Source organism: Panthera tigris, chromosome X (genome assembly GCF_018350195.1).
Source record: "Panthera tigris isolate Pti1 chromosome X, P.tigris_Pti1_mat1.1, whole genome shotgun sequence".
Classification (NCBI taxonomy): Eukaryota; Metazoa; Chordata; class Mammalia; order Carnivora; family Felidae; genus Panthera; species Panthera tigris.
This window is the reverse complement of record NC_056677.1, coordinates 65,317,712-65,389,800: the sequence shown is the minus strand read 5'-3', so window position 1 is coordinate 65,389,800 and position 72,089 is coordinate 65,317,712. Positions and strand designations below refer to the sequence as shown.

General features: G+C 39.2%; 1 protein-coding gene across 1 annotated transcript; it reads left to right on the top strand.

The window, feature by feature from the left end:
- Positions 1–16,091: 16,091 nt before the first annotated feature.
- Positions 16,092–45,111, top strand: LOC122235355 (charged multivesicular body protein 1b-2-like; the record flags this gene model as incomplete). Its single annotated transcript, XM_042974409.1, has 5 exons — positions 16,092–16,190; positions 23,646–23,792; positions 24,161–24,229; positions 24,308–24,396; positions 44,906–45,111. Coding segments are annotated over 5 exons (441 nt in total), but the record flags the coding sequence as incomplete, so codon positions are not given.
- Between the last annotated feature and the right edge of the window lie 26,978 nt (positions 45,112–72,089).

Below are 72,089 nucleotides of genomic sequence, written 5' to 3'. Positions count from 1 at the left end.
CACAATTTCTTTATCCATTCATCAGTTGATGGACATTTAGGCTCTTTCAATAATTTGGCTATGGTTGAGAGTGCTGCTATCAATATTGGGGTACAAGTGCCCCTATGCATCAGTACTCCTGTATCCCTTGGGTAAATTCCTAGCAGTGCTATTGCTGGGTCATAGGGTAGCTCTATTTTTAGTTTTCTGAGGAACCTCCACACTGTTTTCCAGAGTGGCTGCACCAGTTTGCATTCCCATCAACAGCGCAAGAGGGTTCCCATTTCTCCACATCCTCTCCAGCATTATAGTCTCCTGATTTGTTCATTTTGGCCACTCTGACTGGCATAAGCTGGTATCTGAGTGTGGTTTTGATTTGTATTTCCCTGATGAGGAGCGGCGTTGAGCATCTTTTCATGTGCCTGTTGGCCATCCGGATGTCTTCTTTAGAGAAGTGTCTATTCATGTTTTCTGCCCATTTCTTCACTGGGTTATTTGTTTTTTGGGTGTGGAGTTTGGTGAGCTCTTTATAGATTTTGGAGACTAGCCCTTTGTCCAATATGTCATTTGCGAATATCTTCTCCCATTCCGTTGGTTGCCTTTTAGTTTTGTTGGTTGTTTCCTTTGCTGTGCAGAAGCTTTTTATCTTCATAAAGTCCCAGTAATTCATTTTTGCTTTTAATTCCCTTGCCTTTGGGGATGTGTCAATTAAGAAATTGCTGCAACTGAGGTCAGAGAGGTCTTTCCCTGCTTTCTCCTCTAGGGTTTTGATGGTTTCCTGTCTCACATTCAGGTCCTTTATCCATTTTGAGTTTATTTTTGTGAATGGTGTGAGAAAGTGGTCTAGTTTTAATCTTCTGCATGTTGCTGTCCACTTCTCCCAGCACCATTTGTTAAAGAGACTGTCTTTTTTCCATTGAATATTCTCTCCTGCTTTATCAAAGATTAGTTGCCCATACGTTTGTGGGTCTAGTTCTGGGGTTTCTATTCTATTCCCTTGGTCTATGTGTCTGTTTTTGTGCCAATACCATGCTGTCTTGATGATTACAGCTTTGTAGTAGAGGCTAAAGTCTGGGATTGTGATGCCTCCTGCTTTGGTCTTCTTCAAAATTACTTTGGCTATTCGGGGCCTTTTGTGATTCCATATGAATTTTAGGATTGCTTGTTTTAGTTTCGAGAAGAATGCTGGTTCAATTTTGATTGGGATTGCATTGAATGTGTGCATTGCTTTGGGTAGTATTGACATTTTGACAATATTTATTCTTCCAATCCATGAGCACAGAATGTTTTTCCATTTCTTTATATCTTCTTCAATTTCCTTCATAAGCTTTCTATAGTTTTCAGCATACAGATCTTTTACATCTTTGGTTAGATTTATTCTTAGGTATTTTGTGCTTCTTGGTGCAATTGTGAATGGGATCAGTCTCTTTATTTGTCTTTCTGTTGCTTCATTATTAGTGTATAAGAATGCAACTGATTTCTGTACATTGATTTTGTATCCTACAACTTTGCTAAATTCATTTATCAGTTCTAGCAGACTTTTGGTGGAGTCTATCGTATTTTCAATGTATAGTATCATGTCATCTGCAAAAAGTGAAAGCTTGACTTCATCTTTGCCAATTTGGATACCTTTGATTTCCTTTTGTTGTCTGATTGCTGATGCTAGAACTTCCAACACCATGTTAAACAACAGCTATGAGAGTGGGCATCCCTGTCGTGTTCCTGATCTCAGGGAAAAAGCTCTCAGATTTTCCCCATTGAGGATGATGTTAGCTGTGGGCTTTTCATAAATGGCTTTTATGATCTTTAAGTATGTTCCTTCTATCCAGACTTTCTCAAGGGTTTTTATTAAGAAAGGGTGCTGGATTTTGTCAAAGGCCTTTTCTGCATCGATTGACAGGATCATATGGTTCTTCTCTTTTTTTTTTTTGTTAATGTGATGTATCACGTTGATTGATTTGCGAATGTTGAACCAGCCCTGCATCTCAGGAATGAATCCCACTTGATCATGGTGAATCATTCTTTTTATATGCTGTTGAATTCGATTTGTTGGTATCTTATTGAGAATTTTTGCATCCATATTCATCAGGGATATTAGCCTGTTGTTCTGTTTTTTTACTGGGTCTCTGTCTGGTTTAGGAATCAAAGTAATACTGGCTTCCTAGAATGAGTCTGGAAGTTTTCCTTCCCTTTCTATTTCTTGGAATAGCTTGAGAAGGATAGGTATTATCTCTGCTTTAAACGTCGGTAGAACTCCCCAGGGAAGCCATCTGGTCCTGGACTCTTATTTGTTGGGGGATTTTTGATGACTGATTCAATTTCTTTGCTGGTTATGGGTCTGTTCAAGCTTTCTATTTCCTCCTGATTGAGTTTTGGAAGCGTGTGGGTGTTTAGGAATTTGTCCATTTCTTCCAGGTTGTCCAGTTTGTTGGCATATAATTTTTCATAGTATTCCCTGATAATTGTTTGTTTCTCTGAGGGATTGGTTGTAATAATTCCATTGTTATTCATGATTTTATCTATTTGGGTCATCTCTCTTTTCTTTTTGAGAAGCCTCGCTAGAGGTTTGTCAATTTTGTTTATTTTTTGGCTTCCAGTAGCATGATAAATAGTTCTCCATCCCTCACTCTCAATCTAAAGGTGTCCTCAGATCTAAAATGAGTCTCTTGTAGACAGCAAATAGATGGGTCTTGTTTTTTTATCCATTCTGATACCCTATGTCTTTTGGTTGGCGCATTTAATCCATTTACATTCAGTGTTATTATAGAAAGATACGGGTTTAGAGTCATTGTGATGTCTGTATGTTTCATGCTTGTAGCGATGTCTCTGGTACTTTGTCTCACAGGATCCCCCTTAGGATCTCTTGTAGGGCTGGTTTCGTGGTGACAAATTCCTTCAGTTTTTGTTTGTTTGGGAAGACCTTTATCTCTCCTTCTATTCTAAATGACAGACTTGCTGGATAAAGGATTCTCGGCTGCATATTTTTTCCTGTTCAATACATTGAAGATCTCGTGCCAATCCTTTCTGGCCTGCCAAGTTTCAAAAGAGAGATCAGTCACGAGTCTTATAGGTCTCCTTTTATAAGTTAAGGCACGTTTACCCCTTGCTACTTTCAGAATTTTCTCTTTATCCTTGTATTTTGCCAGTTTCACTATGATATGTCGTGCAGAAGATCGATTCATGTTACGTCTGAAGGGAGTTCTCTGTGCCTCTTGGATTTCAGTGCCTTTTTCCTTCCCCAGTTCAGGGAAGTTCTCAGCTATTATTTCTTCAAGGACACCTTCAGCACCTTTCCCTCTCTCTTCCTCTTCTGGGATACCAATTATGCGTATATTATTTCATTTTAGTGTATCACTTAGTTCTCTAATTTTCCCCTCATACTCCTGGATTTTTTTTATCTCTCTTTCTTTCAGCTTCCTCTTTCTCCATAACTTTATCTTCTAGTTCACCTATTCTCTCCTCTCCCTCTTCATTCCGGGCCGTCGTCATTTCCATTTTATTTTGCATTTCATTTAAAGCGGTTTTCAGCTCCTCCTGACTGTTCCTAAGTCCCTTGATCTCTGTAGCAAGAGATTCTCTACTGTTTTCAAGCCCAGCGATTAATTTTATGACTATGATTCTAAATTCACTTTCTGTTATATTATTTAAATCTTGTTTGATCAGTTCATTAGCTGTTGTTATTTCCTGGAGATTCTTCTGAGGGGAATTCTTCAGTTTGGTCATTTTGGATAGTCCCTGGAGTGGTGCGGGCCTGCAGGGCACTTCCCCTGTGCTGTGGTGTATAACTGGAGTTGGTGGGCAGAGTCGCAGTCAGACCTGTTGTCTGCCCCCAGCCCACCGCTGGGGCCACAGTCAGACTGGTGTGTGCCTTCTCTTCCCCTCTCCTAGGGGTGGGATTCACTGTGGGGTGGCATGGCCCCTCTGGGCTACTTGCACACTGCCAGGCTTGTGGTGCTGGGGATCTGGCGTATTAGCTGGGGTGGGTAGGCAAGGTGTACAGGGGCTGGAGGGGCAGGCTTAGCTCGTTTCTCCTTAGGTGATCCACTGCAGGAGGGGCCCTGTGGCAGCAGGAGGGAGTCAGACTCACTGCTGGAGGGTTGGCTCCGCAGAAGCACAGCGTTGGGTGTTTGCGGGGAGCAAGCAAGTTCCCTGGCAGGGACTGGTTCCCTTTGGGATTTTGGCTGGGGGATGGGCGAGGGAGATGGTGCTGGCAAGTGCCTTTGTTCCCCGCCAAACTGAGCTCTGTAGTCCTGGGGCTCAGCAACTCTCCCTCCCTTTGTCCTGCAGCCTTCCCGCTTTCTGAGCAGAGCTGTTAACTTATGACCTCCCAGATGCTAAGTCGTGCTTGCTGTCGGAACACGCTCCGTCCGGCCCCTCCGCTTTTGCAAGCCAGACTTGGGGGATCTGCTTGGCCGGTGGGCTGCACCTCCACCCCGGCTCCCTCCCGCCAGTCCGTGGAGCGTGCACTGCCTCTCCGCCCTTCCTACCCTCTTCCGTGGGCCTCTTGTCTGCGCTTGGCTCCGGAGACTCCATTCTGCTAGTCTTCTGGTGGTTTTCTGGGTTATTTAGGCAGGTGTAGGTGGAATCTAAGTGATCAGCCGGATGTGCGGTGAGCCCAGCGTCCTCCTATGCCGCCATCTTCACTACTTCCTCCTCATCTATTCTTTTTTAAGCCCAGTGAGCATCCTTATGATTGTTGCTTTAAATTCTCCATCAGGCATGTTGCTTTAAATTCTCCATCAGGCATGCTATTTATATATTTTTTTGCTTAGATCTCTAGATGTGGACTTATCTTCTTCTTTCATTTGAGATAAATTTTTCTGTCGTGGCATTTTGTCTAAGTCTCTACCTTTCTCTCTGTGTTAGAAAAGCCACTTATGTTTCCTGCACCTGAAAGGAATGGCCTTGTGAAAAAGAGGTCATATAATGCCCATGGCCTGGCACCTTAGGGTGTGTCTCTGGTGTCCTGTGCATGCTCTGATATTGTGCTGATCTACTCTTCAGGCCAGTCATCTGCAGAAGCTCTCCTTGACTGCTATGGGCAGTATTTGTTCCCTGGCCTGAATGTGGTGAGTTTTAACTAGGTGTGCTCTAGTCTGATTATGAAATGAGACCTGACACCTCTCCCACCAGAACTGAGGCCCTGTAGCACTCTGTGGTCAGGAACATGGTGTGGGCAGGAGTTTGTGTTGGTCTTCTAGGGGAGGGGCCCTCCACACTGGGATTGAGGTAAGCTTCACTGAGAAGGGAAATCCCACCAGGGTACAGTAGAGTGGGTCTTGGTGTAAACTAGTCAACCATTGTTGGTGCTGTGCTGCTGCCTGCAGGTGGCTCTGTGCTTATCCTGAGGGGCAAGGAAGGCAAATGATGCTAGCCAGCTCCTTTTTTCCCAGAGATGAGTCTTCATGAATGCTGCCTTTTATGGATGTGCTCCAAGAAGAAAAAAATAATCTACCCTCTGTGTGGCCCAGGAATTCTTCAGATTGCTGTTTCCACACTATATGACTGGGGTTTTTTGCCTGCCTTCTCTATAGGAGCAGCATAGTGTCTACCGGGCTCTGTCCACACCAAGCCTGCTGACCTTTAAAACTATACACTTTAAGCCCCAGTGGTTGCAAGAAATGACAAAATTTAGCCCCTCTCATTTTCCATTCAAATGGTTTGGGGAAAATGTTCTCCTTGTATGTTCTCTTGTGTGCTCCCCCCTCTCTCTCTCCCCCTTCTCTGTGACCATGGCTCTCTCCCCTCCACAGCATCCATGATCTGTTTCTCTCCTAAACCATGTCTCCATACTTCCTTCCTTCTTCAGTGTGGCCTTTTCTCTCCCTTTAGTTGTGGAGTTTGTTCTCTCAGTCTTCAGGTTGATTTCTGGGATATTTAGGATGATTCAATAGTTAACTAGTTGTATTCATGGGTTGAAACAAGCCCAGCGTCCTCATATTCCAACACCCATCTTCCTTTCCTACCCTTCCTCCTGATTTAGATGTGGTTTCCTTTCTAGGATTAACCATGGAAGCCAGTCCTGTTTTCTGGGTTAGTTTCACTGATTTAGCTCTTATCTAGGTATATCCTTGGGAGAAGGTGAGCATAAGATCCTTCTACTACACCATCTTCCCAGTATCCCTTTCCAGTGTGAATTTTTAAGTCTAGAAAATTCCTTCTGATCATGATTTATTACTTGATCATGGTGAATAATTCTTTTAATATACTGTGGAATTTGATTTGCTAGTATCTTTTTGAGAATTTTTACATCCATATTTATTAGGGATATTGGCCTTCGATTCTCCTTTTTAGTGGGGTTTTTGTCTGATTTTGGAATCAAGGTAATACTGGCTTCATAGAATGAGTTTGGAAGCTTCCCTTCTGTTTCTATTTTTGGGAACATTTTGAGAAGAATAAGTATTAACTCTGCTTTATATGTCTGGTAGAATTCCCTGGGAAGCCATCTGTCATAGGATTCTTATTTTTTGGGAGATTTTTGATAACTGATACAATTTGTTTGCTGGTTATGGTTCCACTGAAATTTTCTATTTTTTAATAAAGATTTTTTTAAATATATTTGAGTGAGGGAGACAGAGTGTGAGCAGGGAAGGGGCAGAGAGAGAGTGAGACACAGAATCCGAAACAGGCTTCAGGCTCTGAGCAGTTAGCAGGGCTCGAACACATGAACTATAAGATAATGATCTGAGCCCAAGTCAGATGCTTAACTGACTGAGCCACCCAGGCACTTTGCAAATTTTCTGCTTCTTCCTGTTTGAGTCTTGGAGTGTGTGTCTAGGAATTTATGCATTTCTTCCAGATTTTCCAGTTTGTGGGCATATAATTTTTCATAGTATTCTCTTATAATTGTTTGTATTTCTGTGGTGTTGGTTGTGATCTCTCCTCTTTGATTCATGATTTTATCTATTTGGTTCCTCTCTCTTTTTGAGAAGTCTGGCTAGGGATTTATTAATTTTGTTTATCCATTCAAAAAAAAAAACAAGCTCTTAGTTTTATTGATCGTTCTACTGTGTTTTTGGATTCTATATCATTTATTTCTCCTCTAATATTTTTTATTTCCCTTCTGCTGGCATTGTGCTTCATTTGCTGCTGCTTTTCTGGCTCCTTCAGGTATAAGGTTAGGTTGCGTATTTGGGACCTTTCTTGCTTCTTGGGATAGGCCTGAATTGCAAACTACTTTCCTCTTAGGACTGCCTTTGCTGCGTCCCAAAGGGTTAGGACTGTCATGGCTTTTTAATTTCATTTGCTTCTATATATGTTTTTTATTTCTTCTTTAATTTCTTTATTAACCCAGTCATTCTCTAGTAGGATGTACTTTAACTTCCATGTATTTGAGGGCTTTCTAAATATTTTCTTGTGATTGATTTCATGTTTCATAACATTGTGATCTGAAATATGCATGGTATGATCTCAGTCATTCTGTATCTCTTGAGGGCTGATTTGTGACCAAGTATGTGATCTTCTCTAGAAAACGTTCCATGTGCACTTGAGAAGAATGTGTATTCTGCTGCTTTAGGAAGAAAAGTTCTGAATATATCTGTTAATTTCACCTAGTCCATTGTGTCATTCACAGCCAATGTTTCCTTATTGATTTTCTGCCTATATGATCTGTCCATTGTTGTAGGTGGAATATTAGTCTCCTACAATATGGTATTATTATCGAAACATTTCCTTATGTTTGTGGTTAAATTTTTTATATATTTGGGTTCTTCCACTTTGGGAGCACACATATTTACAATTCTTAGCTCTTCTTGATGGATATGCTCCTTAATTATGATATACTGCCAGTCTTCATCTCTTTTTGTAGTATTTGTTTTAAAATCCAGTTTTTCTAATATAAGTATGGCAACTTCAGATTTCTTTTGTTTTCCATTGGCATGATGCATGGTTCTCCATCCCCTCACTTTATATTTCCAGGTGTCTTCTGCTCCAAAATGAGTCTTTGGTAGGCAGTATATGGATGGATCTTGTTTTTGTTTTTTATCTTTTCTGATACCTATGTATTTTTTTAATTTAATGTTTGTTTTTTATTTTATTTATCTATTTTTTAATGAAATTTATTGTCAAATGGTTTCCATACAACACCCAGTGCTCATTCCAACAGGTACCCTCCTCAATGCCCATCACCCACTTTCCCCTCCCCCTCCATGCCACATCAATCCTCAGTTCTCAGTATTTAAGAGTCTCTCAGGGTTTGCCTCCTTCCCTCTCTGTAACTTTTTCCCCCCTCCCCCTCCCCCCTTGTCTTCTGTTGAGTTTCTCAGAATCCACATATGAGTGAAAACATATGGTATCTGTCTTTCTCTGCCTGACTTATTTCACTTAGCATAACACTCTCCAGTTCTATCCACGTTGCTACAAATGGCCAGATTTCATTCTTTCTCATTGCCAAGTAGTATTCCATTGTGTATATAAACCACAGATTCTTTATCCATTCATCAGTTGATGGACATTTAGGCTCTTTCCATAATTTGGCTATTGTTGAGAGTGCTGCTATAAACATTGGGGTACAAGTGCCCCTATGCATCAGCACTCCTGTATCCCTTGGGTAAATTCCTAGAAGTGCTATTGCTGGGTCATAGGGTAGATCTATTTTTAATTTTTTGAGGAATCTCCACACTGTTTTCCAGATACCCTATGTATTTTGATTGGGGCATGTAGTCCATTTATATTTAGTGATTATTGAAAGATATGAACTTAGTGCCACTGTGTTATTTATAAATTTCATGTTTGTTGTGATGACTCTGGTCCTTTGTAGTCTTTGCTGCTTTGCACTTAACAAGAGTCCCCCTTAGGATCTCTTGCAGGGCTTGTTTAGTGGTCATGAACTCCTTTAGTTATTGTTTGTCTGGGAGTCTTCATCTCTCCTTCTGTTCTGAATGACAGCCTTGCTGGATAAAGGATTCTTGGCTGAATATTTTTCCTTTTCAGCACATTGAATATTTCCTGCCACTCCCTTCTGGCCTGCCAAGTTTCAGTGGACAAGTCTGCTAATACCCTTATGTTTCTACCCTTGTAAGGTTAAGACCTGTTTGTCCCTAGCTTCTTTTAGAATTCTCTCTTTATCTTTGTATTTTGCCAGTTTCACGATATGTTGTGGTATAGACCTGTTTTTGTTGATTTTTTTAATGTTTATTATTTTTGAAAGAGAGAGAGACAGAGTGCAAGCGGGGGCAGAGAAAAGAGGGAGACACAGAATCCAAAACAGGCTCCAGGCTCTGAGCTTTCAGCACAGACCCCAATAATGGGCTTGAACCCACAAACCATGAGATCATGACCTGAGCTGAAGTCGGACCCTTAACCAACTAGTCACTTAGGTGCTCCTGTTTTTGTTGATTGTCAAGGGAGTTCTCTGTACGTTTTGGACTTGAATGCCTGTTTCCTTCCCAAATTAGGGAAGTTCTCAGTCATAATTTGTTCAAATAAACCTTCTGCCCCTTTCTCTCTACTTTCTTCTTCTAGGACTTCTACAATACGTGTATTATTTCATTTCATTGAATCACTTAGCTCTCTAATTCTCCCTTTGTGATCTAGTAATTTCCTTTCCCTCTTTTTTTCAGTTTCATTATTTTCCATAAGTTTATCTTCCACTTGTTCTCACCTCTGCTTCTTCCATCCTCTCTATCACTGTATATATTTTATTTTGCATCTTAATTATGGCATTTTTTATTCATTGTGATTAGTTCTTAGGTATTTGATCTCTGAGGCAATAGATTCTCTGTTGTGTCTATGCTTTTTTCAAACCCAGCTATTAGTCTTATGATTGTTATTCTAAATTCTTATTCAGATATATTGTTTTATCTGTTTTGAGCAATACTCTGTGATTTCTTCTTGAGCTCTCTTTTGGAGAGAATTCCTCTGTCTTGTGATTTTGGCTAAGTTTCTGTCTTTTGCATATTTTAAAAGCTTGTTATGTGTCCTGCACCTGACAGTACTATTATATTAAAAAGAGGTCATACAGTGTCCAGAGCCTGGCACTTCAGGAAGTGTTCTTGGTGTATGTTGTGTGCACTCTGTTGTTGCATTTTGGCTGCTCCATCCCACTGGTCAGTCCTATGCAGAGCTCCTCCTTGCTTGTGGTGGTGGAGTTTTTGGACCTTCAACCACCTGTGCGTTGATTTGTTTTTTGAAGTAACCCTGGGGAAAAAAAAGGAAAAGCGTGGAGAACCTTGATCCCATAAAAAGAGAAAAATGAAAATGGAGAAAAGAAGACTAAACAGAGAATCAAAAAACTATGAGGCTGGAATGCCTAGGTGTCTCAGTCAGTGAAGCATCTGACTTCGGGTCAGGTCATGATCTAATGGTTCATGAGTTCAAGCCTCACATTGGGCTCTGTGCTGATGGCTGGGAGCCTGGAGCCTGCTAGGGATTCTGTGTCTCCCTCTCTGCCCCTTCCCTGCTCATGCTCTGCTCTCTCTCTCTCTCTCTCTCAAAAATAAATAATAAAAACATTTAAAAAACTGAGGCTAAATGCAGAGAAAGAAAGGAAAATGAAGGAAAAAGAGAAAAGGTGGAGAAAGAATAGAATAAAAATGCCTGATCAAACAACATATGTTTTATGTTTATATGTTTCATATATATATATATATATATATACACATATATTTATAAGAATTGACCAAAAAAAAAAAATCAGAAACTATGACCCTGATTCCAAAAGAGAAAAAGAGCAACAAAGAATGAAAAACAAAGCAAAACGTCTTTTGGTGCCTGGGACTGGTGCTGTGCTGGTCTGGAGGAGAGGATGCCTGCATTGGGCCAGTCTTCTTCCTGTAGATAAGCAGTTGTGAGGCTGGGAGTGGCAGCGTTTGGTGTCCTGCTTCCACTGGGATTGCTGAGCTGCTGTGTGAAATCCCACTGTGTTTGTGGGGGCAGGAAAATGGCGATACCCCAATCTCTTCTTTTCCAACTGGGTGTATCAACCCACACTGTTTATTTTTTTTTTAATTTTTTTTAACGTTTATTTATTTTTGAGACAGAGAGAGACAGAGCATGAACGGGGGAGGGGCAGAGAGAGAAGGAGACACAGAATCGGAAGCAGGCTCCAGGCTCCGAGCCATCAGCCCAGAGCCCGACGTGGGGCTCGAACTCACGGACCGCGAGATCGTGACCTGAGCTGCAGTCGGACACTTAACCGATTGAGCCACCCAGGCGCCCCAACAACCCACACTGTTTAGGCAGCCCTCACAGAATAGTGAGGGTGGTCAATTTGCCCTTCTCCACAGTTCTGCCTTGCCTTCTAGGCACTGAGCTGGGATTCAAAACCGAAAGTCCTTTTGTTTTTAAGTGTTTATTCATTCCTTAGGGGGGGGGGAGATCAAAAGTGTGAGTGGGGGAAGGGCAGAGAGAGGGAGACACAGAATCCCAAGGAGGCTCCAGGCTCAGCTGGCAGTACAGAGTCTGATGCAGGGCTGGAACTCATGAATTCTGAGATCATGACCTGAGCCGAAGTCAGACACTTAAACTGACTGAGCCCTCCAGGTGCCCCCAAAACCCTAAGTCTTAAAGGACCCAGATCAGTGTGGCTCCTCTCTCCTGTTACAAACTAGAGTCACTCAGCCCTGCTGATGAAAGGCCGTTGGCTCGCACCTGCAGGGTTTTGTTTTGTTTTGTCCTTGAAAGGCAATAAACGCTCTTCCCATATTATTCCTGGAAGGGGACTGTCTCTCCTAGTGTGCCCCTGAGTTTGCTACACTGTGCTATGCACTCCAGGGCAGGATCTCTCCTCCACAGGAGGGTGCCCCAAGGCTCTTGGCTTCACTCAAGAGAAAGTTGGGCACTTTCAGAACTTCAGAGTTACAGCTCCTAAGGCTGTTTTCAAAAAAAGAAATATACTTTCCATATTTTTTGTTCCCTTTTCATGGTTCAGAGAGGTTTTCCTCTTGTGCTAACTTGATGGTGCCCTTTCACAGCCCCTCTCTCTTTCTCTCCCTTGTGTCTTTCCACAGAAAGGGTTCCCTCCCCTCCATGCCTATGCTGTTTTATTTCCCCCAGTTCACATACATGCACCTCAATCCTGCCAAGCTGTCTCCCTCCAGCTGTGGAGATCTTTCTGTCACTCCACAGATTGATTTCCTGTAATCTGTAATCCAAGTAATCTGACCTCAATACAGCTGTGTTTGAGGGAGGAGGAAAATCCTGGTCCCCCTACTTCTCCACCATCTTAACTCCCTCTCCATAAGAGACTCCTAAAGATAGAGAACAAAATGAGGATTGATGGAGGGAAGTGGGTGGGGGATGGGCTAAATGAGTGATGGGTATTAAGGAGGCACGTGTTTTGAGGATCACTGGGTCTTATATATAACTGATGAATCAGTAAACTCTACTCCTGAAAAATGTATTATACTGTATGTTAACTAGAATTTAAATAAAAATTCAGAAAAAGTGATTCACTCATGTGCAATTTAAGAAGCAAAACAAGGGGCGCCTGGGTGGCTCAGTCAGTTGAGCGGCCGACTTCGGCTCAGGTCATGATCTCACGGTCCGTGAGTTCAAGCCCCGCGTCGGGCTCTGTGCTGACAGCTCGGAGCCTGGAGCCTGTTTCGGATTCTGTGTCTCCCTCTCTCTGACCCTCCCCCGTTCATGCTCTGTCTCTCTCTGTCTCAAAAATAAAAATAAACCTTAAAAAAAAAAAAGAAGCAAAACAAACTAGCAAAGGCATGAGAAACAAGGCAAATGAAGAAACAGACTCTTAATTATAGATAACAAACTGATGGTTACCAGAAGGGAGGTGGGTGGGGGGATGGGTTAAATAGATGATGGGGATTAACTCATGCACTTATGATGAGCACTGGGTGTTGTATGGAAGTTTTGAATCACTATGTTGTACACCTGAAACTAATATTACACTGGTATATTACCTGGAATTTAAATAAAGACTTAAAAATGGAAACACACATAAAACAAGGTTATATATTAATAGGTTGATGAAAATGATATGACTAGAGCCTTGCAGAAACCCAATCCTGTATTTCCCCTTAGAGCAGTGGTTCTGTACTTGCTAAATCAGTGTTTGAAGTCATTTCATGATACATACATAATGATTGTGAATAATGTGAATCCATTGTGTATCCTTTGGAAGTTAATGTTCTTTTTGAAAATTCTCAGTCTGATTTTAGGGCTTTTGTAAGTAATCTGAATTTTCACACTGTCCCTTTTAAGGTTATTTTAGTATTTGATACTCTGAGGTTTACTAAATTGTATCTAAGTGTGGATTACTTTGTATGCATCTGTTTTGGGACTCCGCTTTGTCCTTTCTGAATCTAAAAAAAAATTATTCCTCTCATGAGTCATGGGAGACTCTCAGGCATTATTTCTTTGAATATAACCTTTCCCACATTACCTTTATTATATGGAAACTTTGTGAGATTTCAGATATTAGAACTTTTTATTCTGTTTTCTCCATTTCTAAGCCTCTCTTCCATATTACCATTACTTTTCACTCTACATTCAGATCTATATTTAGTTTGCTAATTCTCTCAGCCCTATCTAATTTTCTTTATCTAGTTTGCTCTATCCCCAGCTGTGATCAAGGCCCATAATGACAGTTACTTTGTCAATTCCTCTTCTTTTAGCTGGCTGATAAGACTTTTCTTTCCCACACTTATGCTAATATTGTAGCCTTCAGGTGTTCTAGCTTTATTCAGAAAGTTCAGTTTAAGCACCTCATCTTGTGTGGGCCCAATAGGGGGCTTTGCTTAGGTGCTTACCTACTATTGATAGTTTCTTCTTTCACTTTGGTTCTTTCCCCTGATGATTTTACTTTTTTTTTCTTTTTTTTTTGCCAGCTAAACTCTGTATTTAAAGACATTTGTAGTTCTTCTAGTATTTCAAGGTGTTTTCCTAAATCTATGGGCTTCCATGTATAGGAAGGGGTTCATGTCTTTTTAGGATGAAGGGGAAAAACGCTTTGTTGCATTAAATTTTCTTTTGTAATGGATCCTCTATATTTTTGGCCAATATTTTATACCATTATCAGTTTTAACTACTGATATTAAATAAAGGTTGGCTATTATAGGCATAGTCTATCTTCAGTTTTTGCAGTTTATAATAAATTTCACGTTTAAGGGAAGCTGAAATCATTCTCTAAAAGCAACAAAGAATATATTAATGAAATGAAATCATCTAAAATAATTGGCTTCTTAATTTAGCTTTTAACTATAGTGATTTTTTTTGCAGAGATAATTCTATATGGAAGATGATTTGGTAAATGAAAAATTCATTCTTTTTTTTTCTTTATTTCCATCTATATCAGTGATTCAGATTCTCAGCAGGGTTTGGATTTTTTCCCTTCCCAGGTGACATTTGACAATGGCTGGAGACATTTTTGGTTGTTGCATTTGGGTGTTAGTGTCATATAGTGGGCACAGCCCAGGGATGCTGATAAACTTCCTAGAATTCACAGGATGGCCACCACAACAAAATATCAGTCTGATATTATCTGACCTAAAATATCAATTGTGCTTAGGTTAAGAAACCTTATTTATAAAAGGAACTATAACTTTCTCAGCTAGCTGAAATTAATCTTACTAATAAATGTAAAGTATATTTTACATTAAAATTACCCACAAATTCATACACATGTACATACTTTCTTAATTCCAGGATTATCTGCTAATGAAAAATACTCAGGGTAGCCACCTCATCCCTATCATTATCCATAAAGGAGGTGTTAAATTAGAACCATAAAAACATTGAGAGATGAATAAGGTTGCTTACTTGATGTTTTAGCTTTGGTAAATAAAACAATCAATTCCTATTTACTGATAGTGATATAATCAATCAAAAAATAATTCCTTTAAACTATATGGTGTATGTGTACCTTTAATAAAATTCTACATCTTTTTTGTAGATGTCCTGAAGAAATACAGAATCAAGATTAAAAAATGTATTTTACATTTTTCTAAAGAACAGGGTCACCTGGGTGGCTCAGTCGGTTGGGCGTCCGACTTCGGCTCAGGTCATGATCTCATGATTTGTGAGTTTGAGCCCCGCATTGGGCTCTGTACTGACAGCTCAGAGCCTGGAGCCTGCTTGGGTTTCTGTGTCTCATTCTCTTTCTGCCCCTCCCCAACTTGTGCTCTGTCTCTCTCTGTCTCTCAAACATAAATAAATGTAAAAAAAAAAAATTAAAGAGCAGAAAACACATAGAACCTTTCTAAGTAGGAATTTAATCTACACAAACCAGTTGTTTTGAAATAATCCACATTGATTTGTCATATTAATGTGCATATACTTCATATTTGGGTTTTTTTGGGTGTGTCATGAAAATAAAAGATTTATAGTATTGCTCATTGGGATCTTGTTGAACAGAGTACTTTTCTTTCTGTCGTGTTTTTTTCTTTTTTAATTTAGAGTTTTTAATCTTAAAATAGTTTTAGGCTATTTTTCAAAAGAAAATTGCAAAAATAGCAGAGTTCCTATATACCAGTTACCAAGCTTCTCCTAATGTTAACATCTTATATAACCATAGTATAAACAAGAGGAAAAACTCACTCAATATTATTAACTAAACTATAGATCTTACTTGGATTTCACCAATTTTTCCACTAATGTTCTTTTTTCTGTTTTAGGATCCAATCCAGGATTCCATATTATATTTAGTCAGTATGTCTCCTTAGTCTTCTCTACCCTATGACATTTCTTCAGCATTTTATGAATGTGACATTTGAAGAGTACACTGGTCACTTACATCATGGAATGTTTCTCAGTTCAGAATTACCTGATGTTTTCTCTTGAGTACATTGAGAGTATGTTTCGGCAACAACATAATAATGCCACCATAGAGGTGATGGTGTACCTTCTCAGTTTATCATTTCAGAAGATAAATAATGTTGAAATATCTTATTACTAGTGATGTTATCCTTGGAAAGGTGGTGTCTGACAGGTTTCTCTACCATAAAGTTGCTATTATATCTTTCTTGCCATTTCATTAAGTTTTTTAATAGAAAACAAATGTGAAAGACATAAAAATTATTCAGTTTCTGCACTTTGTAATTAGTTGGTTTAAATAACATAATTTTATCTGATAATTTTTATGATTTTAATATCTTGTTTGCAGGTAGTTAGGCTGGGAAATCAACTTTTTTGAATAGCCTTAATATGTATTATCAAAACATCTATTTAACTTGAAGTTTGCTGCAAAAGAACTTAATAGGAATGCCAAGAAATGTGATAAAGAAGGAAAGACTGAAAAGACCAAGATTAAAAAGGCAAGTCATTTTTATATTTTTCCTTTTTTTAAACTCATGAAGTGGTCACAGTCATGTGAGAGTACTTGAATCATTTTATTTTATATTGAGGAAAGATTACCAGCCTTAGCATTCTAAACCAAATTCTATTTACGTGATTATTTACTATCCAACAGAAAGAAATAAAAAGGAACCATTATTATTTATATGTGCAAGTATGCCTCACAAGACAGAGTGTAACTGTTCAGTTACCTATAGCTGAAGACTATCCTTTGGTTTGTAGCCAAAACTACTCTTACTGAGAAGTATAAAGCCTATATGCAAGAATAATCTTTATATAGCATTAATGCTAAATAGCTAAAATAGCATTAATTTATATAGCAAGAATAATCTTTACATAGCATTAATGTATATTTTGGTTTATGTATTGTGTATTTGCTAGGAAAATTTATAGTACTCAGCATATAGTCGTACTCATGGCTGTGATGTATTACCCTAAAAGGATACAAGCCGAAATCAATAAAGGGAAAAAGCATATGGGGCAAAGTCTGGAGGAATCTGGGCTCAAGCTTTCAAGAATTCTCTCTAGTGGAGTCACACAGGACAAGTTTAATTCTTCTATCAACAAAGTGTGACAACATGTGTGTAATTTTCTCTGCCAGGAAGGAGAGTTTTCCTGTGCCTAGAAGTCTAACACCTTTTTTTTAAATTTTTAACGTTTATTTATTATTGAGAGACAGCGAATGAGCAGGGAAGGGGCAGAGAGAGAGGGAGACACAGAATCTGAAGCAGGCTCCAGGCTCTGAGCTGCCAGCACAGAGCCCATCATGGGGCTTGAACTCACAAACCGCCGCACAAACCGCGAGATCATGACCTAAGCCAAAGTTGGACGCTTAACCGACTGAGCCACCCAGGCACCCCTAGAAGTCTAACACTTTTATTAGTAGTCATGGAGGCATTCTCTGCCTAGCACACACCAAAATTTTAGTTTCCCAAAAGGATATCCAGTGTTTGACATAAACCACACTGTATGTACAGTTTAGATAGAGCAAGCCACTCTTAACCGTTCTGGGAATGATGTGAACCCACCTCAAATCCAAGTTCTTAGGTGCCAGCCAAGTGCCAAACTTGCAATTAGACCTGTCCAAGGATAGCATTTTCAGGTTTTCTATGTTAACTCTTTTATGCACATGTGTATTTATATATTTTAAAATATTTAAATGCCTTAGACATTTATTTTTAATTTTTTTAACTTTATTTTTTTATTTTATTTTAAGAGGGAGAGTGAGAGAATATAAGCAGAGGAGGGCAAGAGAGAGAATCCTAAGCAGGCTCCGCTTTGACAGAGTGGATCCCAATGTGGGGCTCGAACTCATGAACTCTGAGATCATGACCTTAGCCAAAACCAAGAGTCAGATGCTTAACTGACTGAGCCACCCAGGCACCCCATTGTTTTAGATATTTAGATCTTTAGTAATAGCATATATTCAAGCCATAAATTGAGTCACTTTATGTATTTTTTATACTCTTTTTAAAAAATGTTTATTATCTTAGAGAGAGAGAGAGAGAGGCAGGCAGGAGCAGAGAGAGAGGGAGACACAGAATCTGAAGTAGACTCTAGGCTACAAAATGTCAGCAGAGAGCCTAATGCAAGACTTGAACCCACCGAGTGTGAGATCATGACCTGAGCTGAAGTCAGACACTTAACCGACTGAGCTATCCGGGTACCTATTTATACTATTAATAGAGACAACTTTTAAGGGAAGAAAACTGTCAGAAAAGAAGATGGAAGTAGTTAAGCTGAGTTAGAAGAAAAAGTAAATTTAAAATTGACATATTAGTATTATCCTTTTCTAAAAACATAAGCCCAACAACTACAGGAAAAAGAAAGCATGTCTCTGGAGGCAAGGGAAATAAAAGCAAAAATGAACTTTTGGGACCTCATTAAGATAAAAAGCTTCTGCACAGCAAAGGAAATAATCAACAAAACTGAAAGGTAACCGACGGAAGGGGAGAAGATATTTGAAAATGACATATCTGATAAAGGGTTAGTATCCAAAATCTACAAAGAACTTATGAAGCTCCATAACCCAAAAAATAAATAATCCAGTGAAGAAATGGGCAGGAGATATGAATAGATGCTTTTCCAAAGAAGACATCCAGATGGCTAACAAACACATGAAAAGATTATCAATATCACTCATCATCAGAGAAATACAAATCAAAATCAGAAGGAGGTACCACCTCACACCTGTCAGAATGGCTAAAATTAACTCAGGAAACAAGATATACTGGCGAGGATGTGGAGAAAGGGGAACACTTTTACACTGTTGGTGGGAATGTAAACTGGTGCAGCCACCCTGGAAAACAGTATGGAGGTTCCTCAAAAAAATTTAAAAAGCTACCCCATGACCCAGCAATTGCACTAGGAATTTATCTAAAGGATACAGGAGTGCTGATTTGAAGGGGCACATGCACCCCAATGTTTATAGCTGCACTATTGACAATAGCCACAGTATGGAAAGAGCCCAAATGTCCATCGACTGATGAATGGATAAAGAAGATGTGGTATGTATATATACAATGGAATATTACTCGGTGATGAAAAAGAATGAAATCTTGCCATTTGCAACAATATGGATGGAACTAAAGGGTATTATTATGCTAAGTGAAATAAGTCAGAGAAAAATAAATATCCTATGATTTCACTTGTGTGTGGAATTTAAGAAACAAAACAGATGTATATAGGGGAAGGGAAGAAAAAATAAGATAAACACCGAGGGAGGAAAACCATAAAAGACTCTTTGTTTTTAAGTGTTTGTTTATTTTTAGAGAAAGAGCAAGAGAGCACATGTGGGGGAGGGTCAGACAGGGAGACAGAAACCAAGCGGGATCTGAGTTTTCAGTTCAGAACCTGACATGGGACTTGAACTCACGAACTGTGAGTTCATGACCTGAGCCGAAATCAAGAGTCAGATGCTTAACTGAGCCACCCAGGTGTCCCAAGAGACTCTTAAGTACAGAGAACAAACTGAGGGTTGCTGGAGGGGAGGTGGTTGGGGTAATGGGCTAAATGGGTGATGGGCATTAAGGAGGCCACTTGTTGGGATAACCACTGGGTGTTATATGTAAGTGATGAATCACTAAATTCTACTCCTGAAGCCAATACTATACTGTATGTTAACTAACTTGAACTTAAATGAATAAATAATTAATTTAAAAAATGAAAGCATGAAAAGAAATTTAGTTTGATATTTTTGTATATTGAGAACAAAAATGAGTTTTGAAGTTCCAGATCTCACACAAACACAGCAGTATTAAGATATGCAAATTCACAACAAAGTCCAGGACCAACTGTTTTCACTGCTGAATTATGCCAAACATTTAAGAAACAATCCCAATCCGTCTCAAATTCTTCCAAAGAATAAAAGAAGCGGGAACACTTCAGACTCATTTTACAAAGCCAGCATTACCGTGATACCAAAACCAGACAAGGAAACTATAAGAAAAGAAAATTACAGGCCAATCTCTCTGATGAACATAGATGCAAAAATCCTCAACAAAATATTAAAACACCACATTTCATAATACATGAAACATTTTTTTTTAATTTTAGAGAGCATAAACAAGGGAGAGGGTCAGAGGGAGAGTGAGAGAGAACCTTAAGCAGGCTCCACACTCCACGCAGAGCCCAACACGAGGCTTGATCCCACAACCCTTGGATCATGACCTGAGCTGAAATCAAGAGTAAAATGGTCAACTGACTGAGCCACCCAGGTGCCCCAAGGATCCTGTGCCCATTTTTAAATGAGATTTTTTCTGTTTCTTATTCAGTTGCATGAGTTCTTTATAAATTTGGATATTAAAACCTTACCAGATACACAATTTGCAAATATTTTCTCCCATTCTATAGGTTGCCTTTTCATTTTGTTAATGTTTCCTTTGCTGTGAAAAACTTTTTAGTTTGATGTAGTTACACTCATTTATTTTTGCTTTTCTTGCCTTTGGCTTTAGTGTCAAATCCAAAAAATTAATACCAAGACCAATGTCAAGGAGCGTATTGCCTATGCTTTCTTATGTTCAAGTCTTCAATCCATTTTGACATTTGTTGTGTATGGTGTGGCAGCAATCCAATCTCATTCTTTTGCATGTGAATGTCCAGTTTTTCCAGTACTATTTATTAAAGAGATTGTCCTTTCCTCATTGTATATTTTTGGGTCCTTTGTCATAAATTAATTTACTATATGTGCATGGATTTATTTCTGATCTCCTTATTCTGTTCCATTGATTTATATGTCTGTTTGTATACCAGTACCAAATTTCTGATTACTACAGCTTGGTAGTATAGTTTGAAATCAAGAAGCATGATGTCTCTATCTTAGTTCTTCTTTTTCAAGTTTGCTCTGGCTATTTGGGGTCTTTTGTGTTTTCATATGAATTTCAGGATTGTTTGTTCTGGTTAAAATGCCAATGGAATTATGATAGGGATTGCACCAAATATATAAATTGCTTTGAGTCATATGTACGTTTAAAAATATTATTCCAATCCATAAGCGTGGAATATCTTTCCCTTAATTTGTGTCTCTTTCAATTTAACAATGTCTTATAGCTGTCAGTATACAGGTCTTGAACTTCCTTGGTTAAATGTATTCTTAGGTATTTTATTATTTTTGATGCAACTGTAAATGGGAATGTTTTCTTCATTTCTTTTCCTAATAGTTCATTAGAAGTATGTGAAAACACAATTTTTGTATGTTGGTTTTTATCCTACAAATTTACTGAATTCATTTATTCTAACAGGTTTTTGGTGGCATCTTTAAGGTTTTCTCTATGTAACATCATGCCACCTACAAATAGAGACAGTTTTACTTCTTCCTTTCTGATTTCAATGCCTTTCATTTCTTTGTCTTGCCTCATTGATCTGGGTAGGACTTGCCACAGTATGTTGAATAGAAGTGATGATAGTGGGCATCCTTGTCTTGTTCCTGAACTTAGAGGAAAAGCTTTCAACTTTTCACCATTGAGGGTGATGTTTGCTGTGGGTTTTTCATACGTGGCATTCATTACATTGAGGTATAGTGTTTCTGTATCTACTTTGTTGAGAATTGTTATAAATGGATGCTGAATTCTGTCAAATTCCAATTTCATGTCTATTGAGATATTATGATTTTTAGACTTCATTTGGTTAATATGTTGTGTCATATTATTTGATTTGTGTGTTGAACCATTGTTGCATCCCTGGACTAAATCCCATTTGATCATAGTGTATTATCCTTATAATGTATTGTTTATGGGCACCTTTCTTGACTTATTTCACTTGGCATAATGCCCTCAAAGTACACCATGATCCCAGGACTGTGGGATCAAGCCCTGTGTTGGGCTCTGCAAGGAGCATGGTGCCTGCTTGAGATTCTCTCTCTCTCTCTGTGTCTCTCTCTGTCTCTCTCTCTCTCTCTCTCTCTCCCTCTCTCCCTCTCTCCCTCTCTCTCTCCCCCTTTGTCCCTCTCCCCTGCTTGTACTCTCTGTCTAAAAAAAATTAAGGGGCGCCTGGGTGGCTCAGTCGGTTGAGCGTCCGACTTCAGCTCAGGTCACGATCTCGCAGTCCGTGAGTTCGAGCCCCGCGTCGGGCTCTGGGCTGATGGCTCAGAGCCTGGAGCCTGCTTCTGATTCTGTGTCTCCCTCTCTCTCTGACCCTCCCCCGTTCATGCTCTGTCTCTGTCTCAAAAATAAATAAACTTAAAAAAAAATTTAAAAAAAATTTAAAAAAATTAAAAAATTAAAAATTAAAAAAATTAAAAAATGGGCACAGGATCCAAATAGAAATTTTTTTTCCAAAGAACATATACAGATGTCCAAGAGACACATGAAAAGGTTCTCAGCATCACTCATCATCATGGAAATACAAATAAAAACCACAGTAAATTATCAAGTCACACCTATTAGAATGACTATTATCAAAAAGACAAGAAGAAAACAGGTGTAGGAAAGGATGTGGAGAAAAGTGAAACCTGTACAATGTTGGTAGAAATGTAAATTGGTGCAGCCACTGTTGAAAACAAAATGGAGTTTCCTTAAGTAATTAAAAAAAAACCCCTGCCATATGACCCAGGAATTCTACTTCTGGGTATTTATCCAAAGGAAATAAAACCACTAAGTCAAAAAGATATCTTTACCCTAATGTTCATTGCAGCATTATTTACAATAGCCAAGACATGAAAACAACCTGTGCCCATTGATGGATGAATGGGAAAAGAAAATGTAGAATGCATGTACAATGGAATCTTATTCAGCCACAAAGAAAGAAGGAAGTCCTGCCATTTTCCACAACATGGATGTACTTTGAGGTCATTAAAACTTAGCAGTGAAATAAGTCAGAGAAAAGCAAATACTATATAATCTCACTTATGTTTATGTGGAATCTTAAAAAAAAAAATGCTCATAGATACAGAGAACAGATTGGTGATTGCCAGAGGTGGGATGTTGGGAGGGAGGTAGGCAAAATGGGGAAGGTGGTGAAAAGGTACAAAATTTTGGTTATAAAATAAGTCCTAGGGATGTAATGCACACCATGGTGCCTATAGTTAATAATACTGTATTGTATATTTGAAAGTTCTTAAGAGAGTAGATCTTACATGTTCTCATTGCAAGAAAAAAATGTGTAGCTGTGTGGTTATGGATGTTAACTAGTAAAAAAAAAAAACTTGGAAAGTGTGTGAGATTGCATATAATAGTATATTTATCACATTGGTGTTTATATTATTGAAGAATTAGAAACAAACTAAATACCCAGCAATCATGGATATTAACTGATCCGTGTTCTCAAACTTCGGTCACTTCTGTATCTTCTCTGTTTTGCTCTATTGGAAGACCACGTGAACTATTTCATATTTTTCTATAAATTTACATTTAACTTTATCCCTGGCCAAAGCTATTATAGCAAGAAAAGTGTGAATCCATAAGTAAAATGAAGATACTTATGTGTGTGTTACATCTAAAATCATTTTATGTACTATGAAGAGCATAGGAAAGCCCTGGTTAATGGTACATACAACACAGCATTCAGAAATGATGATGCAGTTATGTATTTAATGAATTAAGCTGTTTTTATTTTTCAAAATACTGGGTGAAAACACAGTATACACATGTACTTTTGTAGTAAACTTATATTGTAATATATTATTTACTTGGAATACTATATGCTATAATAATGGTGGCTCAATTATGTAATTATGGGCAAATTTTTAAACTTCATTCTAATTTCCTAACATATTAATCATGTTTTCTAATTATAATTTAAAAAATAAAGTATAAATTATTTTATTTCTTAAAAAATAATTATAAAAGTTCTTAAATACTGTTAAAAATAGGTTAATTGGGGAAACTTTTTAAAATGGCTGTACTTTCTCCCTTTCTTTGCCAATATTTACTCTTGCTCTTTGCCTTTGCCACTATTTAATTTTGCTCTGTTTAAAACAGGCCATTCAGAGAGGCAATATAGAAGTTGCAAGAATACATGCTGAAGATGCAATCCTCCAGAGGAACCAAGCAATTAATTTTTTGAGAATGAGTGCTAGAGTTGATGCTGTGGCAGCCAGAGTTCAAATTGCAGTAACAATGGGCAAGGTAAGGCTTAATATTTGTAAATAATAGGAACTATTGATTTACGTTCAATGTGTATTTTGAATTGTCAGATAGCTACATCTATTAGTGCTGATAAAGGCCTTCATGGTCAGGAGAGACATAGTCAAAGTGGTTAGTGCAGAAAATGATTTTGAAAGTGGCTTTTAAAAACTAAGGTCTAATTAATTGTCTTCCAATGAAGAGTCAATAAAAGATGGTCAGTGCCAGACAAGAAATACATATTGTATTTTTACTGTTAAGGAAAGGGTAGACAAATTTCATAAGTTGATCTGTAAGTAATATATTTAAAAGACTGAATAAATTTTGAGACCACTTATAGGATGCTCAATCTTTTTTTACACTCCCAATAGGTAACTAAGTCTATGGCAGGTGTAATCAAGTCTACTGATGCTACATTGAGGAGTATGAATCTTGAAAAGGTAAAAAAAAAATCATTTGATGTTAAGATAGCATCTTTTCAGTGTAAGTTTTTCTTATGACCATATTTCTATTTACAGATTTCTGCCCTGATGGACAAATTTGAACACCAGTTTGAAACACTTTATGTTCAAACACAACAAATGGAAGACACAATGAGTAGCAACAGGTAAGAAGACTTTCTCTACTTCGGATAACTTTTTAAAATAACCCAACATAAAAATATAAAGGCTTTTGAGCCTAAATCATCTCCAGAATGTGCGCTAAACATAGTGTCTCCCCAAAATGTAAGTAAGAAAAGTACGCTCTGCTCCAGATTCCTGAGGACATGTTGGAAGATGACATCCCTTATCCTGTTTTGAAATTCTAAGAATTATACTAGATCAGATGTCTCAAAAGTATAGGACTTGGTTCTACCTTGCTTCCAGTGGTATTTTTTGGTGAAGGCATTGCATTAGAGGCTCATTGAGGTTAGTGGGTATTAGGTATTATCCTAATCCTCAGCTAATTAATCTCATTGCAAATACTCTTCTGCTTCCTTATGTACTTTTTTGGAGTGTTATTTATGCACAAGTCACAGGTGACCAAATAATAAATTGCAAGATCAATTATTTGTCATAAAGCCAAGATATTTTCAAAACCTGCAACTTAGAGATCTGCTACAAAAAAATTAAAATTTGAAACTAGTTTCCATGTGACATGAGCAAGCAACAAAGTTTTGTGAAATTTAAATATCCATATAGAAAATTTCTTTCATTATCCCTTTTTTTTTGATCCCAGAATCTATCACATAGTCAATCAAACGAACAAAGAACTTGTTACCATTACTTCGTTTGCTAACATGGAAACAATATTAAAAATCTAGTAAATTTAGGGGCACCTGGGTGGCTCAGTCGGTTAAGCATTCGACTTCGGCTCAGGGCATGATCTCGAGGTCCATGAGTTCAAGTCCCACATCGGGCTCTGTGCATACAGCTCGGAGCCTGGAGCCTGCTTCAGATTTGTATCTCCCTCTCTCTCTGCCCCTCCCACGCTCATGTTCTGTCTGTCAAAAATAAGTAAACATAAAAAAAAATTTTTTTAAATATTGTAAATTTACAAGACAGATTAGGAAGAAAACAACCAACCATCCATCAAAATTTTATTCTATATAACTCTTTTCACAGAGGTAAATAATAAGAGAACATGCCTATATTTAGGTTGTAGAGTTAAGAAAAAGAAAGAATTCATGTGTATATGTTATAGGGAGTATATATTTAGACATTTTATATCTCCTCTAAAGCCTTGTTCCCCCAAGTGTGGTTCAAGAATTAGGAACATCTGTATCATCTGGGACCTCTTTAGGAATGTAGAAATTCAGACCCTATCCACAGATGTATTGAATCAGAATTAGTTTAACAAGATTCTCAGTGATTTTTATGCACCAAGTTTTGGAAGCACTGTCCTAGAGTTTCTGATTCTTATTCAAGTTCCTTGAGTTGATCTGCAGATGATTTTATGATCAGTCAAGTTTAGGAAACACAAGTGAGTTGGAAAAATGACTTGGAAGTCAGGACCCTTGGATTTCTGATCCCTATTCTACCACTAATTAACTTTGGGACCTTAAGATAGATACTCAGTACCTTGGGCTTCAGTTTCCTTAGCTATAAAATGTAGGGGTTGGATATGATGATATATAAATGCCTTTTAGCTCTAAAAAATCTTGAGATTCATTCACCCAACATTTGCTAAGCACCTTCACCTGCTTCAGGTACTGTGCTAGGTACTGGGGACATTCAAATATATACAAAACATTCTTCATAAAAACTCAACCAAAACTTACAAAAGAAATAGAGGTATGATGGAACACACTTAGTTGCCCAAATTCTCATACCATGCTAATGAGTAGTTACAATTTAAATTGGCATAACCACTTTGGAAAGCAATTTGGTAATATCTACAGTCTGCTCTTGACATAGCAGAGTGATCCTATTAAAACAGGTCAGATCATGTCATTCTTATGCTCAAAACCTTCCCGTTGCTCCACATCTGATTCAAATTAAAAGCCAAATTCCTTGCAATGGCCTATAATACCCTATGGGATCTGCCTCACCCCCTTTTTCTGACCTTAACTTCTACTGGATCTACCTCACCCCCTTTTTCTGAACTTATCTTCTATTACTGCTTATTACTCTGCTTAAGGACTTGGCTTCCTTGTTATTTCCCAAACACACCAGGTACATTTTTGTCTAAAATACATTACATGTGCCAGTCTGAATGTTTTTCCTCCATCTTGCAGGTATCCTCATTGCCCACTCTCCTTTCAGTTCTTTATTCTGATGTCATTTTTTTTTGATGTCTTTCCTGATCATCCTACTTAAAAGTGCATCAACAGCGTACCCACGTGCTCTGTACTCCCTATCTGCCATCTCTGCTTTATTTTTCACCATAGTACATATCACCTTTCTAATATACCATATTGATGCATTAAAAATCAGCAACTGGCATAAAATATAGGTGCTCAATTAGTATTTCTTTTTTTTAAATGGTAAAGATTATTTATTTGAAACAAAAATTAAATTTTTCACTTGTAAAATTCTTTTTTATTATTTTATTTTTATTTCTTAAATTTATTGTTAAGTTAGCTGACATACATTGTAGTCTTGGCTTCAGTAGATTCGTGTGATTCATCACTTACATACAACACCCAGTGCTCACCCAACAAGTTCCTCAATGCCCATCACCCATTTTCCCCACCCCAACCCCCCATCCCCATCAACCGTCAATTCCCTGTATTTAAGAGTCTCTTATGATTTACCTCCCTCTCTGTGTTTATCTTATTTTTCCTTCCCTTCCCCTACAGTCATCTGTTACATTTCTCAAATTCCACATATGAGTGAGATCATATTATATCTGTCTTTCTCTGACTGCCTTCTCTTACCATAATGCCCTTCAGTTCCATCCACGTTGTTGCAAATGGCGAGATTTCATTCTTTTTCATCGCTGAGTAGTATTCCATTGTGTATATATACCACATCTTCTTTATCCATTCATCATAGATGGACATTTGGGCACTTTCCATGATTTGGCTATTGTTGATAGTGCTGCTATAAACATTGGAATATATGTGCCCCTTCAAATCAGCACTCCTGAATCCTTTGGATAAATTCTTAGTAGTGCTGTTGCTGGGTCATAAGGTAATTCTATTTTTAATTTTTTGAGGAACAGCCACACTGTTTTCTAGAATAGCTGCACCAGTTTTCATTTCCACCAATAGTGCAAGAGGGCTCCCCTTTCTCCACATCCTCACCAACATCTGATGTTTCCTGAGTTGTTATTGTGGACATTCTGACAGGTGTGAGGTGGTATCTCATTGTGGTTTTGATTTATATTTCCCCAATGATGAGCAATGTTGAGCATCTTTTCATTTTTTGTTTGCCATCTGGATGTATTCTTTGGGAAAGTGTCTATTCATGTCTTCTACCCATTTTTTCACAGGGTTATTTGCTTTTTGTGTGTTGAGTTTGGTAAATTCTTTATAAATTTTTGATACTAACGCTTTATCCGATATGTCATTTGTAAATATCTTCTCCCATGCCGTTGGTTTTGTTGATTGTTTCCTTCACTGTACAGAGCTTTTTATCTTGATGAGGTCCCAATAGTTCATTTTTGCTTTTATTTCCCTTGCCTCTGGAGATTTGTCTAGTAAGAAGTTGCTGCCACTTAGGTCAAAGAGTTTGTTGCCTGTTTTTTCTTATAGGATTTTGGTGGTTTCCTGTCTCACATTTAGGTTTTTCATCTATTTTGAATTTATTTTTGTGTATGGTGTGAGAAAGTGGTACAGTTTCATTCTTCTGCATGTTGCTGTCTAGGTCTCCCAGCACCATTTGCTGAAGAGATTGTCTTTTTTTTTTTCCATTGGATACTATTTCCTTCTTGATTGAAGATTAGTTGGCCATATATTTGTGGGTCCAGTTCTAGATTCTATATTATATTCCATTGGTCTTATATGTCTGTTTTTGTGCCAGTACCATACTATCTTGATGATTACAGCTTTGTAATACAGGTTAAAGTCCAAGATTATGATTCCTCCAGCTTGGGTTTTCGTTTTCCACATTACTTTGGCTTTTCAGTGTCTTTTGTGGTTCCATGCAAATTTTAGGATTGTTTGTTCTATTTCTGTGAAAAATACTGGTGCTATTTTGATTAGGATTGCACTGAATGTATAGATTGCTTTGGATAGTATCAACATTTTAATGATGTTTGTTCTTCTCATCCATGAACATGGAATGTTTTTCCATTTCTTTGTGTCTTCTTCAATTTCTTTTATAAGCTTTCTATAGTTTTGAGCATACAGATCTTTTACCTATTTGGTTAGCTTTATTCCTAGGTATTTTATGGTTTTTGGTACAGTTGTAAATGGGATTGATCCCATGATCTCTTTCTGTTGCTTCATTATTGGTGTTTAAAATGCAACAGATTTCTGTACATTGATTCTATATCCTGCAACTTTGCTAAATTCATGTATCAGTTCTAGCAGCTTTTTGGTGGAGTCTTCCAGGTTTTCCACATAGAGTATCATGTCATGTGCAAAAAGTTAAAGTTTGACTTCTTCTTTGCCAATTTAGATGCCTTTTATTTCATTTTGTTGTCTGATTGCTGAGGCCAGGACTTCAAACACTATGTTAAACAGCAGTGGTGAGAGTGGACATCTCTATCGTGTTCCTGATCTCAGGGGGAAAGCTCTCAGTTTCTCCTCATTGAGGATGATATTAGGTGTGGGCTTTTCATATGTGGCTTTTATGATGTGAAGGTATGTTCCTTATATCCTGACTTTCTTGAGGGTTTTTATTAAGAAAGGATGCTGTATGGGGCACCTGGGTGGCTCAGTCGGTTAAGCGTCCAACTTCGGCTCAGGTCATGATCTCACAGTTCGTGAGTTCGAGCCCCACATCGGGCTCTGTGCTGACAGCTCAGAGCCTGGAGCCTGCTTCACATTCTGTGTCTCCCTCTCTGACCCTTCCCTGCTCATGCTCTGTCTCTCTCTGTCTCAAAAATAAATAAACATTAAAAAAAAAAAAGAAAGGATGCTGTATTTTGTCAAATGCTTTTTCTGCATCTATTGACAGGATCACATGGTTCTTATCCTTTCTTCTATTAATGTGATGTATCATGTTTTATTTGCAAATATGGGACTAGCCCTGCAGCCTGGGAATGAATCCCATTTGACCATAGTGAATAATTCTTTTAATATGGTGTTGAATTAGATTTGCTAGTATCTTGTTGAGAATTTTTGCATCCATGTTCATCAGGGAGATTGGCTTGTGATTGTCCTTTTTAGTGGGGTCTTTGTGTGGTTTTAGAATCAAAGTAATGCTGGATTCATAGAATGAACTTGTCAGCTTTCCTTCCATTTCTGTTTTTTAGAACAGCTTCAGAAGAATAGGTATTAACTCTGCTTTAAATATCTTATAGAATTCTCCTGGGAAGCTATCTGGTCCAGGACTCTTATTTGTTTGGAGGTTTTGGATAATCGATTCAATTTGTTGGCTCATTATGGGTTTGTTCAAATTTTACTTCTTCCCATTTGACTTTTTCTTTTAATGTTTATTTTTGAGAAAGAGAAAGAGAGACAGAGCATGAGCAAAGGAGGGCACAGAGAGAAGGAGATACAGAATCCGAAGCCGACTCCAGGCTCTGAGCTGTCAGTACAGAGCCTGATGGAGGGCTTGAGCCCACAGACCACGAGAGCATGACCTGAGCCAAAGTCAGATACCTAACCGAGTCATCTAGGTGTCCCCATTTGAGTTTTGATAGTATGTGAGTATCTAGGACTTTGTCCATTTCTTCCAAATTGTCCAGCTTGGTGGCATGAAATTTTTAATACTATTCTCTAATTGTATTTCTGTGTTATTGGTTGTGATTTCTCCTCTTTGATTCCTGGTTTGATTTATCTGTTTGGGTCCTCTTTTCTTTTTGAGAAATCTGGCTAAGGGTTTATCAGTTTTACTTATTATTTCAAAAAACCAGCTCTTGGATTTGTTAATCTGTTCTTTTTTTATGGATTCTGTATTGTTTATTTCTGCTCTACTCTTTATTATTTCCCTTCTTCTGCTGGCTTTGGGCTGTCTTTGCTGCTGCCTTTCTAGTTCCTTTAGGTGTGAGTTTAGGTTATATATTTGGTTCCTTTCTTGCTTCTTGAGATAGGCCTGAACTGCAATGTATTTTTCTCTTAGGACTGCTTTTTTCTGCATCCCAAAGGTTTGGACTGTTGTGTTTTCATTTTCATTTCCTTCCATATATTTTTTTAAACTTCTTCCTTAATATCCTATTTTGACCCATTCATTCGTTAGTAGGATGTTCTCTAACCTCCCTCTTTAACCTCTTTAACACTTCCTCAAAGCCATTGGCTGGAAAAATAAGAGAAAATCAGCATTTTCATGAGTTTTTCCCACCAGTGGGGCTCAAAGACTGGAATTTGGGAGGTCTGAGGGCCCATCTGCGATACAGTTGTGAGGGTGCAGCCCTGCTCCTGGGGAGAAGACAGTCAAGCATCTCCAGGGCAAATAGCACAACCTGCAGATTGCTTGGGGAACTGGAAAGGAGAATATTCCCTCTTCTTGCAGTACATCTATGAGAAGTGTCATTGCCTCTAGGGACAAGGGAGTCAGTGGGTGCCATTTCACTCCCCTGCCCCTCAGCATAGGCTCACAGACACTTGGTAAGTGCCGTTAACCTAGACACAGGCTGTTTATCCTGCTTTGCTTCAAATCCCATGCCTCTCTCCTCTGGCATGTCTGCCCTTCTGGATCTAACCTGTATCACTCCCAGCATGGCTAAACCCTCTCCAAGAAGATCAGCACAGGTTTCTGGAACACCAGGTCCCTTAAGTTTGCCATTTTGAAAGTCAGCAAGCTTGGCTATGATAGAGCCCAAAGCCCTAGCGCACTATGCTGCACTAGGTAGGCAAGCAACCTGGAGACAGTGTGAAAACAGCAATTGAAAAACACAGGATACACAAAGGAAAATTATTCACTCTTCTGGGAGGGCTTCCCTGAGAGCAGCGAGCACAGATTCCCATCTCTGCGGGTAAAGTAGCTGGCTGATGCCATTTCCCTTTCCCACTTCCTCAGCACAAACCAATTTCAGTAAACAGCAAAGCACTGTAAAATCGCAGCCTAACCTGCTTACACCAAGTCCTGCCACCTGCAGTCTGCTGATACTGCTTTTCTTAGGCAGATGTTCCTAAGGATGAACAGAACAGGCATCTTCCCCAGAAGACCAGCACAATCCTCTCACTCTCATACAATACAGCCTACTTAATGTACATTTCTGCAGTGCTTCAGTTCTAGTGGAAATAACATCAAGTCTCATTTATCAAGCTGACCAGAGCACACCTAGTTAACACTCATCACACTCTGGCCAAGGTGTAAATGCTGTCCACTGTAGGCAGGAAGAGCCTCTACAGACAACTGGCTTGAGGGATAGGACACCTGAAACACAGCATCAGTTTGCACACAGCACATACCACAGACACATGCTGAAATGCCAGGCCCTGGACATTATATGACCTGACCTCTTCTAAATTTTTTTTTTAACGTTTATTTATTTTTGAGACAGAGAGAGATAGAGCATGAATGGGGGAGGGGCAGAGAGAGGGAGACACAGAATCGGAAACAGGCTCCGGGCTCCGAGCTGTCAGCACAGAGCCCGACGCGGGGCTCGAACTCACGGACTGTGAAATCATGACCTGAGCCGAAGTCGGCCACTTAACCAACTGAGCCACCCAGGTGCCCCAGTGACCTCTTCTTCTAAATACCTTCCTCACAGGAGCAGGAAACATAACAGGCTTTTCTAACACAGAAGAAGTCAGGGACATAGACAAAATGCTGAGGTGGAAGAATTCATCCCCCCCAAAAACAAGAAAAGGTCACAGCCAGAGATTTAATCAAAACAGGCAAGTAATATGGTTCATGTATAATTTAAAGCAACAATCATAAAGATACTTTCTGGGCTTGAGAAAAGAATGGAAGACATCAGAAAGACCCTAACTGTAGAGATGAAAGAAGTAAAAAAAAAAAAAAAAAAAAAAACAGGCAGAAATGCAAAATGTTCAATCTGAGATTCAAAACCGTGTGAATGTAATGACCACAAGGATGGAAGAAGCAGAAAAAATGAATAAGTGGTATACAAGAAAGAAGGGTGCCTGGGTGGCTCGGTTAGTTAAGCGTCCGACTTCAGCTCATGTCATGATCTCGTGGTTCATGAGTTCAAGCCCCATATCAGGCTCTGTGCTGACAGCTTGGAGCCTGAAGCGTGCTTCAGATTCTGTGTCTCCCTCTCTCTGTGCCCCTCCACTAGTCATTCTCATTCATTCATTCATTCATTCATTCTCTCTCTCTCAAAAATATTTTTAAAAAGTGATATAGAATATAGAATTATAGAAAATAATGAGGATGAACAAAAGGGAGAAAAAAGAGTGATGGATCATGAGAGTAAACTTAGAAAACTCAGTGACTCCATAAAATGTAATAACATTCATATCATAGGAGTCTCAGAAGAAGAAAAGAGAACTAAGGGGGCAAAAGGTTTAGTTGTTAAAATAATAGCTTACAACTTACCTAATATGGGAAAGGAAACAGACATCCAAATCCAGGAGGCACAAAGAACTCCCATAAAAATCAACAAATGCAGACCAACACAAACACATATTGCAATTAAGTTTGCAATATATAGTGATAAAAAATTCCTAACAGCAAGATAGAGGAAGTCCCTAACATACAGGGGAAGACCCCTTAGGTTAACAGCAAATCTCCTACAGAAACTTGACAAGCTAGGAGTGAGTGGCATGATATATCCAATGTGTTGAATGGGGGAAAATCTGCAGCCAATGTTACTTTATCCAGCTAGGCCATCATTCAGAATAGAAGGAGAGATGAAGCATTTCCCAGATAAACAAATACTAAAGAAGTTCATGAACACTAAACCAGCCCTGCAAGAAATATTAAAGGGTCCTCTTTGAATGGGAAGGAAAGATCAAAAATGACAAAAGACTAGAAAGGAACAGAGAGAATTTTCAGAAACAATGACAAAACAAGTAATAAAATGGCAATAAATACATTCCTATCCATAATAACTCTGAATGTAAATGGACTAAATGCTCCAATAGAAAGACTTTGGGTGTCAGAATGGATAGAAAAACAAGACCCATCTATTTGCTGCCTACAAGAGACTCACTTTAGACCTAAAGATATCTGCATATTGAAAGTGAGGGGATGGAGAACTATTTACCATGCAAATAGAGTAGGTATACTTTTATCAGACAAATGAGATTTTAAACCAAACACTGTGAGAAGAGATGAAGGGTACTGTATCATAATAAAGGGGACTATCTAGCAAGAAGATCTAACAATTGTAAATGTTTGTGCCCCCAGCACGAAACACCCAAATATATAAAACAATAACAAACATAAAGGTACTCATTGATAAAAATACAATAATAGTAGGGGACTTTAACACCCCACTTACATAGATCATCTAAGGATAAAATCAAGAAAACAAAAGCTTTCAGTGATACTCTGGACCAGATGGACTTAACAAATATATTCAGAATATTTCATCCTAAAGCAGCAGAATACACATTCTTTTCAAGTGCACATGGGACATTCTCCAGAATATATCACATACTAGCTCATAAATCAGGCCTCAACAAATACAAAAGTTTGAGGTAATACCATACATATTTTCTGCTCACAACTCTATGAAATTTGAAGTAAACCATTAAAAAATTTTGGAAAGACCACAAATACATGGAAGATAAACAACATACTACTAAAGAATGGACTAATCAGTAAATTAAAGAAGATTTATAAAAATGGAAGCAAATGGAAATGAAAACACAATGGTCCAAACCTTTGGGATGTAATAAAATGGTAATAAGAGGAAAGTATATAGTAATACAGGCCTATGTCAAGTAGCAAGAAAATTCTCAACCTCACACCTAAAGGAGCTAGAAAAAGAATGACAAATGAGGCCTAAAGACAGCAGAAGTGAAATAATAAAATTAGAGCAGAAATAAATGACATAGACGCTAAAAAACAGAAGAGATCAATGAAACCAACAGTTGGTTCTTTTAAAATATTAATGACAAACCCACAGCCACATTTATCAAAAAGAAACAGAAAGGACCCAAGTAAGTAAAGTTACAAATGAGATGGGAGAAATAACCAAAACCACAGAAATACAATTATAAGAGAATGTTATGAAAAATTATATGCAACCAGAACAGACAACCTAGAAGAAATGGATAAATTCCTAGAAACATATAAGCTACCAAAACTGAAACAGGAAGAAATAGAAAATTTGAAGAGACCAATAGCCTACAAAGAAATTAAATCAGTAATCAAAAATTGCCCAACAAACAAAAGCCCAGGGCCAGATGGCTACACAGAGGAATTCTACCAAACATTTAAGGAAGAGTTAATACATATTCTTCTCAAATTACTCCAAAAAAAAAAAAAAAAAGAAAGAAAGAAAAGAAAAGAAATAGAAGGAAAACTTCAAAACTGGTTCTATGAAGCCAGTATTACCCTTATTTCAAAACCAAAGACTCCACTAAAAAAGCATTATGGGACAATATCCCTGATGAACACGGATGCAAGTTCTCAATAAGATACTAGCAAATCAAATCCAGCAGTACATTAAAAGAATCATTCACCATGATCAAGTGGAATTATTCTTGGGCTGCAAGGTGTTTCAATATTCACAAATCAATCCGTGAGATGTACCACATTAATAAAAGAAAGGATATGAACTATACAATAGATGCAAAAAATGCATTTGACAAAGTACAACACTCATTCTTGATAAAAACCCAAAAAAGTTGGGAAAGATGAGACATACCTCAGTGTCATAAAGGCCATATACGAAAAGCTCAGAGCTAATATCCTCAATGAGGAAAAACTCAGACCTTTTCCTCTATGGTCAGGAACAACACAGGGATGTCCACTCTCACCACAATTATGTATGACAGTATTAGAAGTCCTAGCCTCAGCAATCAGACAACAAAAAGGTATCCAAATAAAGGAAGAAATCAAACTTTTACTTATTGCATATGACATGAAATCATCTATATAGAAAACCCAAAAGACCACCAAAAAGTTGCTCAAACTGATACATGAATTCAGTAAAGTATCAGGATATAAAGTCAATGTACAGAAATCTGTTGCATTTCTCTATGCCAATAATGAAGCAGCAAAAAGAGAAATCAAGGAATCAATACCATCTACAATTGCACTAAAAACCATAAGATGCTGAGGAATCATCCAAAGAGGTAAAAGATCTCTACTGTGGAAACTAAAACACTGATGATACAAATTGAAGAGGAAACAAAGAAATGGAAAGACATTCCATGCCCATGGATTGGAAAAATATTGTTAAAATGTTTATACTATCCAAAGCAGTCAACACATTTATTGCAATCCCTATGAAAATACCACCGGCAGTTTTCACAGAGCTAGAACAAACAATATTGACATTTGTATGGAACCACAAAAGATGCCAAACAGCCAACACATTTTTGAAAAAGAAAAGAGAAGCTGGAGGCATCTCAAATGTGGACATCAAGTTATATTACAAAGCTGTAGTGATCAAGACAGTATGGTACTGGAAAAAAAACCAGACATAGATCAATGGAAACGAATAGAAAACCTAGAAATGGACCCACAAATTTATGGTGAACTAATCTTCAGCAAAGGAAAAAATATCCAATGGGGAGAAGAGTTTCTTTTTTTTAATTTTTTTATGTTTATTCATTTTTATTTTTTTTATTTTTTTAATATATGAAATTTATTGTCAAATTGGTTTCCATACAACACCCAGTGCTCATCCCAAAAGGTGCCCTCCTCAATACCCATCACCCACCCTCCCCTCCCTCCCAACCCCCATCAACCCTCAGTTTGTTCTCAGTTTTTAACAGTCTCTTATGCTTTGGCTCTCTCCCACTCTAACCTCTTTTTTTTTTTTTTTTTCCTTCCCCTCCGCCATGGGTTTCTGTTAAGTTTCTCAGGATCCACATAAGAGTGAAACCATATGGTATCTGTCTTTCACTGTATGGCTTATTTCACTTAGCATCACACTCTCCAGTTCCATCCACGTTGCTACAAAACGCCATATTTCATTTTTTCTCATTGCCACGTAGTATTCCATTGTGTATATAAACCACAATTTCTTTATCCATTCATCAGTTGATGGACATTTAGGCTCTTTCCATAATTTGGCTATTGTTGAGAGTGCTGCTATAAACATTGGGGTACAAGTGCCCCTAGGCATCAGTACTCCTGTATCCCTTGGATAAATTCCTAGCAGTGCTATTGCTGGGTCATAGGGTAGGTCTATTTTTAATTTTCTGAGGAACCTCCACACTGCTTTCCAGAGCGGCTGCACCAATTTGCATTCGCACCAACACTGCAAGAGGATTCCCATTTTTCCACATCCTCTCCAGCATCTATAGTCTCCTGATTTCTTCATTTTGGCCACTCTGACTGGCGTGAGGTGATATCTGAGTGTGGTTTTGATTTGTATTTCCCTGATAAGGAGCGACGTTGAACATCTTTTCATGTGCCTGTTGGCCATCTGGATGTCTTCTTTAGAGAAGTGTCTATTCATGTTTTCTGCCCAATTCTTCACTGGGTTATTTGTTTTTCGGGTGTGGAGTTTGGTGAGCTCTTTATAGATTTTGGATACTAGCCCTTTGTCCGGGCTAGTTTTTAGTTTTGTTGGTTGTTTCCTTTGCTGTGCAGAAGCTTTTTATCTTCATAAGGTCCCAGTAAATACACTTTTGCTTTTAATTCCCTTGCCTTTGGGGATGTGTGGAGTAAGAGATTGCTACGGCTGAGGTCAGAGAGGTCTTTTCCTGCTTTCTCCTCTAAGGTTTTGATGGTTTCCTGTCTCACATTCAGGTCCTTTATCCATTTTGAGTTTATTTTTGTGAATGGTGTGAGAAAGTGGTCTAGTTTCAACCTTCTGCACGTTGCTGTCCAGTTCTCCCAGCACCATTTGTGAAAGAGACTGTCTTTTTTCCATTGGATGTTCTTTCCTGCTTGGTCAAAGATGAGTTGGCCATACGTTTGTGGGTCTAGTTCTGGGGTTTCTATTCTATTCCATTGGTCTGTGTGTCTGTTTTTGTGCCAATACCATGCTGTCTTGATGATGACAGCTTTGTAGTAGAGGCTAAAGTCTGGGATTGTGATGCCTCCTGCTTTGGTCTTCTTCTTCAAAATTGCTTTGGCTATTCGGGGCCTTTTGTGGTTCCATATGAATTTTAGGATGGCTTGTTCTAGTTTCAAGAAGAATGCTGGTGCAATTTTGATTGGGATTGCATTGAATGTGTAGATAGCTTTGGGTAGTATTGAAATTTTGACAATATTTATTCTTCCAATCCGTGAGCAGGGAATGTCTTTCCATTTCTTTATATCTTCTTCAATTACCTTCATAAGCTTTCTATAGTTTTCAGCATACAGATCTTTTACATCTTTGGTTAGATTTATTCCTAGGTATTTTATGCTTCTTGGTGCAATTGTGAATGGGATCAGTTTCTTTATTTGTCTTTCTGTTGCTTCATTATTAGTGTATAAGAATGCAACTGATTTCTGTACATTGATTTTGTATCCTGCAACGTTGCTGAATTCATGTATCAGTTCTAGCAGACTTTTGGTGGAGTCTATCGGATTTTCCATGTATAATATCATGTCATCTGCAAAAAGCGAAAGCTTGACTTCATCTTTGCCAATTTTGATGCCTTTGATTTCCTTTTGTTGTCTGATTGCTGATGCTAGCACTTCCAGCACTATGTTAAACAACAGCGGTGAGAGTGGGCATCCCTGTCGTGTTCCTGATCTCAGGGAAAAAGCTCTCAGTTTTTCCCCATTGAGGATGATGTTAGCTGTGGGCTTTTCATAAATGGCTTTGATGATCTTTAAGTATGTTCCTTCTATCCCGACTTTCTCAAGGGTTTTTATTAAGAAAGGGTGCTGGATTTTGTCAAAGGCCTTTTCTGCATTGATTGACAGGATCATATGGTTCTTTTCTTTTTTTTTGTTAATGTGATGTATCACGTTGATTGATTTGCGAATGTTGAACCAGCCCTGCATCCCAGGAATGAATCCCACTTGATCATGATGTATAATTCTTTTTATATGCCGTTGAATTCGATTTGCTAGTATCTTATTGAGAATTTTTGCATCCATATTCATCAGGGATATTGGCCTGTAGTTCTCTTTTTTTACTGGGTCTCTGTCTGGTTTAGGAATCAAAGTAATACTGGCTTCATAGTATGAGTCTGGAAGTTTTCCTTCCCTTTCTATTTCTTGGAATAGCTTGAGAAGGATAGGTATTATCTCTGCTTTAAACGTCTGGTAGAACTCCCCTGGGAAGCCATCTGGTGCTGGACTCTTATTTGTTGGGAGATTTTTGATAACCGATTCAATTTCTTCGCTGGTTATGGGTCTGTTCAAGCTTTCTATTTCCTCCTGATTGAGTTTTGGAAGAGTGTGGGTGTTTAGGAATTTGTCCATTTCTTCCAGGTTGTCCAATTTGTTGGCATATAATTTTTCATAGTGTTCCCTGATAATTGTTTGCACCTCTGAGGGATTGGTTGTAATAATTCCATTTTCATTCATGATTTTATCTATTTGGGTCATCTCCCTTTTCCTTTTGAGAAGCCTGGCTAGAGGTTTGTCAATTTTGTTTATTTTTTCAAAAAATGAACTCTTGGTTTCGTTGATCTGCTCTACCGTTTTTTTAGATTCTATATTGTTTATTTCTGCTCTGATCTTTATGATTTCTCTTCTTCTGCTGGGTTTAGGCTGCCTTTGCTGTTCTGCTTCTATTTCCTTTAGGTGTGCTGTTAGATTTTGTATTTGGGATTTTTCTTGTTTCTTGAGATAGGCCTGGATCGCAATGTATTTTCCTCTCAGGACTGCCTTCGCTGCGTCCCAAAGCGTTTGGATTGTTGTATTTTCATTTTCGTTTGTTTCCATATATTTTTTAATTTCTTCTCTAATTGCCTGGTTGACCCACTCATTCGTTAGTAGGGTGTTCTTTAACCTCCATGCTTTTGGAGGTTTTCCAGACTTTTTCCTGTGGTTGATTTCAAGCTTCATAGCATTGTGGTCTGAAAGTATGCATGGTATGATTTCAATTGTTGTATATTTATGAAGGGCTGTTTTGTGACCCAGCATGTGATCTATCTTGGAGAATGTTCCATGTGCACTCGAGAAGAAAGTATATTCTGTTGCTTTGGGATGCAGAGTTCTAAATATATCTGTCAAGTCCATCTGATCCAATGTATCATTCAGGGCCCTTGTTTCTTTATTGACCGTGTGTCTAGATGATCTATCCATTTCTGTAAGTGGGGTGTTAAAGTCCCCGGCAATTACCACATTCTTATCGATAAGGTTGCTTATGTTTATGAGTAATTGTTTTATATATTTGGGGGCTCCAGTATTCGGCGCATAGACATTTATAATTGTTAGCTCTTCCTGATGGATAGACCCTGTAATTATTATATAATGCCCTTCTTCATTTCTTGTTACAGCCTTTAATTTAAAGTCTAGTTTGTCTGATATAAGTATGGCTACTCCAGCTTTCTTTTGGCTTCCAGTAGCATGATAAATAGTTCTCCATCCCCTCACTCTCAATCTAAAGGTGTCCTCAAGTCTAAAATGAGTCTCTTGTAGACAGCAAATAGATGGGTCTTGTTTTTTTATCCATTCTGATACCCTATGTCTTTTGTTTGGCGCATTTAATCCATTTACATTCAGTGTTATTATAGAAAGATACAGGTTTAGAGTCATTGTGATGTCTGTATGTTTTATGCTTGTAGCAATGTCTCTGGTACTTTGTCTCACAGGATCCCCCTTAGGATTTCTTGTAGGGCTGGTTTCATGGTGACAAATTCCTTCAGTTTTTGTTTGTTTGGGAAGACCTTTATCTCTCCTTCTATTCTAAATGACAGACTTGCTGGATAAAGGATTCTCGGCTGCATATTTTTTCTGTTTAGCACACTGAAGATATCGTGCCAAGCCTTTCTGGCCTGCCAAGTTTCAAAAGAGATCAGTCACGAGTCTTATAGGTCTCCCTTTATATGTTAGGGCACGTTTACCCCTTGCTCCTTTTAGAATTTTCTCTTTATCCTTGTATTTTGCCAGTTTTACTACGATATGTCGTGCAGAAGATCGATTCAAGTTACGTCTGAAGGGAGTTCTCTGTTCCTCTTGGATTTCAATGCCTTTTTCCTTCCCCAGTTCAGGGAAGTTCTCAGCTATAATTTCTTCAAGTACCCCTTCAGCACCTTTCCCTCTCTCTTCCTCCTCTGGGATACCAATTATGCGTATATTATTTCTTTTTAGTGTATCACTTAGTTCTCTAATTTTCCCCTCATACTCCTGGATTTTTTTATCTCTCTTTTTCTCAGCTTCCTCTTTTTCCATAACTTTATCTTCTAGTTCACCTATTCTCTCCTCTGCCTCTTCATTTCGAGCCGTCGTGGTTTCCATTTTGTTTTGCATTTCGTTTAAAGCACTTTTCAGCTCCTCGTGACTGTTCCTTAGTCCCTTGATCTCTGTGGCAAGAGATTCTCTGCTGTCCTGTATACTGTTTTCAAGCCCAGCGATTAATTTTATGACTATTATTCTAAATTCACTTTCTGTTATATTATTTAAATCCTGTTTGATCAGTTCATTAGCTGTTGTTATTTCCTGGAGATTCTTCTGAGGGGAATTCTTCAGTTTGGTCATTTTGGATAGTCCCTGGAGTGGTGCGGGCCTGCAGGGCACTTCCCCTGTGCTGTGGTGTATAACTGGAGTTGGTGGGCGGGGCCGCAGTCAGACCTGTTGTCTGCCCCCAGCCCACCGCTGGGGCCACATTCAGACTGGTGTGTGCCTTCTCTTCCCCTCTCCTAGGGGCGGGATTCCCTGTGGGTTGGCATGGCCCATCTGGGCTACTTGCACACTGCCAGGCTTGTGGTGCTGGGGATCTGGTGTATTAGCTGGGGTGGGTAGGCAAGGTGCACGGGGGCAGGAGGGGCAGGCTTAGCTCGCTTCTCCTTAGGTGATCCACTTCAGGAGGGGCCCTGTGGCAGCGGGAGGGAGTCAGATCCGCTGCTGGAGGTTTGGCTCCGCAGGAGCACAGAGTTGGGTGTTTGCGCGGAGCGAGCAAGTTCCCTGGCAGGAACTGGTTCCCTTTGGGATTTTGGCTGGGGGATGGGCGGGGGAGATGGCGCTGGCGAGCGCCTTTGTTCCCCGCCAAGCTGAGCCTGTCGTCCGGGGGCTCAGCAGCTCTCCCTCCCTTTGTCCTGCAGCCTTCCCGCTTTCTGAGCAGAGCTGTTAACTTATGACCTCCCAGATGCTAAGTCGCGCTTGCTGTCGGAACACAGTCCATCAGGCCCCTCCACCTTTGCCAGCCAGACTCGGGGGCTCTGCTTGGCCGGCAAGCCGCCCCTCCACCCCGGCTCCCTCCCACCAGTCCGTGGAGCGCGCACCGCCTCGCCGCCCTTCCTACCCTCTTCCGTGGGCCTCTCGTCTGCACTTGGCTCTGGAGACTCCGTTCTGCTAATCCTCTGGCGGTTTTCTGGGTTATTTAGGCAGGTGTAGGTGGAATGTAAATGATCAGCAGGATGCGCGGTGAGCCCAGCGTCCTCCTATGCTGCCATCTTCCCAGGCCTCCTTTGTTTATTCATTTTTAAATAGAGCACACGCAGGGGTGGGGCAGAGAGAGAGGGGGACACAGAATCCAAAGCAGGCTCCAGGCTCTGAGCTGTCAGCAACAGAGCCCAACATGGGACTTGAACTCATGAACTGCAAGATCATGACCTGAGCCAAAGTCAGATGCTCAACTGACTGAGCCACCCAGGTGCCCCGGGAAAAGAGTTTCTTTAACAAATGGTCTTGGGAAAACTGGACAATAACATGGAAAAGAATGAAACTGGACCACTTTCTCTCACCATATGCAAAAATAAATTCAAAATGGATGAATTACTTAAATATGAGGCAGGGAAATCATCAAAACCCTAGAGGAGAACACAGCCAGTAACCTGTATGACATTGGCTGTAGCAAGTTCTTACTAGATAGATCTCCTGAGGCAAAGGAACCAAAAGAAAAAATAAACTATTTGAACTTCATCAAGATGAACAGCTTCAGCATATCAAAGGAAACAATGAACAAAACTATAAGGCAGTCTTTGGAATGTGAGAAGATATTTGACATTGACATATCTGATACAAAAACTTGTAAAACCCAACACCCAGAAAACAAATAATATAGTTAATAAATAGGCTGAAGACATGTATAGACATTTCTTCAAAGGAATGTCACAGATGGCTAACAGACACATGAAAAGATACTCAACATCACTCATCATTAGGAAAATGCAAATCAAAGCTACAATGAGATATCACCTCACACCTGTCAGAATGGCTAAAATTAACAACCAGGAAACAACAGAGGTTGGCAAGGATGCAGAGAAAAGGGAACCCTCTTACACTGTTCCTGGGATGCAAAATAGTGAAGCCACTCTGAAAAACAGTATGAAGTTTCCTCAAAAAGTTAGAACTACCCTACAACCTAGCAATTGCACTACTAGGTATTTACCCAGGAGATACAAAAGTACTGATTCAAAGTGATACATGCACCCAGATATTTAGAGCAGCATTATCAACCCTAGCCAAATTATGGAAGGAGTCCAAATGCTCATCAACTGATGAATGGATAAAGATGTGGTATATATACAATGGAATATTACTCAACCATAAAAAAAAAAAACGATAAAATCTTGTGGTTTGCAATATTGTGGATGTAGCTAGGGAGTGTCATGCTAAGTGAAATGTCAGACATAGACAAATACTGTATGATTTCACTCATTTGTAGTATTTAGAAACAAAACAGATGAAGATAGGGGGAAATAAAAATAAGAGTGACAGACCAGAAAGTGGATTCTCAACTATTGAGAACAAACTGAGGGTTACTGGAGGAGAGGTGGGCAGTTTCATGCTCTAAATCGGTGCTGGTTAGTACGGGGGAGGGCATTTGTTGTGATGAATGCTGGCTGTTTTATGTAGGTGCTGAATAGCTAAATTCTTCACTTGAAGGTAATATACTATGTTAACTAACTTGAATTTAAATAAAAACTTGAAAAAAGAAAAAAAGGTAAACTGGGCTAGAACAGAGCTTAAGAAACTGATTCCATGCATTAAAGAGAGCTACATTACTCAGATTAAAATTATAAGTGAACATCATTGCTGATATTTTTCACATAACCTCATAGTTGAAGGCTTTATAATTTTAACATTATTGAGAGAACTAAATTATTTTCTGAAGTAATTTAGCTCCCTCTGGTGGTAAAAAAATATTTTTTTTAAAACTTTCTTTTAGAAATTGTAGACCAGGTCACTGAGTGGCTCAGTTGGTTAAGCGTCTGACTTTGGCTCAAATCATGATCTCACGGTTTGTGGGTTCAAGCCCCTCTTTGGGCTCTGTGCTGACAGGTCAGAGCCTGGAACCTGCTTCAGATTCTTTGTCTCTCTGCCCCTCTCTCTCTGCCCCTCCCTCACTCAGGCTCTGTCTCTCTTCTCAGAAATAAACAAACATTAAAAAAATTGTAGACTAGTTCTGCGGCTGCTGCTGCTGCTTCTGCTTCTTCTGCTGCTCAGCTTCAGCTTCTAGTGCTTCTTCCATTTCTGCTTCTGTTGCTTCTTCCACTCCTGCTGCTTTTACTGTTGCTGCTGCTGGTTCTCCTGCTCCTGCCCCTCCTGATCCTCCTGCTGCTGCTGCTTCTGCTGCTTCTGCTGTTGCTGCTGCTTCTCATGCTCCTTATCCTGCTCCTTCTGCTGCTGCTGCTTCTGATGTTTCTTCTGCTGGTTCTGCTCTTGCTGTTGCTGCTGCTTGTTCTGCTTCTGCTGCTTCTCATGCTCCTTCTGCTCCTTCTTCTTCTGCTGCTGCTGCTTCTGTTTCTGGTATTTCTTCTGCTTCTGCTGCTGTTTCTTCTGCTACTGCTGCTTCTTCTGCTGCTGCTGCTTCTGCTCCGCCTCCTGCTCCTCTCCCGGTCCCTTCCTTTTCAACTTAGTTGACATACAGTATAGTCTTGGCTTCAGGAGTAGAACCCAGTGATTCATCTTTTATATGTGATACCCAGTGCTCATCCCTAAAAGTGCCCTCCTTAAAGCCCATCATCCATTTAACCCACCCCCACCCCCACAATCCTCAGTTCTCTGCATTTAAGAGTCTCTTATAGTTTGATTCCCTCTCTGTTTTTATCTTATTTTTCCTTCCCTTCCCCTGTTCATTTGTTGAATTTCTCAGATTCCACATATGAGTGAAATCATATGTAATCTGTCTTTCTCTGATTTCTTTTGCTTATCCAAATACCCTCTAGTTCCATCTACATTGTTGCAAAGCAGTGCTATCAACAAAAGCCAAATTATGGAAAGAGTCCAAGTGTCCATCAACTGATGAATGGATAAAGAAGATGTGTGTGCGTGCATGCATGTGTGTGTGTGTGTGTGTGTGTGTGTGTGTATAATGGAATACTACTCAGTGGTAAAAATGAATTTTTGTCATTTGCAGTTCTTTTTTTAAAGCAAAATCATAAAAACCATGTAAAATGTGATACCATTAAAATACAAGTTCTAATTTTCTTATTCCAGAACCAAGTGGCTATGCTGCTTCAAAAATGGCAGATGAAGCTGGGTAAGAAATTATTCGAGTGCTTTTGGATAATGTTGATTTAATATCTTTGGGTCTAAAATTATATAATGCAGATAAAGATATTTGTCTTTATGAGAAATAGAGTTAGATTTTTTACCCTATAATTTATTGTTGGAACATCCTTTGAAGCAGTCATCCAACATTTTGCCATGCTCATAAAATGTGGCTCTGCTTAGATCATCCTAATATCTTCTTAACAATCTCTGGAGATGCATTCATTTAGTTGTTGATAAGAAATGGAGGAAGGTGACTGAGGAGGGCAGGAGTTTTTAAACATTTCCTCAATACCTTCAGTATCTTCTGTGTTCAACATGTATCAAATGTTTGGATTTTTTAAACTAGATCTTCCAAAACAATTTTGCTGTGATTGGGCCATTAAGTTTTAAGCCCAGTTTGAGTCCTGAAATCTGAGAAATATGTGCAAAATATTCAAGGGGTTCAAAAGATGTCAACATTACATCATTGCAGATGGTCTTTTTTAAAAATGTAAATGACACCCTTTCTGGTACTGCTATTAGAAATAGAGTTTGTGTTAACAGGATGTTTATTTCAGGTCCTTCATGTTTGAGGGGAATAAGTTGATCATAATATCTATGCTATAGAAGTCATGTTATATCATTATTCTCTGGTATGTTATTTACTTCAAGAAAACATTGTATTAAATAACAAAAATACATTTTTCAAACACATAGAGTAAAACTGGGTGATACTAAATTTTATACTTTATCATCAAAGATAGTGTAATAGATTGAAATATAGTTTATATACCCTATTATTTTCTCCTGGGAAGAGAAGATTTGAAGACAGGTAGAAAATTTAATTGATGAATATTATTCTAGTGTCTAATGCCTGATTAATATGAACAATTAAGTTCATCAGCTCCTTATATCACTAATGAATCTTTAGTAAAATTAAAACACAGGTTAGTAAATCAGGTTTTCAGTATTTGAGAACAGAGCTGGGGGTTAGGTAGTACAGTATTTGGCTTTGTTAGTATTCTGATGTAGCCCACATACTGACAGGCAAGTAGCAGTAATGGTGACTTTTGTTAAGTATTATAAAAGATACCAAGGTATTGAGTATCAGAAGACTCCATGTTAGTAGTATGAGGCTAAGGACTTGTTTCTGTTCCTACCAAAGACTAAATAAGAAGATTGGGCTTGAAAATACAGCAAGAGAGGTATTGTAAAAGGGACATTGCCACATTATAGCTTTCCTGACCTTCAGTGGAAAACCAAGTTTAACAGACAACTTTTTGATAAGATTTAGAGAAGGATTTCTCAACCTCAACACTATTGACATTTTGGGCTAAATGTTCTGTGAATTTGTAGGATGTTTGGTAGCATCACTGTTCTCTACCCACAAGATAAAAGTAGCAGTATTGGCAGTATAAAATGTCTCCAGACATTGTCAAATGTTCCTTAGGGATGGGAGGTCAAAATTAAGAGAGATGAGATAGATCCATAATGGGTGGTGACTGGAACAGTAGAAACAGGTAGACCACTGAGGTCAAAATACTAATGCCCATCCTTAAAGATGTGTAAGTATCCAAATTTTGTTTCTTTGTGATTCCCTCAACAAAATTTAGCATAGCATATCTTTATCTTTTAAATAATAATCTCCTAATGACTGCTAAAGTTACTCTATTTTCAGTAGTGTTTTCAAATTGTTTTGCATACAGTGGTCCAGATACAGACAGAAAGGCTAGTTTATATCCTGGAGGAGGAGTATAATAGAGATTAAAATCATGGGCCTTGGAGGCAGACAAACCTGGGTTCAGATTCTATCATTAGAGCAATCTTGGACAAGTGTACTTAACTTGTCTAAACCTCAGTTCTATAGGTAGATGCAATTAATGATTCCAACTAACTTGAAGATAGTTCAGATGTTAGGTATGAAACCTGAAGCTATATTTGTCTAGCCTGTTTTATCTTTTTTAGGTATATTAATTTTCCTTCACAGTAGGAGATATATAGTAATCTCCAGTAAATTAAATACATTGAATGACTATTGTGTTTGTCTTTTATTCAAATGACCAGATCATTATCCTCTTTGTTGGCTTTTTTATCGTAAGATTATCATCCACATGGGATACCATTAGGGCTTAAGAAAAATGCTTTATAATTTATAAATTCATTTATCCTAAGGTGGACATTCAGAAGATGTTTGAGTGCTGTTTACATTTATAAAATTGAATCAGTTTTCTTTTTTTATTTAAGTTAAGGTACAATGTTAGGTGGAATATTCAAATTTGCAATGAGCCTATTTTATTGCTTATCATAATAAGATAAAGAAGAAAATGCCTATATTAACATTAATTTATGCTAATAACTTTTAAATTGTGGCCTTGATCTCAATATAGAACTACCACAGGGTCAAACAGGTTCTGTTGGTACAGGTGTTGCTTCCATGGAACAAGTAAAGAAGTTGGATTTTATCTTGATTGGTATGAATATGTGTATGAATTAAATATATTTATTTATATATAAATATATACACATTTTTATTTTATGAATACTATTTTCCTACTATAATATGACATCATAAATTAGCAAAATGTGGTTAACTTTTTAATTTAAATTTTAGTTAGTCAACATACAGTGCAATACTGGCTTCAGGAGTAGAAGTCAGTGATTCATCACTTACATACAACAACCAGTGCTCATCACCGCAAGTGCCATCCCTAATACCCATCACCCATCCAGCCCAACTCCCACCCTACACCTTCTGTCAACTCTCACTTTGTTCTCTGTCATTAAGAGTCTCTTACAATTTATTTCCATCTCTTCTCTTTTTTTCCCTTCCCATGTGTTCATCTGTTTTGTTTCTTAAACTGCACATATGAATGAAATCATATGGTATTTGTCTTTCTCTGATTAACTTATTTCACTAAGCATAAGTACATTGTAGCTCCATTCACATAATTGTAAATGGCAAGATTTTGTTATTTTTGATGGCTGAGTAATAACTCTTAACTCTGTAATGATGGACGTTTCTGTTTGCATGCATGTTTCATTTAGAGATTGAATTCACTTCCCTTTGTAGCTTCTGCTCTGTTATGTTCTCCATTTATTCCAGAATGTTTAAAAAAGTTAAGTCGCAATGTTGGTTTTTGTGTGAAGATTTGAGGCAAGATTTTAAATCTTATTTAAAATGTGAGCTATTTAAAATATTAGTGACTTAAATCTGAGGGGAGAAGATGGTGTAGGAGGACGCTGGGCCCACTGTCCCTGCTGATCACATAGATTCCACTCACATCTGCCTAAATAACCCAGAAAACTGCCAGAAGACTAGCAGAACGGACTCTCCGGAGCCAAGCATAGACAAGAGGCCTATGGAAAAGGGTAGGAAGGGTGGAGAGGTGGTGTGCGCTACACGGACTGGTGGGAGGGAGCTGGGGCAGAGGGGCAGCCCATCAGCAAAGCAAAGCAGAGCCCCCTAGTCTGGCTTTGCAAAACGGAGGGCCCAGACTCCTTGAGTTCTGACAGCAGGCGGGACTTAACATCTGGAATGTTATAAGTCAACAGCTCTGCTCCCAGAGCGGGAGGGCTAGAGGACAACGGGAGGGAGAGTTGTTGAGCCCCGGAGGACAGAGCTCAGTTTGGTAGGGAACAAAGGCCCTCGCCAGCGCCATCTCCCTCGCCCATCCCCCAGCCAAAATCCCAAAGGGAACCAGCCCCCGTTACCAAACTTGCTTGCACCTCGCAAACACCCAGTGCTGTGCTTCTGTGGATCCATCCCTACGACAGGTCTGCCTGCCTCCCTCCCCTCCCACAGGAGACCACCAACGGCAAAGCAATCTAAGCATGCCCTTCCTACTCCTCTGCACCTTGCGGATCCACTCCCGCTAATACGCCACATCCCATCAAAGCAGCACCACAAGCCTGGCACTGTGCAAGTAGCCCAGACAGGGGCCACACCACTCCACAGTGAGTCCTGTCCCTGGGAGAGGGGAAGATAAAGTACACACTAGTCTGACTGTGGCCCCAGCGGTGGGCTGGGGACAGACATTGGGGCTGACTGCAGCCTCGCCCACCAAAACAAGTTATTCCAGACAGCACAGGGGAAGTGTCCTGCAGTTCTGCACCACTCCAGGGACTATCCAAAATGACAAAACAGAAGAATTCTCCTCAAAAGCTACTCCAGGAGATAGTGACAGCTAAAGAATTGATCAAAAATGATTTAAGCAATATAATAGAACAAGAATTTAGAATAATAGTCATAAAATTAATTGCTGGGCTTGAAAAAAGTATACAGGACAGCAGAGAATCTCTTGCTACAGAGATCAAGGGACTAAGAAACAGTCATGAGAAGCTAAAACATGTTATAAATGAGGTGCAAAACAAAATGGAGGCAACCACAGCTCGGATTGAAGAGGCAGAGGAGAGAATAGGTGAGTTAGAAGATAAAATTATGGAAAAAGAGGAAGCTGAGAAAAAGAGAAAGAAAAAATCTAGGAAAATGAGGGGAGAATTAGAGAACTAAGTGATGAAATCAAGCGCAACAATATCTGTATAATAGGAATTCCAGAAGAGGAAGAGAGAGAGAAAGGGGCTGAAGGCATACTTGAAAAATCATAGCTGAGAACTTCCCTGATCTGGGGAAGGAAAAAGGCATTGAAATCCAAGAGGAACAGAGAACTCCTTTCAGATGTAATTTGAATAGACCTTCTGCATTATATAGCATAGAGAAACTGGCAAAATACAAGGGTAAAGAGAAAATTCTGAAAGCAGCTAGGGATAAACAGGCTCTTACATATAAAGGGAGACCAATAAGACTAGTGATGTTTCTATCTACTGAAACTTGGCAGGCTAGAAAGGAATGGCAAGCAATCTTCAATGTGATGAATAGAAAAAAAAATGCAGCCGAGAATCCTTTATCCAGCAAGTCTGTCATTCAGAATAGAAGGAGAGATAAAGGTTTTCCCAAACAAAAAATGAAGGAATTTATCACCACTAAACCAGCCCTACAAGAGATCCTAAGGGGGATAATATGAGTGAAATGTTGCAAGGACCATAAAGTACCAGAGACATTACTACAAGGAGGAAACCAATAGACATCATAATGACTATAAACCCATATCTTTCTATAATAACACTGAATGTAAATAGACTAAATGCTCCAACCAAAAGACACAGGGTATCAGAATGGATAAAAAAACAAGACCCATCTATTTGCTGTCTACAAGAGACTCATTTTAGACCTGAGGACACCTTCAGATTGACAGTGAGGGGATGGAGAACTATCTATCATGCTAATGAAAGTCAAAAGAAAGCTGTAGTAGCCATACTTATAGCAGACAAACTAGACTTTATGTTAAAGGCAGTATGTAACAAGAGATGAAAAAGGGCATTATATAATAATTATAGGATCTATCCATCAGGAAGAGCTAACAATTATAAATGACTATGCACCAAATACGGAAGCCCACAAATATATAAAACAATTAACACAAACATAAGCAACCTTACTGATAAGAATGTGGTAATTGCAGGGGACTTGAATACTCCACTTACAACAAGGGATAGATCATCTAGAAACAGGATCAATAAAGAAACAAGGGCCCTGAATGACACATTGGATCAGATGGACTTGACATATATATTTAGAACTCTGCATCCCAAAGCAACAGAATATACTTTCTTCTCAAGGGCACATGGAACATTCTACAAGATAGATCACATACTGGGTCACAAAACAGCCCTTCATATGTATAAAAGGATTGAGATCATACCATGAATGCTTTCAGACCACAATGCTATGAAGATTGAAATCAACTACAGGAAAAAGCCTGGAAAACCTCCAAAACCATGGAGGTGAAAGAACACCCTACTAATGAATGAATGGGGCAACCAGGCATTTAGAGAAGAAATTAAAAAATACATGGAAACAAATGAAAATGAAAAGACAACAATCCAAATCCTTTGGGATGCAGTGAAGGCAGTCCTGAGAGGAAAATACATTGTAATCCAGGCCTATCTCAAGAAACAAGAAAAATCCCAAATTCAAAATCTAGCAGCACACCAAAAGGAAATAGAAGCAGAACACCAAAGACAGGCCAAACCCAGCAGGAGAAGAAAATATTAAAGATCAGAACAGAAATAAACAAGATAGAATCTAAATAACTGTAGAGCAGATCAATGAAACCCAGAGTTGGTTTTTTGAAAAAATAAACAAAATTGATAAACCTTTAGCCAGGCTTCTCAAAAAGAAAATGGAGATGACCCAAATAGATAAAATCATGAATGAAAATGGAATTATGATAACCAATCCCTCAGAAATACAAGCAATTATCAGGGAATACTATGAAAATTTATATGCCAACAAACTGGACAACCTGGAAGAAATGGACATATTCCTAAGTACCCATGCATTTCCAAAACACAAACAGGAAGAAATACAAAACTTGAACAGACCCATAACCAGCGACCAAATGGAATCAATTATCAAAAATCTGCCAACAAATAAAAGTCCAGGACCAGATGGCTTCCCTGGGGAATTCTACCAGACATTAAAGCAGAGACAATACCTATTCTTTTCAAGCTGTTCCAAATACTAGAAAGGGAAGAAAACTTCCAGACTCATTCTACGAAACCAGCATTACTTTGATTCCTAAACCAGACAGAAACCCAGCAAAAAAAAGAGAAACACAGGTCAATATCCCTCATGAATATGGATGTAAAAATTCCCAACAAGATACTAGCAAATTGAATTCAACAGCATATAAAAAGAATTATGCACCATGATCAAGAGGGATTCATTCCTGGGCTGCAAGGCTGGTTCAACATTCGCAAATCAATCAATGTGATACATCACATTAAAAAAAGGAAAATGAGAACCATATAATCCTGTCAATCGATGCAGAAAAAGCATTTGATAAAATTCATCATCCTTTCTTAATAAAAACCCTCGAGAAAGTCGGGATAGAAGGAACATACTTAAACATCATCAAAGCCGTTTATCAAAATCCCACAGCTAATATCATCCTCGGTGGGGAAAAACTGAGAGCTTTCCCCCTGAGATCAGGAACATGACAGGAATGTCCACCCTCACCACTGTTGTTTAACATAGTGTTGGAAGTGCTAGCATCAGCAATCAAACAAAAGAAAATCAAAGGCATCAAAATTTTCAATGATGATGTCAAGCTTTCACTTTTTGCAGAAGACATGATATTATGCATGGAAAACCCGATAGATTCCACCAAAAGTCTGCTAGAACTGATACATGAATTCAGCAAAGTCGCAGGACACAAAATCAATGTACAGAAATCAGTTGCATTCTTATACACTAATAATGAAGCAACAGAAAGACAAATAAAGAAACTGATTCCTTTCACAATTGCACCAAGAAGCATAAAATACCTAGGAATAAACCTAACCAAAGATGTAAAAGATCTGTATGCTGAAAACTATAGAAAGCTTATGAAGGAAATTGAAGAAGACATAAAGAAATGGAAAAACATTCTGTGCTCATGGATTGGAAGAATAAATATTGTTAAAATGTCAATAATACCCAATGCTATCTACATGTTCAATGCAATCCCAATCAAAATTGCACCAGCATTCTTCTCAAAGCTAGAACAAGCAATCTTAAAATTCGTATGGAACCACAAAAGACCCCGAATATCCAAAGTAATTTTGAAGAAGAAGACCAAAGCAGGAGGCATCACAATCCCAGACTTTAGCCTCTACTACAAAGCTGTAATCATCAAGACAGCATGGTATTGACACAAAAACAGACACATAGACCAATGGAATAGAATAGAGACCCCAGAATTAGACCCACAAAAGTATGGCCAACTCATCTTTGACAAAGCAGGAAAGAACATCCAATGGAAAAAAAGACAGTCTCTTTAACAAATGGTGCTGGGAGAACTGGACAGCAACATGCAGAAGGTTGAAACTAGACCTCTTTCTCACACCATTTAGAAAAATAAGCTCAAAATGGATAAAGGATATGAATGTGAGACAGGAAACCATCAAAACCCTAGAGGAGAAAGCAGGAAAAGACCTCTCTGACCTCAGCCGCAGGAATTTCTTACTTGACACATCCCCAAAGGCAAGGGAATTAAAAGCAAAAATGAACTCTTGGGACCTCATGAAGATAAAAAGCTTCTGCACAGCAAAGGAAACAATCAACAAAACTAAAAGGCAACCAACGGAATGGGAAAAGATATTTGCAAATGACATATCGGACAAAGGGCTAGTATCCAAAATCTATAAAGAACTCACCAAACTCCACACCCAAAAAACAAATAATCCAGTGAAGAAATGGGCAGAAAACATGAATAGACACTTCTCTAAAGAAGACATCCAGACGGCCAACAGGCACATGAAAAGATGCTCAACTTCGCTCCTCATCAGGGAAATACAAGTCAAAACCACACTCAGATATCACCTCATGCCAGTCAGAGTGGCCAAAATGAACAAATCAGGAGAGTATAGATGCTGGAGAGGATGTGGAGAAACGGGAATCCTCTTGGACTGTTGGTGGGAATGCAAACTGCTGCAGCCGCTCTGGAAAACAGTGTGGAGGTTCCTCAAAAAATTAAAAATAGACCTACCAGTAGCACTGCTAGGAATTTACCCAAGGGATACAGGAGTGCTGATGCATAGGGGCACTTGTACCCCAATGTTTATAGCAGCAATCTCAACAGCACCAAATTATGGAAAGAGTCTAAATGTCCATCAACTGATGAATGGATAAAGAAATTGTGGTTCATATACACAATGGAGTACTATGTGGCAATGAGAAAGAATGAAATATGGCCCTTTGTAGCAATGTGGATGGAACTGGAGAGTGTGATGCTAAGTGAAATAAGCCATACAGAGAAAGACAGATACCATATGTTTTCACTCTTATGTGGATCCTGAGAAACTTAACAGAAACCCATGGGGGAGGGGAAGGAAAAAAAAAAGAAAAAAAGAGTTTAGATTGGGAGAGAGAGCCAAAGCATAAGAGACTCTTAAAAACTGAAAAGAAACTGAGGGTTGATGGGGGTGGGAGGGAGGGGAGGGCAGGTGATGGGCATTGAAGAGGGCATCTTTTGGGATGAGCACTGGGTGTTGTATGGAAACTAATTTGACAATAAATTTCATATAATAAAAAAGTAAAAAGTAAATAAATTTTTACAGGTGAAATAATATCAGCTCAAACTTAAAAAAAAAGCAAGGAAAACATGTTTACTTAGTATATATGTAACCAAAAAACACCTTATTTAGTGTCCTATAATGGAGAGTGCTATTTTTTGTGTTTTAAGTTTTTGTTTGTCTTTGCTTATTCAAGCAGAAATGTAGTTGACTTTTAATCTGTATAGCAGCTTTTAAATTTAGATTATTATTGTGATTTTTACCTAGCAATCTAATGACTTTTATTTAAAATTTTTAGATTAATAAATTTCTTTGATAATTTTCTTATATAACTAGAAAAAATCTGTAACATTAAATCAAAGAAATTAAATTTGCTCATTTTTGAAATTTTCTCTTTGCTAAATATCACTGTTAAGACTTTCAGAGAAATTTAACCTTGCATACCTTGAAATGAAATATAATCACATATTTAATCATTCTCTTTATTTCTACTCAAACTTATTAGGCTGCATTTTGAAAACGAGATTGGGGCACCTGGGTGGCTCAGTTGGTAAGCATTTGACTTCAACTCAGGTCATGATCTTGTGGTCTTTGAGTTCAAGCTCTGTGTTGGGCTCTGTGCTCACAGCTCAGAGTCTGGAGCCTGCTTTGGATTCTTTGTCTCCTTCTCTGTCTTCTCCTCCCACACATGCTCTATCTCTCTCGCTCAGAAATGAATAAATGTTAAAAAAAAGTTTAAGGATACTAACTTCCATGGTCTTAATATCATTTATATTTTCCATAGTATTGTTGAGAGGCCAGGATTTTCAAAAGAAAAAAGTGTTTTGAAACCAATCAGCAAAAAATAACAACATAGAAAACAAAATTGAGCCAACTCAAGTTAAAACCACTATTAAATCCTGGTTAAATGAATTCATCTTTTATCTTAAACAGCTCTTCAGTAACTGGAAGAAATTAAGTAAAAATTAAAAAGTTAGATTAAAATGTGTTGCCAAAACCTGAAAATAACTTCTAGTCCAATGGAAGTTGGGAGTCCAATATAGGGGATTGAAGGGACAAAAAAATCATAAAATTATAAAGAAGAGTAGCGTCTGAAAGGCCAGCATCTTCAGGGAAAAGCATATGATGACCAGCTGAACTACTAGCCATCTCCCCAAGAATGTCTGTATTTTATACCCAACTAAAACAAATTAACATGTGCCTGCAATTTTCTGATATAACAGTCTCCAAATTGGAGAGGCAACCAAGTTATATTTTAGCAAGTAATCTAGGTAAAGTAAATAAGGTATTTTTTCTTACTTCATGATTTATCCATTAAAGAATTCCCGTATTTTTTGAAGTTCTATTGAAGACAAGATACATTTAGAAGATATTTTCATTGTAAGTCATGAAGGCATTCAGAGTGCAATTATGGAGACTCTTTGTTTGCTAAGTATTCACCAGTCATATGTGATGTTTCCTACCATAAATGAGAATGGGTATAAATGAAGATTATTTTCACTGTTTAATGAAATGAGAAATTACCCTTTTGCTAAGTTTGGGTGTTTGAAGGTGAAGGAAAGTCACTAAAGTATCCTCTAAACTGAGAAGGCACTTTGAGACTGAAAAATAAAGCAAACCGGTTCATACCATTCACACAGTTTTATTCAGGGTAACTTACTGACAGGGTATTGGGCAAATGATGATCCAGGCACTACAGAGCTATTCTCCAAAAAGTCTAGATCTTAATCCACAGATTTTATAGAGTGAGGGGGTGTGCAGAGGGCATTGTAGTGAGGTCAAAGGGTTTAACATTTAACAGATGTCCTAGTGCCATCTGTGCCCCAGAGGGGAAGGAAGGGAAGAAACTGTTATCTGTACTGACTAGTACTAAACAACTTTAAGGAAGATCAGTACAAATCTTCCCACATTCTGGTCAGAGCTTTGACCTCCAAGGGGCCTAGAACACATAGACCCAATGGAGGTTGTTACAAGGATATGAACAAGATGGAGGGCCATAGATGGATTCAGTATTGCAGCATTCATACATTGGGTTAAACCTATTTAACTTTTTTAGTACTTGACTGTATGGTGTGACTTCAATGTGGTAATCTTCTATTTTGCTTATAATTGATGCTTTGTTCTTTCTACTTAAAGGGTAAAATTATTTGATTATATTGGAATGTCCTGAGAAGCCATAGGGGAGATTATTACAGATTAAAAAAATCTATGAAGTACAGTTTTCTTATTTTTTGTTGGTGGGAATTGTAGATTTTGTTTTATTGACTTAATAAAAATTGTGAAATTGTGAATGTAGCTTACTTAAATCTAGAAAGGTAATTGTGATAAATATGGCTTCTCATACTTTTATTTAACAGCCATAACATATTTATCTTATAAAAATTGTTCTTTGATATACCTCAAGTTTCACTTTTGGATCTATTATAATAAAAATGTCTTTATTCTTAGAACAGTAGCTCCACAACCTGTGAACTTTTATCTCTTGTTAAAATAAATTAAATTTCTAATTTGATAAGTGATTTGATAATTGAAAAGTAACACATGTAGGATTTTAGGAGAAGGTGTCAAAGTAGGAGGGGAGGATCCTAAGATCACCTTGTCCCACTGACACACCTAGATGATAACCACATCTCTGCAACCAACTCAAAATGACCTGAAGACTGGCACAATAGATTTTCTGTAGTTAATTGTAGAGAGAAGACCACATGGAAAAGAGTAGGAGAGACAGAAATGTGGTTGGGAACCAAACTCCTGAGAAGACTTATAACAAATGGGAAGGAGACCACAAGCACAAAGAAGGGAAAGGATCAGACCCCATACCAGGCACCACAGAAATGGGGGACCTACCCTGGTATGATGAGTCCCCATAACATTGGGCTTTGAAAAACAGAGGTGTTTAACTTTGTGAGTTTTCACAACTAAGAGGTTAACTCTGGGTACTCAAAATCAGTAGGCTTAACTGTGGAAGAGCCAGAATACAATAGGAAACTGAGCCTCCACCCTTAAAGATACAAACAGTCCCACCAAGATACAGCATATACACAGCAGTTTAAAAAGTATCTGGGGTTCACAGGAAGGAGGTTTATCTACTAATCTTAGAATGTGTGCTGGAGGGAGAAGGGACTTCTCTAAGAACAAAAGAGCTTACAGGTGCCATTTCTACCACCCCACCCCACCCTAACTAACATAGTCTGATGCTTATGAGAACCAGCACACTCTCCACATACCTTGCTGACACCATGCCCCCTGTCCCTGCATTCTCCTGAAGATCTTCCCCATCCAACCAATCCTACTGTTCAGGAATACCTCTAGAGCAGCTCCTGTCACATCTTATTCTGAAAACTGTCATGGCAGCAACTGGTGCCACTCCAAAGTGACTCCTGTCCTGTTGAGAGGGGAAGATAACCACACACAGCAGTTTGCAGCCCCAACAGGTGACCCTTATAATTGCAGTGCAAAGAGTGCCCTGCCAATCAGTGCATCAGCCCCAGCAGATCGTCTGGGGGCAGGCATCTAGATATGGGTGCTGACCCCATCCACCATTGAAAGCCTCTGAAGGGAATACAGAGTGCCTTGCAGTTCTGTGCCACTTGCATCCCCAGCAAACAGACTGAGGGCAGGTATGTGTTATGACTGCTGACACTGACCAACTATAAGCCCATAGTGGCCCCAAACTGGCCCCATAACAGCACAGGGAGCAAACCTAGCCCACAAAAGGCAAAGTGGGCCACTGCAGCCAACTAGACTAAAGGCAAGTGAAGCTCACACACAATAGTAGTGCATATACAACTCACATAGGAGATGCCCCTGAAGCACCTAGTTTTGGTTAAGAGGGGTCTTTACACCACAGGAACTCTTCTTTGTAATGTCACTACTTTTAAGATTAAGAGCTGTGACTGACTTTACTAATACATAAAAACAAACAGTTACACAAAATGAGACTGGGATATGCCCCAGATAAAAGAATGGGGCAAAACCATAGAAAAGAATGAAATGTAACAAGATAAGATATATGCCTGATAAATAATTCAAATTAATCATCATAGGGGCACTTGGGTGACTCAGTTGAGCATCCACCTTTGGCTCAGGTTATGATCTTGCAGTTTGTGAGTTCAAGCCCCATGTCAGGATCTGTGGTGACAGCTCAGAGCCTGGACCCTGCTTCAGATTCTGTGTCTCCCTCTCTTTCTGCCCCTCCTCCACTCACAGTCTGTCACTCTCTCAAAAATAAACATTAATTTTTTTTTTTTTAGGGGCGCCCAGGTAGCTCAGTCAGTTGGGCGTCCGACTTGGGCTCAGGTCATGATCTCGTCCGTGAGTGTGAGCCCCGTGTTGGGCTCTGTGCTGGCAGCTCAGAGCCTGGAGCCTGTTTCAGATTCTGTGCCTCCCTCTCTCTCTTACCTTCCCCCATTCATGCTCTGTCTCTGTCTCAAAAATAAATAAACGTTAAATTTTTTTAAATTAACCTTCATAAAGATATTTATGGGACATGAGAATAGAGTGGAGGATCTCAGTGACACCATCAACAAATATATAGAAAATATAAATACCAGAAGTGAAGAACTTAATAACTGAACTATGAAATACACTAGATGGAATAAAAAGATTAGAGGAGGCAGAATGGATCAATGAGCTGGATGACAGTAATGGATAACAATAAAGCTGAACAGCAAAAAGAAAAATAAGAAAAGGTTAAGGGAATTCAGCAATATCAAATGTAATAACATTTGCATTATAGGGATCCCAGAAGGAGAAGAGAGAAAAAAAGAGGGGAAGAAAATGTATTTGAAGAAATAATAGCTTAAAATTTACCTAATTTGGAGAAGGAAGCAGACATCAAGATCCAGAAATCAGAGCGCCTCAAAAAAAAAAAAAAAAAAAAAAGATACAAAGTAATTAAAATGGCAAAATGTAATGATAAACAATTTAAAAGCAGCAAGGAAAAACCATTACATATAAGGGGAACTTCATAAAGCAATCAGCAGAAACTTTGTAGGCCAGAAGGGAGTTACATTTAAAGTGCTGAAAGGAAAAAAAAAACTGCAATAAAGTATATTCTACCCAGTAGGACTATTATTCAGAATAGAAGCAGAGATAAAGAGTTTCCCAAACAAAAGGTAAAGTAGTCCATAACTACAAAACCAGCCTTATATGAATCATTAAGTACTCGCTTCGGCAGCACATACACTAAAAATGAATCATTAAAGGGAATTCTTTGAATGGAAAAAAAAAAAAGGACACAATGAGGAATAAGAAAATTAGGAAGGGCAAATATATCCCTGGTACATAAAAACATAATAATGGTAACTCATCATTTATAAAACCAGTATGGAGGTTAAAGTACAAATGCAGAGTTCCGGAAGATGGCAGCGTAGGAGGACACTGGGCTTACTGCGCGTCCTGCTGATCACTTAGATTCCACCTACACCTGCCTAAAGAACCCAGAAAACCGCCAGGGGATTAGCAGAACGGAGTCTCCAGAGCCAAGCGCAGACGAGAGGCCCACGGAAGAGGGTAGGAAGGGCGGTGAGGCGGTGTGCACTCCACGGACTGGCGGGAGGGAGCCGGGGCGGAGGGGTGGCTGGCCGGCCAAGCAGAGCCCCCGAGTCTGGCTGGCAAAAGCGGAGGGGCCGGACGGACTGTGTTCTGACAGCAAGCGCGACTTAGCGTCTGGGAGGTCATAAGTTAACAGCTCTGCTCAGAAAGCGGGAAGGCTGGAGGACAAAGGGAGGGAGAGCTGCTGAGCCCCCGGAAGGCAGAGCTCAGCTTGGCGGGGAACAAAGGAGCTCACCAGCGCCATCTCCCCCGCCCATCCCCCAGCCAAAATCCCAAAGAGAACCAGTTCCTGCCAGGGAACTTGCTCGCTCTGCACAAACACCCAACTCTGTGCTTCTGCAGAGCCAAACCTCCGGCAGCGGATCTGACTCCCTCCCGCTGCCACAGGGCCCCTCCTGAAATGGATCACCTAAGGAGAAGTGAGCTAAGCCTGCCCCTCCTGCCCCCGTGCACCTTGCCTACCCACCCCAGCTAATACGCCAGATCCCCAGCACCACAAGCCTGGCAGTGTGCAAGTAGCCAAGACGGGCCACGCCACCCCACAGTGAATCCTGCCCCTAGGAGAGGGGAAGAGAAGGCACACACCAGTCTGACTGTGGCCCCAGCAGTGGGCTGGGGGCAGACATCAGGTCGGACTGCGGCCCCGCCCACCAACTCCAGTTATACACCACAGCACGGGGGAAGTGCCCTGCAGGTCCTCACCACTCCAGGGACTATCCAAAATGACCAAACGGAAGAATTCCCCTGAGAAGAATCTCCAGGAAATAACAACAGCTAATGAACTGATCAAACAGGATTTAAATAATATAACAGAAAGTGAATTTAGAATAATAGTCATAAAATTAATCGCTGGGCTTGAAAACAGTATACAGGACAGCAGAGAATCTCTTGCCACAGAGATCAAGGGACTAAGGAACAGTCACGAGGAGCTGAAAAGCGCTTTAAACAAAATGCAAAACAAAATGGAAACCACGACGGCTCGAATTGAAGAGGCAGAGGAGAGAATAGGTGAACTAGAAGATAAAGTTATGGAGAAAGAGGAAGCTGAAAGAAAGAGAGATGAAAAAATCCAGGAGTATGAGGGGAAAATTAGAGAACTAAGTGATACACTAAAAAGAAATAATATACGCATAATTGGTATCCCAGAGGAGGAAGAGAGAGAGAAAGGTGCCGAAGGGGTACTTGAAGAAATTATAGCTGAGAACTTCCCTGAACTGGGGAAGGAAAAAGGCATTGAAATCCAAGAGGCACAGAGAACTCCCTTCAGACGTAACTTGAATCGATCTTCTGCACGACATATCATAGTGAAACTGGCAAAATACAAGGATAAAGAGAAAATTCTGAAAGCAGCAAGGGATAAACGTGCCCTCACATATAAAGGGAGACCTATAAGACTCGTGACTGATCTCTCCTTTGAAACTTGGCAGGCCAGAAAGGCTTGGCACGATATCTTCAGTGTGCTAAACAGAAAAAATATGCAGCCGAGAATCCTTTATCCAGCAAGTCTGTCATTTACAATAGAAGGAGAGATAAAGGTCTTCCCAAACAAACAAAAACTGAAGGAATTTGTCACCATGAAACCAGCCCTACAAGAAATCCTAAGGGGGATCCTGTGAGACAAAGTACCAGAGACATCACTACAAGCATAAAACATACAGACATCACAATGACTCTAAACCCGTATCTTTCTATAATAACACTGAAGGTAAATGGATTAAATGCACCAACCAAAAGACATAGGGTATCAGAATGGATAAAAACACAAGACCCATCTATTTGCTGCCTACAAGAAACTCATTTTATTTTTATTTTTTATATATTTTTTTATTTTTTAATATATGAAATTTACTGTCAAATTGGTTTCCATACAACACCCAGTGCTCATCCCAAAAGGTGCCCTCCTCAATACCCATCACCCACCCTCCCCTCCCTCCCACCCCCCATCAACCCTCAGTTTGTTCTCAGTTTTTAACAGTCTCTTATGCTTTGGCTCTCTCCCACTCTAACCTCTTTTTTTTTTTTTCCTTCCCCTCCCCCATGGGTTTCTGTTACATTTCTCAGGATCCACATAAGAGTGAAACCATATGGTATCTGTCTTTCACTGTATGGCTTATTTCACTTAACATCACACTCTCCAGTTCCATCCATGTTGCTACAAAAGGCCATATTTCATTTTTTCTCATTGCCACGTAGTATTCCATCGTGTATATAAACCACAATTTCTTTATCCATTCATCAGTTGATGGACATTTAGGCTCTTTCCATAATTTGGCTATTGTTGAGAGTGCTGCTATAAACATTGGGGTACAGGTGCCCCTATGCATCAGTACTCCTGTATCCCTTGGATAAATTCCTAGCAGTGCTATTGCTGGGTCATAGGGTAGGTCTATTTTTAATTTTCTGAGGAACCTCCACACTGCTTTCCAGAGCGGCTGCACCAATTTGCATTCCCACCAACAGTGCAAGAGGGTTCCTGTTTCTCCACATCCTCTCCAGCATCTATAGTCTCCTGATTTCTTCATTTTGGCCACTCTGACTGGCGTGAGGTGGTATCTGAGTGTGGTTTTGATTTGTATTTCCCTGATGAGGAGCGACGTTGAACATCTTTTCATGTGCCTGTTGGCCATCCGGATGTCTTCTTTAGAGAAGTGTCTATTCATGTTTTCTGCCCATTTCTTCACTGGGTTATTTGTTTTTCGGGTGTGGAGTTTGATGAACTATTTATAGATTTTGGATACTAGCCCTTTGTCCGATGTGTCATTTGCAAATATCTTTTCCCATTCCGTTGGTTGCCTTTTAGTTTTGTTGGTTGTTTCCTTTGCTGTGCAGAAGCTTTTTATCTTCATAAGGTCCCAGTAATTCACTTTTGCTTTTAATTCCCTTGCCTTTGGGGATGTGCCGAGTAAGAGATTGCTACGGCTGAGGTCAGAGAGGTCTTTTCCTGCTTTCTCCTCTAAGGTTTTGATGGTTTCCTGTCTCACATTCAGGTCCTTTATCCATTTTGAGTTTATTTTTGTGAATGGTGTGAGAAAGTGGTCTAGTTTCAACCTTCTGCATGTTGCTGTCCAGTTCTCCCAGCACCATTTGTTAAAGAGACTGTCTTTTTTTCCATTGGATGTTCTTTCCTGCTTTGTCAAAGATGAGTTGGCCATACGTTTGTGGGTCTAGTTCTGGGGTTTCTATTCTATTCCATTGGTCTATGTGTCTGTTTTTATGCCAATACCATGCTGTCTTGATGATGACAGCTTTGTAGTGGAGGCTAAAGTCTGGGATTGTGATGCCTCCTGCTTTGGTCTTCTTCTTCAAAATTACTTTGGCTATTCGGGGCCTTTTGTGGTTCCATATGAATTTTAGGATTGCTTGTTCTAGTTTCGAGAAGAATGCTGGTGCAATTTTGATTGGGATTGCATTGAATGTGTAGATAGCTTTGGGTAGTATTGACATTTTGACAATATTTATTCTTCCAATCCATGAGCAGGGAATGTCTTTCCATTTCTTTATATCTTCTTCAATTACCTGCATAAGCTTTCTATAGTTTTCAGCATACAGATCTTTTACATCTTTGGTTAGATTTATTCCTAGGTATTTTATGCTTCTTGGTGCAATTGTGAATGGGATCAGTTTCTTCATTTGTCTTTCTGTTGCTTCATTGTTAGTGTATAAGAATGCAACTGATTTCTGCACATTGATTTTGTATCCTGCAACTTTGCTGAATTCATGTATCAGTTCTAGCAGACTTTTGGTGGAGTCTATCGGATTTTCCATGTATAATATCATGTCATCTGCAAAAAGCGAAAGCTTGACTTCATCTTTGCCAATTTTGATGCCTTTGATTTCCTTTTGTTGTCTGATTGCTGATGCTAGAACTTCCAGCACTATATTAAACAACATCGGTGAGAGTGGGCATCCCTGTCGTGTTCCTGATCTCAGGGAAAAAGCTCTCAGTTTTTCCCCGTTGAGGACGATGTTAGCTGTGGGCTTTTCATAAATGGCCTTTATGATCTTTAAGTGTGTTCCTTCTATCCCGACTTTCTCAAGGGTTTTTATTAAGAAAGGGTGCTGGATTTTGTCAAAGGCCTTTTCTGCATTGATTGACAGGATCATATGGTTCTTCTCTTTTTTTTTGTTAATGTGATGTATCACGTTGATCGATTTGCGAATGTTGAACCAGCCCTGCATCCCAGGAATGAATCCCACTTGATCATGGTGAATAATTCTTTTTATATGCTGTTGAATTCGATTTGCTAGTATCTTATTAAGAATTTTTGCATCCATATTCATCAGGGATATTGGCCTGTAGTTCTCTTTTTTTACTGGGTCTCTGTCTGGTTTAGGAATCAAAGTAATACTGGCTTCATAGAATGAGTCTGGAAGTTTTCCTTCCCTTTCTATTTCTTGGAATAGCTTGAGAAGGATAGGTATTATCTCTGCTTTAAATGTCTGGTAGAACTCCCCTGGGAAGCCATCTGGTCCTGGACTCTTATTTGTTGGGAGATTTTTGATAACCGATTCAATTTCTTCGCTGGTTATGGGTCTGTTCAAGCTTTCTATTTCCTCCTGATTGAGTTTTCCAAGAGTGTGGGTGTTTAGAAATTTGTCCATTTCTTCCAGGTTGTCCAATTTGCTGGCATATAATTTTTCATAGTATTCCCTGATAATTGTTTGTATCTCTGAGGGATTGGTTGTAATCATTCCATTTTCATTCATGATTTTATCTATTTGGGTCATCTCCCTTTTCTTTTTGAGAAGCCTGGCTAGAGGTTTGTCAATTTTGTTTATTTTTTCAAAAACCCAACTCTTGGTTTCGTTGATCTGCTCTACAGTTTTTTTAGATTCTATATTGTTTATTTCTGCTCTGATCTTTATTATTTCTCTTCTTCTGCTGGGTTTAGGCTGCCTTTGCTGTCCTGCTTCTATTTCCTTTAGGTGTGCTGTTAGGTTTTGTATTTGGGATTTTTCTTGTTTCTTGAGATAGGCCTGGATTGCAATGTATTTTCCTCTCAGGACTGCCTTCGCTGCATCCCAAAGCGTTTGGATTGTTGTATTTTCATTTTCGTTTGTTTCCATATATATTTTAATTTCTTCTCTAATTGCCTTGTTGACCCACTCATTCGTTAGTAGGGTGTTCTTTAACCTCCATGCTTTTGGAGGTTTTCCAGACTTTTTCCTGTGGTTGATTTCAAGCTTCATAGCATTGTGGTCTGAAAGTATGCATGGTATAATTTCAATTCTTGTAAACTTATGAAGGGCTGTTTTGTGACCCAGTATATGATCTATCTTGGAGAATGTTCCATGTGCACTTGAGAAGAAAGTATATTCTGTTGCTTTGGGATGCAGAGTTCTAAATATATCTGTCAAGTCCATCTGATCCAATGTATCATTCAGGGCCCTTGTTTCTTTATTGACTGTGTGTCTAGATAATCTATCCATTTCTGTAAGTGGGGTGTTAAAGTCCCCTGCACTTACCACATTCTTATCAATAAGGTTGCTTATGTTTATGAGTAATTGTTTTATATATCTGGGGGCTCGGGTATTTGGCGCATAGACATTTATAATAGTTAGCTCTTCCTGGTGGATAGACCCTGTGATTATTATATAATGCCCTTCTTCATCTCTTGTTATAGCCTTTAATTTAAAGTCTAGTTTGTCTGATATAAGTATGGCTACTCCAGCTTTCTTTTGGCTTCCAGGAGCATGATAAATAGTTCTCCATCCCCTCACTCTCAATCTAAAGGTGTCCTCAGATCTAAAATGAGTCTCTTGTAGACAGCAAATAGATGGGTCTTGTTTTTTTATCCATTCTGATACCCTATGTCTTTTAGTTGGCGCATTTAATCCATTTACATTCAGTGTTATTATAGAAAGATATGGGTTTAGAGTCATTGTGATGTCTGTATGTTTTATGCTTGTAGTGATGTCTCTGGTACTTTGTCTCACAGGATCCCCCTTAGGATCTCTTGTAGGGCTGGTTTCGTGGTGACAAATTCCTTCAGTTTTTGTTTGTTTGGGAAGACCTTTATCTCTCCTTCTATTCTAAATGACAGACTTGCTGGATAAAGGATTCTCGGCTGCATATTTTTTCTGTTTAGCACACTGTAGATATCGTGCCAAGCCTTTCTGGCCTGCCAAGTTTCAAAGGAGAGATCAGTCACGAGTCTTATAGGTCTCCCTTTATATGTGAGGGCACGTTTATCCCTTGCTGCTTTCAGAATTTTCTCTTTATCCTTGTATTTTGCCAGTTTCACTATGATATGTCGTGCAGAAGATCGATTCAAGTTACGTCTGAAGGGAGTTCTCTGTGCCTCTTGGATTTCAATGCCTTTTTCCTTCCCCAGTTCAGGGAAGTTCTCAGCTATAATTTGTTCAAGTACCCCTTCAGCACCTTTCCCTCTCTCTTCCTCCTCTGGGATACCAATTATGCGTATATTATTTCTTTTTAGTGTATCACTTAGTTCTCTAATTTTCCCCTCATACTCCTGGATTTTTTTATCTCTCTTTCTTTCAGCTTCCTCTTTCTCCATAACTTTATCTTCTAGTTCACCTATTCTCTCCTCTGCCTCTTCAAGCCGAGCCATCGTGGTTATTTTGTTTTGCATTTCGTTTAAAGCATTTTTCAACTCCTCGTGACTGTTCCTTAGTCCCTTGATCTTTGTGGCAAGAGATTCTCTGCTGTCCTGTATACTGTTTTCAAGCCCAGCGATTAATTTTATGACTATTATTCTAAATTCACTTTCTGTTATATTATTTAAATCCTTTTTGATCAGTTCATTAGCTGTTGTTATTTCCTGGAGAATCTTCTGAGGGGAATTCTTCCGTTTGGTCATTTTGGAGAGTCCCTGGCGTGGTGAGGACCTGCAGTGCACTTCCCCTGTGCTGTGGTGTATAACTGGAGTTAGTGGGCGGGGCCGCAGTCCGACCCGATGTCTGCCCCCAGCCCACTGCTGGGGCCACAGTCAGACTGGTGTGTGCCTTCTCTTCCCCTCTCCTAGGGGCGGGATTCACTGTGGGGTGGCGTGTCCCGTCTGGGCTACTTGCACCCTGCCAGGCTTGTGTTGCTGGGGATTTTGGGTATTAGTTGGGGTGGGTAGGCAAGGTGCACGGTGGCTGGAGGGGCAGGCTTAGCTCGCTTCTCCTTAGGTGATCCACTTCAGGAGGAGCCCTGTGGCAGCGGGAGGGAGTCAGATCCGCTGCTGGAGGTTTGGCTCTGCAGAAGCACAGAGTTGGGTGTTTGCACGGAGTGAGCAAGTTCCCTGGCAGGAACTGGTTCCCTTTGGGATTTTGGCTGGGGGATGGGCGGGGGAGATGGCGCTGGCGCCTTTGTTCCCCGCCAAGCTGAGCTCTGCCGTCCGGGGGCTCAGCAGCTCTCCCTCCCTTTGTCCTCCAGCCTTCCCGCTTTCCGAGCAGAGCTGTTAACTTCTGACCTCCCAGACGCTAAGTCGCGCTTGCTGTCAGAACACAGTCTGTCCGGCCCCTCCGCTTTTGCCAGCCAGACTCGGGGGCTCCGCTTGGCCGGCGAGCCGCCCCTCCGCCCCGCTCCCTCCCGCCAGTCCGTGGAGCGCGCACTGCCTCGCCGCCCTTCCTACCCTCTTCCGTGGGCCTCTCGTCTGCGCTTGACTCCGGAGACTCCCTTCTGCTAATCCTCTGGCGGTTTTCTGGGTTCTTTAGGCAGGTGTAGGTGGAATCTAAGTGATCAGCAGGACGCGCTGTGAGCCCCGCGTCCTCCTACGCCGCCATCTTCCGGACTCCCCAAGAAACTCATTTTAGATCTGAGGACACCTTTAGATTGAGAGTGAGGGGATGGAAAACTATTCATCATGCTACTGGAAGCCAAAAGAAAGCTGGAGTAGCCATACTTATATCAGACAAACTAGACTTTAAATTAAAGGCTGTAACAAGAAATGAAGAAGGGCATTATATAATAATTACAGGGTCTATCCATCAGGAAGAGCTAACAATTATAAATGTCTATGCGCCGAATTCCGGAGCCCCCAGATATATAAAACAATTACTCATAAACATAAGCAACCTTATTGATAAGAATGTGGTCATTGCAGGGGACTTTAACACCCCACTTACAGAAATGGATAGATCATCTAGACACACAGTCAATAAAGAAACAAGGGCCCTGAATGATACATTGGATCAGATGGACTTGACAGATATATTTAGAACTCTACATCCCAAAGCAACAGAATATACTTTCTTCTCGAGTGCACATGGAACATTCTCCAAGATAGATCACATGCTGGGTCACAAAACAGCCCTTCATAAATATACAACAATTGAAATCATACCATGCATACTTTCAGACCACAATGCTATGAAGCTTGAAATCAACCACAGGAAAAAGTCTGGAAAACCTCCAAAAGCATGGAGGTTAAAGAACACCCTACTAACGAATGAGCGGGTCAACCAGGCAATTAGAGAAGAAATTAAAAAATATATGGAAACAAACGAAAATGAAAATACAACAATCCAAACGCTTTGGGATGCAGCGAAGGCAGTCCTGAGAGGAAAATACATTGCAATCCAGGCCTATCTCAAGAAACAAGAAAAATCCCAAATACAAAATCTAACAGCACACCTAAAGGAAATAGAAGCAGGACAGCAAAGGCAGCCTAAACCCAGCAGAAGAAGAGAAATCATAAAGATCAGAGCAGAAATAAACAATATAGAATCTAAAAAAAATGTCGAGCAGATCAACGAAACCAAGAGTTGGTTTTTTGAAAAAATAAACAAAATTGACAAACCTCTAGCCAGGCTTCTCAAAAAGAAAAGGGAGATGACCCAAATAGATAAAATCATGAATGAAAATGGAATGATTACAACCAATCCCTCAGAGATACAAACAATTATCAGGGAATACTATGAAAAATTATATGCCAACAAATTGGACAACCTGGAAGAAATGGACAAATTCCTAAACACCCACACTCTTCCAAAACTCAATCAGGAGGAAATAGAAAGCTTGAACAGACCCATAACCAGCGAAGAAATTGAATCAGTTATCAAAAATCTCTCAACAAATAAGAGTCCAGCACCAGATGGCTTCCCAGGGGAGTTCTACCAGACGTTTAAAGCAGAGATAATCCCTATCCTTCTCAAGCTATTCCAAGAAATAGAAAGGGAAGGAAAACTTCCAGACTCATTCTATGAAGCCAGTATTACTTTGATTCCTAAACCAGACAGAGACCCAGTAAAAAAAGAGAACTACAGACCAATATCTCTGATGAATATGGATGCAAAAATTCTCAATAAGATACTAGCAAATCGAATTCAACAGCATATAAAAAGAATTATTCACCATGATCAAGTGGGATTCATTCCTGGGATGCAGGGCTGGTTCAACATTCGCAAATCGATCAACGTGATACATCACATTAACAAAAAAAAAGAGAAGAACCATATGATCCTGTCAATCGATGCAGAAAAGGCCTTTGACAAAATCCAGCACCCTTTCTTAATAAAAACCCTTGAGAAAGTCGGGATAGAAGGAACATACTTAAAGATCATAAAGGCCATTTATGAAAAGCCCACAGCTAACATCATCCTCAACGGGGAAAAACTGAGAGCTTTTTCCCTGAGATCAGGAACACGACAGGGATGCCCACTGTCACCGCTGTTGTTTAATATAGTGCTGGAAGTTCTAGCATCAGCAATCAGACAACAAAAGGAAATCAAAGGCATCAAAATTGGCAAAGATGAAGTCAAGCTTTCGCTTTTTGCAGATGACATGATATTATACATGGAAAATCCGATAGACTCCACCAAAAGTCTGCTAGAACTGATACATGAATTCAGCAAAGTTGCAGGATACAAAATCAATGTGCAGAAATCAGTTGCATTCTTATACACTAACAATGAAGCAACAGAAAGACAAATGAAGAAACTGATCCCATTCACAATTGCACCAAGAAGCATAAAATACCTAGGAATAAATCTAACCAAAGATGTAAAAGATCTGTATGCTGAAAACTATAGAAAGCTTATGCAGGTAATTGAAGAAGATATAAAGAAATGGAAAGACATTCCCTGCTCATGGATTGGAAGAATAAATATTGTCAAAATGTCAATACTACCCAAAGCTATCTACACATTCAATGCAATCCCAATCAAAATTGCACCAGCATTCTTCTTGAAACTAGAACAAGCAATCCTAAAATTCATATGGAACCACAAAAGGCCCCGAATAGCCAAAGTAATTTTGAAGAAGAAGACGAAAGCAGGAGGCATCACAATCCCAGACTTTAGCCTCTACTACAAAGCTGTAATCATCAAGACAGCATGGTATTGGCATAAAAACAGACACATAGACCAATGGAATAGAATAGAAACCCCAGAACTAGACCCACAAACGTATGGCCAACTCATCTTTGACCAAGCAGGAAAGAACATCCAATGGAAAAAAGACAGTCTCTTTAACAAATGGTGCTGGGAGAACTGGACAGCAACATGCAGAAGGTTGAAACTAGACCACTTTCTCACACCATTCACAAAAATAAACTCAAAATGGATAAAGGACCTGAATGTGAGACAGGAAACCATCAAAACCTTAGAGGAGAAAGCAGGAAAAGACCTCTCTGACCTCAGCCGTAGCAATCTCTTACTCGGCACATCCCCAAAGGCAAGGGAATTAAAAGCAAAAGTGAATTACTGGGACCTTATGAAGATAAAAAGCTTCTGCACAGCAAAGGAAACAACCAACAAAACTAAAAGGCAACCAACAGAATGGGAAAAGATATTTGCAAATGACATATCGGACAAAGGGCTAGTATCCAAAATCTATAAATAGTTCATCAAACTCCACACCCGAAAAACAAATAACCCAGTGAAGAAATGGGCAGAAAACATGAATAGACACTTCTCTAAAGAAGACATCCAGATGGCCAACAGGCATATGAAAAGATGTTCAACGTCGCTCCTTATCAGGGAAATACAAATCAAAACCACACTCAGATACCACCTCACGCCAGTCAGAGTGGCCAAAATGAAGAAATCAGGAGACTATAGATGCTGGAGAGGATGTGGAGAAACGGGAACCCTCTTGCACTGTTGGTGGGAATGCAAATTGGTGCAGCCACTCTGGAAAGCAGTGTGGAGGTTCCTCAGAAAATTAAAAATAGACCTACCCTATGACCCAGCAATAGCACTGCTGGGAATTTATCCAAGGGATACAGGAGTACTGATGCATAGGGGCACTTGTACCCCAATGTTTATAGCAGCACTCTCAACAATAGCCAAATTATGGAAAGAGCCTCAATGTCCATCAACTGATGAATGGTAAAGAAATTGTGGTTTATATACACGATGGAATACTACGTGGCAATGAGAAAAAATGAAATATGGCCTTTTGTAGCAACATGGATGGAACTGGAGAGTGTTGTGCTAAGTGAAATAAGCCATACAGAGAAAGACAGATACCATATGGTTTCACTCTTATGTGGATCCTGAGAAACGTAACAGAAATCCATGGGGGAGGGGAAGAAAAAAAAAAAAGAGGTTAGAGTGGGAGAGAGCCAAAGCATAAGAGACTGTTAAAAACTGAGAACAAACTGAGGGTTGATGGGGGGTGGGAGGGAGGGGAGGGTGGGTGATGGGTATTGAGGAGGGCACCTTTTGGGATGAGCACTGGGTGTTGTATGGAAACCAATTTGACAGTAATTTTCATATATTGAAAAAATAAATAAATAAAGTACAAATGCAATACAGTCAATTGTATTTATAAAAAATTAAGGAAATCACAAAATAAAAGGTTATAAAGTATGACATATACATAAAACCTTAGGGGGACTAAAAAATTAGAGCTTTTAAAATGAGTTAGGCTTATGTCACATCAACTTAATATAGACTGCTATATGCATAAGATGTTATATATAAACCTAATGGTAACCTCAATCAAAACCTGTAATACATGTGCAAAAAATGAAGAGAAACGGAATGCAAGTATATCACTAAAGCCATCAAACCACAGGGGAAGACAGCAAGAGAAGAAAGGAATAGTGAAGAATTATAAAGCCAACTGTAAAACAAGTGACAAGATGGCAGTAAGTATATACCTATCAATTTTGAATATAAATGGATTAAATGTGGCAATCAAAAGACACGGGGAGACTGAATAACAAAGCAAGACCTAAATGAATGCTGCCTATCTCAGACCTGAAAACATCTGCAGATTGAACGTGAAGAAATTGAAAACTATATACCATGCAAATGCGAGTGAAAATAATGCTGGGGTAGCAATTCTTATATCAGACAAAATAGACTTTAAAACGAAGAGTCTAACAAGTGAAAAACAAAGGCACTGCATAATGATTAAAGGAATAATCCAAGAAGAGGATATAAGTTTTTTAAATATTTATGCTCCCATAATGGGGACACCAAAAACATAAATCCACTATTAAGAGATATAGGGGGAGAAATTCACAGTATTTCAATAATAGTAGGGGATTCTAGCACCACTTATATGAATGGATAGATC